General features: G+C 40.7%; 1 long non-coding RNA gene and 1 pseudogene across 1 annotated transcript in view; one reads left to right on the top strand and one right to left on the bottom strand.

Annotated features, from left to right (window-relative positions):
- Positions 1-36,538: 36,538 nt before the first annotated feature.
- Positions 36,539-51,581, bottom strand: LOC124096871 (large ribosomal subunit protein eL32-like; annotated as a pseudogene).
- A 19,630-nt stretch (positions 51,582-71,211) lies between these two features.
- Positions 71,212-72,089, top strand: part of LOC131424422 (uncharacterized) — a 14,544-nt gene continuing 13,666 nt past the window's right edge. The window contains exon 1 of the long non-coding RNA XR_009227398.1: positions 71,212-71,416. This is a non-coding gene — a long non-coding RNA (uncharacterized LOC131424422). The remainder of the gene's footprint in view (positions 71,417-72,089) is intronic.

Raw genomic sequence — 72,089 nt, 5'->3', positions numbered from 1 at the left:
GGGAGGAACACCTGTGCTTAGAGAAGCGGGGAAGAAACCTTTGCTCACAGTGTGTCCCTTCTAACACCTTGGGGAGCTGACTTAACTGTGAGTTTTGCTGTCATCATTGAGTGAACAGGAGCAGATGAGCCGAGAGCGCTGGTGGAGCTATCCAGCACTGTCATCAATTTGAACCTAGCAGTTGCTATTTTGAGTATCTCTGGAAGATATGTGGATATAATCAGATTGTGGTCAGAAAAGGATGGTCTATTGCCATCGCAGAGGAAAAGAACCAATGAGTTCATTTTATATAAGAGCTGATGACTCTAAGATCCAGGTGTAGGTGGTCTGGGCACAAAAGGAGAGGAGGATTACCCAGGTGTGCAGATAGGATGGGATTTAGCCATACCATGGTCAGTGTACCCGTTGCCTAGGAAAGGGCACCTTGGATGCCTCTCAGTTGGAAGATATTATCTCCAGATGGAGTCCTTTGCCTGCTGGCAAAGTCAACAGCATTATTTGGTAATATTTTGATGTGCTATTTATGTTGAAAGGAGGTTTATTGACATATCTTTCACATCATGCACAAATAGCTCTAAGTTTTCCTTCGGAGGGGGACTGTAGCAATGAAGATGGCAAATCTTGGAAAGGCGTCAGGGGGCAAAGAACAGGCTAAGCATGGGCTGGGGCCAAGCACATGTGTCCTGGCCAGAGCGTCCAGACCTCGACTTGATTTGCATTCAGGTTGCAGCCTGGTTTGTGAAGCTGGACTTGTTTGTCATTCTGATGAATCTGGCAAAAGCTACAGACAAGGGGTTTCAATGAATGGGAAAACATTTTGGAGGGCAAGAATAGGGGATCGGGGAGGGCTTGGAGAATTACCCGAGGGTTTCATGTCATGCATTTGCCTGTTCATTGTCTCCGTTTGGGAAACAATAACTTAATAAAAGCAAGCAAAGAAGTTCACATTTTTGTAGTGACCCCTGAAAACCTTCACTTCTCTGCTCACAAGTGTGTGCCTTCTCTCCATGCGGATTTTGTCTTAAGTATTTAGCTTCCCAATACAGTTGTAAGTTCGCTTGCCTGTTCCCTCTTTCTCTCCCTCTCCCTCTATCACTTGAGTCAGCACAAATTTGGAGGCAGAACCAAACCCAGTAATAGCATATCTCATGCTGCTATCAATTTTCCGCCAGAAGAACATTTCGGGACACAAAGTCCTTTGCCTATTTCCAGAAGCTTGATTCAATGACATTACATGAATGACTACAACACTCTAGCATGTTCTGCACCGTTTCAAATTGTAACCTAAAAAAAAGGGAAGAACTTGGATCTCAGCCAGAGCGTAATGATTTCAGTTCTTAAGAAAATCCAGCAACCATTACACTACATTCAATATTTTCTTGCTGTGGAAACTTAAGAATAGACTCTAATCAAATAGCAGCCCCTCCCCTCCCCCACCCTCCCTTTCGCTATGGTTCCTGTTAGGAACCGGCCTCCCACGTCTGTTTTGGCTTAAAAAAATAAATAAGTTTACAATATGTTTTAAAAAATTGGGCTGAATCAGACAATTGTATATTTTAGAAAATGAAGGCAAAATGTAAAACAGGCTAATCATGATTCCAAATTCAATCTTCAGGTCTCTAATTGATCCCATCCCAAAGGTAACATTCTATGTTAATTGACATGCTGAGATGGTTACAATTATGTAAAATAAAACTCTGGCCTGTTGGAAACCCCATGTCTCCTTGTAGCACAGGAGATGACCAGCTTTCATAATAGTTGATTGCAAAAGGATGCAACCACTTTGCTCATATTTCCTCTTTCGATTGGGCCCTTGTATATATATGGCAACGAGTCCCCCTCCTTTAGGAAAAGCATTGACCTTGAGTGCAATTCGATGCTATTTTATTTTCCTTGGGGTTGTGGAAGACATGGTAGAAAGGGTCAAAAATTTCAACGTTCATATCAGAAGTCGGTTAAAATGAGAAAGCAAAAGAGAGGATGGAACCTAGCATTTCCCATTTGTTGGCAGAGTGATTTTTCTGTGCGATTGTGACCACACACACGAGCTCGTGCTCAGCCTCGATAGGGAACAGATGGTAGCGAGCGGGCGCAGAACGCGGGGATCACATGACGCTGACCCAGAGGATGGGCCCACAGCCCTTTCAGGATTCTGTAGGGTCTGAACAACCCGTCAACGGTGCCCAGAAGGAGGAGCTTTCATCCCTCTCACATCCTTCCAGTCCTTTGGCCTCTGCCTAGGGTAGCGAGAGTGGGAGGCCAGGGCTCCCTGGGGCGATACTGCTTGTTGAGGGGGCAGGAAGGCAGGAGGCCTGTTTATGCAATCAAGAGAGGCAGAGGCTTCCTTCGATGGTAGGGAACACCTGTGCCTCTTGGCATCCTGCCTCCCTGGATGGGCGAACCAAGCAAGCCAGGCGCATGGTGATTAGCATTGTTCTTCTCCACATGCTCAGCAGCGCTGGCCATCGGGGTGCCGTGAATACCGCCTTGCTGCCCCACTCACTCCGCTACCTCCCAAGAATGGCAGGCCGTCAGCATCCCAGTCTTGATGTAGTGCAGAGCCTCAGGTCTCTCCTGGATTGTTGCTATGGGTTTTCTAACTGCCTCTCATCTGGCTGTCTCCAATTCACATGGTAGCCAGAGCCACATGAACTCTACAACGTGACTTCCCTTGTGTAGTTATTTGTTTAAGGCTTCCTTTGGCTGCCAGTTTCCTCCTGTATCCATCGCAAGGAGACCCTGACAGGCACTGTGGGCGGGGCCTTGGTAAATATCTGTTGACTGAATGAAAAAATCTTCCTTGGGTACCAAGGCTGACTGCCACCTATTGGGCATTAGACAAATACCAGTGCTTAGAAAATATCAGTGCTTTAATCTATATTAATCAATCACCTGCTCTAGGCTCAGACAGACAAACCACACAGTGACAGAAGCACTGATTGGGCCAGCAGTCCTGTCTGGGCACTCTCAGCATCTCAGGAAGGACCGCAGACAGCAATTGTCTGATAAGTAGAGAACATTGCATTTTGCTCTTGCTTTTTGTAGCAACTCAAGACTGCAGAGCTGCATGAGTTTTAGAACATTCAGTTCAACAAACTAATTGTCCAGAAGGAGAAACTGAGCCTGAAGAGGTGACCACTTCCTAAATGACCAGTACTTATTATAGGCAGGACCACAGGAGAACCAAGGAGAACCAAGGCCTATCATGGTCTTTGGGTTGACTCTCTAGTGTATAAGTCAGATGAATATAGAGAAAATAACAAGAATTGGATCAATGCTAAGACAGACACAAGGAGGTAACAGGACCTGGTGGAGGCTCTTGTACCAAGTTGGCTAGGAGCCCCAGGTTAACTTGAGAAATAGGCAAAATCTCTCCATGGGACCTCCTTTAATTCCATTTCATGTTTATACTGTCCCCCCATTTTCTATTTTGAAGGTACTTATTATACTCAAGGTCCCCAATGGGAAGAGAGGTCAGGAGAAATAGTCTGGGACAAAGAAGGAGAGTGAATTCTTTGGTCAGAAAGACCTGGGCTCAGTCCCAGCTCTACAACTTCCTATCTCTATAAACTTGCAAAAATTACCAAGCTCTCTGAGTCTCCGTTTCCTCATGATAATAACCTCACAGAGTTGTTATATGATTTGGATGAGAAAACAGGAAAAGTCCCTGCCATGTCACAGAAACTTAGCGAATATGCAGTACTTTTTCCTTCCCACAATTTTCTACCTCCTCAAAACTCACCCACCCTGAGTTTCTGTGCCATACTCTCTGCCAAATTACTTACACTGTTGCATTTCTTCCCTTCTTTTTTTCTTCTTTGCCTATATCCCAAGATGGCATATACCATCTTTCTGGAATAATTTGGTTTTCATAATATATAAAAACATATGTAATACAAATATAATTGTATAATATTATGTATTATATATTACTTAACAAATTTGTGTATAGCATTGTTTTTTATATAAAACATTTCTTATGTAAATATAAAAATGTTTTCTATACAAAAATGTTTCTTATATAAAAAACAAAAATACTTTTTGTCAAAAAGATGTGCTTAGTAGGTTAAATTAAAAGGACATCATGGTCATTGGAATATGACCTAGTTTCAAATCTCATGGTCCAGGGAGACATGTCCAAAACTATCAATGACATGTCATTGGGAAAGCTACTTTGACTTTGGAAGTCTTAGTTTTGTCTCCTCTAACATAGGTTGATAGTTTCTAGCCTCTAAGACTGTGGTGAGAATTAAATGGAGTGATGGCCCAGTGCCTAGTACATGAGAGGCCTTCAGGAAATATAAGGCTCTTCCTATCAGCTGGTGCAGTCTGGAGCCCAGTGAACACAATCTCAACAACTATTGGTTGAATTACATTGAATTTCTAAACACTAAAGGATTGATTTTAATCTGGCATGTGATATAGGAGCTCCCCACAAACATTTCCTGAATTATATTCCCAGATGCAGAGATATTAGATGTATTCATCAATTGGGTCTTGTGATCCCTTAGGGAAATTTATAGTCACCCACTAATACATATAGAGTCACTTATGGGATTTACATTCTGGATATTGACAGAATATATACATTTCATAAGTAAATAATACAAGGTGGTTTAGGGTAAAAAACCCTCAAAGCCACTCATAATTAAAAGGTTCCTAAGATAGAGAAGAAGAGTTCTTTCAAGGTAGGGCTCCTGGGACATTCTTTCCAGTAGGTACTAACCTGTGAGGTGGGCCTTGAAGGGAAAGGAACCAATCAGAATTTAGAGAAGACTCTATTGGTGGGAAGACAGAAATGATGGGTTCTCTCATATTCTCCTGAAAGAAGCCTAACCATTTTTCTTGAGGCAGAATTGTTAGTCTTTTCAGAAGTTGGTGGAAATTGTCCATAATTAACATTCAATGATTCAGTTATTGCTAATCCCAAATGTCTTGGATATCACTCTTTTAGTTCTACCATGTTTATTAGAGTACTACAGGAGGAGAGGGTTGCTGAATAGTATCAAAAGAAAGGCACTGGTAACATTACAAATCAACACCAGTAGAATACAGGAAATAATTAAAATCAGAACCAAAATCAATAAAATTGAAACAAACAAAATTTTAAAAAAGTCAATGAAACAAAAAGTTGGTTCTTTGAAAAAAATAATAAAATTGATAAACCTGTAGGCAAGTTAAAGAAAGAGAAAAAAACTCAAATTATTGTATCCTGCTGTCATATATACCTAGTTAAAATAAAAACTCAAATTATTTAAATTAATGATGGACATTACTGAAATACAATGATCAGAAACCATTTTGAAAATTTATATTCCAATACATTAGAAAACCTTGAAGATATCAAAAAATTTCTAGAGAAATATGACCTACCCCAAATTAAACCAGGAGGACATAGAAAATTTTAACAGATCAATTTCAGGAAATGAGATTGAAGATATCACCAAAAGTCTACCAAAAAAAGAAAAGCCCAGGACTAGATGGATTCTCTGCTGAGTTCTTTCATACCTTTAAAGAAAACTAACACCAATCTTCCTCAATTTATTCAGTGAAATAGAAAAGGAGGGAACCCTTCCAAATTCATTTTATGAAGCTAGTATCATCCTGATACCAAAACTTCAGACCAATATCCCTGATGAACATACATGCAGGAAATCTTAATAAAATAATGGGAAATTTCATACAAAAATACATTAAAAAGATAATGCAGCATGATCAAGCAGGTTTCATCCCAGGGATGCAAGGTTGTTTCAACATATGGAAGTCAGTAAATGTAATTCACCACATATATAAACTTAAAGACAATAATCACATGGTATTCTGAATAGATGCAGAAAAAACATTTGATAAAATACAGAATCCATTCATATTTAAAATTCTAGGAAAAACTAGGGATATTAGGAATGTACCTCAACATTTTAAAAACTATATATGTCAGACCCAAGGCAACATCATTCTAAATGGAGAAAAACTAATGCATTCCCTCTAAAAACTGTAAAAAGACAGGGATGCCATTTTTCATCACTTCTATTCAACATAGTCCTTGAAAAATCTATCCAGAGCAATTAGGCAAAAAAAATAAAAGGTCTACAAATAGGAAAATAAGAGTTCAAACTATCCCTATTTGCCAATGACATGATCCTATATTTAGAAGACCCAAAAAAAACTCCACCAGAAAATCTTTAGAACTCATAAATGAATTCAGCAAAATAGCAGGATATAAAATTAACCACTATAAATCAGTTACATTCCTATACAACAATGATGAATCAGCTGAAATAGGAAATTAGGAAAACTCTTCCATTCACAATAGCCTCGAAAAAAAAAAATGGAGAAAGACTGCTACAATGAAAACTACAGAACTCTAAAGGAAGAAATTGAAGAAGACCTTAGAAGATGGAGAGATCTCCCATGTTCTTGGATAGGCAGAATTAATAGTGTCACAATGGCCATACTACCATACTACCAAAAAGGTTATACAGATTTAATACAATTCCTATTAAAACTCCAATGTCATTCTTCATAAAAATAGAAAAAAAGTATTGAATTTCATTTGAAAAAAATAAGAAACCCAGACTAACCAAAGCAATCCTTAGTGAGAAGAGTGAAGCAGAAGGCATTACAATACTAGACCTTAAACTATACTACAGAGTGATAGTAACAAAACCAGCATGGTATTGACACCAAATAGATGTGAAGACCAATGAAATAGAATAGAAAACACAGAGACAAACCCACATAAATACAGTTTCCTCATACTAGAAAAAGGTGCCAAAATCATACATTGGCAAAAAAGATAGCCTCTTCAACAAGTGGTGCTGGGAAATTGGACATCCATATGTAGCAGAGTGAAATATAACCACTATCTCTCACCCTGAACAAAATTCAACTCAAAGTGGATCAAAGATGTAGATATTAGACCAGACATCCTCTGCCTACTATAACTCTTCCTCATGTCAGCTCAGGAACCAACTTTCTCTTACTTGTGTATTAGGAGTCTTCCTAACACACAAGAAGTAAAATGAAGAATCAATAAATAGGGCAGTATCAAGCTAAAAAGCTTCTTCACAGCAAAGGAATTAAGAGTATGAAGAGAGAGTCTATAGAGTGGGAGAAAATATTTGTTACCTGCACCACAAAATATACAAATTTCTAGAATATACAAATAACTCGAAAAGCTTAACTCTAAAAACAAACAAAATACAAACAAATTCAAATAACTCAATCAATAAATAGGCAAGGGGACAGACTAAACTGACACTTCTCAAAAGAAGAAATGCAAACAGTCAACATATATTATTGTTCAACATTTCTAGCATTTAGAGAAATGCAAAAGTAAAACTGTACTGAGATTCCATCTCACTCCAATAAGAATGACAATTATCAAGAATACAAGTAACAATAAATGCTGGTGAGGATGTGAGGGAAAAAGGTACACTCATACATTGCTGGTGAGACTGCTGATTGGTGCAACCACTCTGGAATGCCATATGGAGATTCCTTAGAAAACTCTGAATAGAACCACCATTTTACCTAGTTATCCCATTTCTTGGTACATACCCAAAGGAGTTAAAATCAGCATACCACAGTGAGGCAGCCACATCAATGTTTATAGCAGCTCAACTTCAACAGAAAAATGGATAAAGAAAATGTGGTATATATACACAGTGTAATATTATTCAGCCATAAATAAGAATGAAATTATGGCATTTGCTGGTAAATGGATCTGGAGACTATCATGCTAAGTAAAATATGCCAATCCTGAGAAACCAAATGTTGAATATTCTGTCTGATATGTGATAATAAAACACAACAAAGTGCGGGGGAGTGAAAGAATAGAAATTCAGCGGATTAGAATGAAGGAAAGGGAGAGGGAATAGGAATAGGAAAGACAGTGGACTAAATCTGATATAACTTTCTTATGTACATATATGAGTATACCAGTGAATATCAACATTGTGTACATCCGAAAGACTGGGATCCTAATTAGAATAAGATATACTCCATGTTTGTATAAATATGTCAAAATAGACTCTACTATCATGTATAACTAAAAAGAACAAATTTTTAAAAAGGAAAGGTATTGGTGGGTGGACACACCAGCCCCAACTCTTGTTTTGTTCATGCAATAATATTTTCAATCATATTTTAAACTATCACATGGCAGTTATTGCCTTTGACCAGTGGAACAACTAGAGAAAATTGGATCTCTGTGTGTGTGTGTGTGTGTGTGTGTGTGAGAGAGAGAGAGAGAGAGAGAGAGAGAGAGAGAGAGATCATAAGTGTCCTTGTATGTCAAGCTAAGTCGGATAACAATACCTGAGATTGGTAGGGAAAAATTGTAGAGTTTTAAAAAAGGGAACAACATTGATCACTGAGAACCCCAATGTCAATTTCCTCTGAAGGCAGTCATGCTTCAGATCTCATTTCTGACACCAGGTATGTCAATCTAAATAACAACTCCATGTGTATATATTTGGGAATCCTAGAGCATTGCAATGGGAATGTACGTGTTCTGGATATATTCAAAGAGGTTGAAGTAGAGGGAGTTCTTAAAGCCAAATTAGAAGAAATTTAGGTAAACAGTTTGCATCCAAAGTTCACTGATCTCGGAGACTCAAGGCAGAAGTTGGCATCAGTTCATTGCTGGGCAAGTTTTCTGTTGAGAGCCACTGTCTGGATTGTTGCAGTCTTAATGAAAAACTATGCATACATGTGAGTTGTATGGGGTGCATGTAGAGCTGGAAGGAATGTCTGGTGAGGATTTTAGAAAGATCTTGAAACAGTATTTATCTCAAAAAGGCAGGCATGAGCCTTCTCCCTTCATTATTTCCCAGCTCCAATTTTTGTCTGGGTCTGACAAGAAGGATTTTATCTTGGTATCAGCAACTTTCACATCACGCTTTCCTCTTAGAAATATAACTCTGGCCATAGAAATAAAAGATGACTCTGGCAACTGGAATTAAGATGAATTGGAGGGAGAAACACTGTGCAGTCTTGAAAAAAATCATTTAACCCCTCTGAGCCTTAGTTTCTTCATCTTTAAAATGGAGATGTTACTTATCTAGTAGGGTTTTGTGACATTAAATAAAGAGAGATTCATCACATGGCTCTGACATTACCTGGTCCTTTGTACTCTTCATGTTTTAAGAGGATTCCTTTTTAAGAAGTCCAGGTGCTGAGTGGATTTCAGGGAACAAAGTTTGGGAGAGGAACCAGGGTGGGGTTACAGACTGAGGTCAGGGGCACAGACATTCAGCACTTGGTTCAGAAGAGAATTAGTAACAGCTGTTCTGTGTTGAAGGATTATTGCTGTATGTGTATAGGGGAGAGGGAGAGAAAAATTGCTACACCGAGACAAATCATTGTCCAAGAGGGAAAAGCCCATGTTTTAGAACACACTATCATGGGTACGAACAAACTCAAAGTGGCTCTGTGGCATATCCCGGAAGAATTTTGGGAAAGAGAAGAAGGGAGATCTGGACAGATACAAAAGAAATGGGGATTTGGAGGCTTGGGAGCAGATAGGGAAAAATAGGGGGTGAGGTTGGGTCAGAAAGCTAGGGATTCTGAGAAGAAATTATGCAGTGAGAAATTCCCAATTGCAGGGAGGGCCAGGGGATTTCAAAACCAGAAATGTCTATTGGCCTAATTATGACTCAGGTTATTTCCTGTTCTGTTCTGTTTTGTATCCATCTCTCACTGTTCTTCTGTATTTTAAGTAAACTATTCAGGAGTGATGTTTGGGGTCAATCAAGGAAAACAGGTGGAATTTTGCTTTTGAGTCATCACAGAACAGAAAGAAGATGGCAAGTATAGAAAGGGTAAGCAAGAATAGCATCTGAATTTAGCAGAATTAAAAAAAAAAGGAGAGAAGTCAGAGATTAAGAATGTATAAACTCTGGAATCCCCAGACATTTGGGGGAGAGGATTAGCTCTGGAATAGTGTGGGCAGAGCAGAATTATTACAAGTTGAAAGGACCAAAGTGATTCCAACTGACCTTTGAGGATGTGAAATTTGTCTTGACTATTTCAAGAAGCACAAGGACTTTGGGAAAGATTATGTGGCCTTTTGGGGAAAAGCACCATACAAGTGCCTAAGTGAGAAACTTATCCACTTTATGTACAACTAAAATGCCTGCCATCCATCCATCCATCCGTCATTTCTACTTATTTCTCTTATTGCTCTCTAGACTCCAAACTGAAACAAATGAAAAAAAAAAACAGGAAATCCTCTCCCAATCCTTATAATTTCCACTGAAACATGTGAAACTGAAGACAGTTTTGGCCTCTTTCCTTGTTTTATTGAAGAGTTTCCTGACAGTTACCCACACTGCCAATAGTATCATCCTGAACTAATGTGGTTGGCTTCTTCCTTCACAGTTTGTGGTCTAGATATGGATTAGACCTTAGGATTTATTTAGAACTCATTTCTGCTCATTTTAAGAAGCTATTAAATAATATAAACTACATCTTCAATTCTCTTAGCTAGACCTGAATCTGTTGTAATTTTTCCTTAACTATTGAGATGGGTTTCGATATTTGGAAGATTATGTCCTAAAGCCATTGAAAGAAAATTAATTTTTTTTCTTGAAAAAAACCCACTCATATTTTTATCCATCTTCATTTCATCCCAAACTATTTACATGGATGACCTCTATTTCTTTACCAAGTCACTGAAGCTCCCAGTGTGGGTTCGAGCCAATTGTGGTGAGCAGATTTTTTTTTATTATAACCCCATGAGTCTAATCTTGGACTTGAGACTCTAAAACACAAATAATTAAAAAAATAAGGAGAAGCCATGGTTTTGGACTGGTGTTTGGAATGTGGAAATCCATAGTGTGGGAGCCTGAGGTTATATAATAAAGGCAGCGGCAAACCTCAGCAAGGCCATGGGGAGAGAAGAACCTGGAAGCTGTAATGATCAGCTTCCCTTCCTGTCCCTGCGGTCCCCTAATCCCCCAGGTGCAGCCACTTAGTCTGCACCTGTGGGCTCAGCCTCGCCTAAGGATCTGGAGGAACTCTAGGCCATTAGTTCAATCAACTAATGACTATTACCCAGTGACTCAGATTGGCATCCTGATTCCCCTGGATTTTGTAGGGTTTATTCCATCCTGACCTTCTGGTGCTGTCTAAAGTCCAGTTTCCTCAGAACCTGTTTTCCCTTCCCCCACCCCAGTCCACCTGCCTGTCTGGATATTGCCACTGTTGTTGAGAGACCCTACTAAAACCAGGATGTCACTTAGAACTGAAGTTTCCAAATGCTAGCTGCTTCTCAGCCTTCGTTTCCCCTACCTCAAGCATCTTCTTTATTTGTCCCCTTTAGCTAGGGTTTGCCTGATCTCTGGGTCCTAATCCATTTTCACCTCTTATTTGGAAACATCTGTGACTTGACCACTGTGTTAAGTCTATGGATACAGAAAAGAAGAAGACTTGTCCTCTGGAAGTCCCCAGCCTGGCAGAAAAATACAGCCATGGAAGTAAACAATACCCACCCAGTGGGTGAAACACATACAAAATACAAGGGAAGACAAGAAGGGGTGTCCTGCCCCTTGGAGATCTTGAGCTCCATAGAGAACATTTGAGCCTTGGAGGATGGGTAGGAGCTGGCTGCATAGATAAGCTAGATGAACATTTCCACAAAGGAGCAATAGCAAGCACATGTGTTTGGAGGTATTCAAGCAATCAGGGAAGGCTAAAGTGTGGGACTGGTGGAAGGTGACGCTAGTGAACTGGGAAGGGGCCAGGCCCTTGAATATAATAATAATGACTTTAGCAATGGTAAGAGTAGAGAAGGATGTTGTTAATGGCACCAAACCCAATGTTTCTTTCCACAATATTAATATAAAATGAATAACTTATAGCATAAAAATAAATAGCATTTATTTCCCCAAATGAGTTTCCTGGGACATTCCTGGGTATTTCCAACATCCATGCTCAGATGTTTTGGAATTTCTGGGTTAAGCTGAGTTAATCAGGCTTGTCAGAACCTTTGATGTATGGAGGTGCTTTGTCACAGGGTGTGCCCAACTTATTTGACTACCTTGTTCTCTCTTTTTGTAATATTGCAAGGGACTAGAGTTTAGAGCAAGATACTCTGGGGACAGAATTAGGGTGTTTATCACAGTCTTGTCAAGTTCAGAGCATTTACAAAGCGCCAATTCAGGAGCCTCGTAAGCCGGAGGGTGCTCACCTCCACCCTGCTTTGTCCTATCATTCATATCCTGCCTAAGATGCCCCTGCTAATCTCTTTGACATTGTACAAGGCTAAGACTGTTGAGTGTCACAATTTCCAAAAGTGAAATACTGGGGAAAGTGTCAAAGAGGAAAGAGGTGAACTTTATAAGAGGGCAGTACTAACAGGGGAAGTAGAGAATGGGGAAGAAACTTTAGAATGAATAAAACACTACCATTGAAAACTGCATATGGAGCCCATGCCCCAAAATATATTCTATGTCTGGGCTCATAACATCTGAGTAAAAATGATTAACAAATTAGTGTTTCCCAAACCCTGGAAGGGGAAGATGCTACTTTACTCATTTTTGCAACTCCAAAGTGATCCCCTGTGTAAGGTAGGTGCTCAATAAATGTGTTAAATTAAATTTGGATTAAAAATATGCGGAGAGGAGCTGGCTGCGTGGGACCCCAGACAGCTGGGGGGAGTGGCTCAGGTGGGGAGGACCCCTGGGAGGGAAGCAGCAGGGGAAGGAGGGCTGAGAGAGACAGAGAGACAGAGACAGCCACACACAGAGACGCATGTGTCTGTCTTCAGTAGGCTTTCCGGTTTCTGTTGATGTTAAAAATAATCTTTCTTTGAAAAATAGCAATTACTTTGGGAGATAGGATTATGACAGATTTACATTTTGTTCTTTTTTTTGATTTGCATTAACCATTTTATTATAATAAATGAATTACTTTTATAATCAGGAAGTAACAATGATTTTTTTTTAAAAGATGTGACATTATTTCTCCTTTGAAGCAATTTTATAAGTAGGAAGAATGGAAGATTGAGAAAACTCAAATGAATCCAACCATTTCCCCTTCATTTGGTTGGGAAGGGTGGAGGGAAAGGCTGGGGTCTTTGGATCTCACATTTCCAAATATAGAGGCCAGTGTAGAATCTGGCATGCATAACTGTTCTAGAAATATCTGCAGAATTAACAAATATCAGGGGAATTGGTAACACTTACTACACCATCATTCATTTCCCCTCCTAAACATCTTGGCTGTTACAGGATTCCTCCCATGCCTATAGGTGGAGAATGGCTGAGACATATATAAGGCCTAGGCAGATTAAGTGACCTGTTAACTGTTTAGTTTCAGAGCTAAATCCAGAGATCTGGGCTCAACCATGGGCAGGCCCACCAGGTCCTGGAGGGTCTTCAGCCAATCAGAGCCATGCATTGCTACAGATCCTACGTGCGTGCTGCTTTCCATGAACTATGGTGTTGTTGTTCCAAGCATAAGGCTGCTTGTAACAGATCGCAACTACACAAAACATGAAACAAAAGTAACTTTGAAAAAAAAAAAAAATCCTCGCACACTAGCACCCTTCCTGCCGGCCCTGTTGTGATTTTGCACCGAGGGTGCATTTTAATTGATGGAATGTGCTACACAGCCCAACCAAATTGAAAAGTAACAACCCTCACTTACCATTTGGAGATGTGACGGAAGTGCCAGAAGTTAAACTCTGAGGACTAAGTGAAATAACAGAAGCTCCCTATCCTCTCTTGAAGAAGCTCATTAGTTTTTGCTTTCTCACATTCTGTTTGCTGTGGCCTGTTGCCAAAAATGGCGACGGCAAAGATAATAAGTGAGAGTTAAAAATATGCGGAGAGGAGCTGGCTGCGTGGGACCCCAGACAGCTGGGGGGAGTGGCTCAGGTGGGGAGGACCCCTGGGAGGGAAGCAGCAGGGGAAGGAGGGCTGAGAGAGACAGAGAGACAGAGACAGCCACACACAGAGACGCATGCAGGGCACTGGAGAGATGACATCAAGGAAACAGAGAGACAAGAGAGGGTCAGGGACAGGGTAGAGTAGATGAGCGGTGGTGTGCACTCTCAGATGGAGAGAATAGGCTTGCTTTGAGGGTGGGGGGACAGAGAGAGACCTGGGAGATTGAGTGTGCTCTGGGCAGAGGTCCACAGCACTCAGGGCAGGTTCAAAGGTCAAGGACGTGCTGTGGGGACAGGAAAGGGCAGTCACTCACATGATGTTGATCTCTCCCAGGAAACTGGACTTAATGTGAATTTTAAAGGTAATCATCAGAATGAAAAGTAGGAAAGAACATGTCTAAAATGTGGCAAACTGACAGCTGGATAGCCAGCCGTTGTCCCCTCATCTATGTTTAAATTTATATACAGTGCTCCCTGCCTTCCCTCTGTACTCACCAGGTAAGCTGAGAGGCTCACCTGTGGCTCGCCTCACCTTGCCACTAATTCCCTGCATCCTCAAGCCCTGCATCCTCCTGGACAGAGCAGGCTCTTGCTAAGGAAGTGCTGGTTGATTGACACACGGTGTCTCCACTTCCTTCCTTCCTGCAGCTTCCTGCTGCCCCAGCTTTCAGCAAATGCCTGAGCATCTACACTGGCAAGCAGGCCGAGTCCCTTTCCCCAGGGGATTTCTGTTTTCCTGAGAGAGACACTAGAACATCAGGAGCTCCTCATCACACACACAGCACACAGGTCCAGTTAGCGTGATTTGGACCAGACTTTGAAGGATTGTATGTGCCTTTGACAAATGCCACAGTGTTCAGGCAGACTTGGGTCTGAAAGGAAATGTCAGGGAACAAAAAAGGAAAAGGAAAAGAAAGGAAGAAGCCGCTAGCATTTACTCTCGTGCCAGGCACTGTCACATATGTTATTTCATTGAGTCCACACAGTAACCCTAGCATGTGGCTATTTTTATCCTTATGATTTTTTTTTTTGGTGTGTGTGTGTGTGTTTTGTTTTTGTAGATAAGGAAATGAAAGTTCTGAGAGGTTAAGGAACCAGTCCAAAGTCCCTCAGCTAGTCAGTGACAGAGCTGCTAGCTTGGGTCTGTTTTTCTACTGCCCCAGATTTCTCCTGAGGCTTCATGAAATTCATCATCCACCCAGGAGACAAAAGGCTGCCTTTAACATCGAGGCAGGCCCGAAACCCAGCCAGGCTCTGGCTGCCACTGCCCTCCCCTCCCCAGAAATGTATTTTTCAACAATGAGGTTTTTTTCCTACAAGTTAGTGATTTTATGGCTCTCAGCAAAAATCTGTGACACCAGATGTTAAATGCAGCAGGAGAAAGTTATTTTCATCATTGGTGAAATCTTGCACAGTGCACTGAGTCTGGTCACAGATCTGACTTCAGGCAACATGTGATCTGATTTCTGTTCACAGAAAGAGGCCTAGCAAGGGCTGTCAGAGACATGCACGGCTGTTTGGGCCTCTGAGTGTTGGGAAAGGAGGCAGCTCAGCCTGAGACTTCTCTTGTGACTGGCTGGTAAACAACACCTGGCTTTGTCTGAAGAACCAGGTCCCTTGGCCAGAAATCCCACAATTACTTGCAGGGGGCTTGACAATAGTGTTCTTGGAACTTGTCTACCCTATGGTCATCAAGTCCTAGCTGTTGTGTCAGTTTGACCCCCTCCTTTATCTCACCTCGGTCTTCTCTGTTCACTCCTACCAATAAGTTCAATCTTATCTGGGTTCCTGGGCCAATGCTCATAGAGACAAGAACTATGAGGCTGAACCACATGAAATTACCATGTTTTTTTTATTAAGTAAACAATAGCCAGTTACTGCAATTGCATAACATTCATGCTAATATATTGATAATAGTATTAGGCAGTTTTCTGTTACTATAGTAAAGTACCTGGTATTATCAATTTTAAAAGAGGAAAGGTTTATTTCAATTCATAGTTTTGGAGATTTCAGTCCACTTTTGGATGGCCCCATGTTGAGAGCCACAGCAGAAGGGGCCCCAGCAAACTTCCAGCTGCCAGCTGATTGGCTCCTCTGTGGTGATGCTCATTGGGCTGTTTCCCCACCCTTTCAGACCACGGAGCTGCTCATTGGGGGACTCTTTTGGCTCCACCCACACAACCCAGCCAATCTGCCTCAAGAGCAGGAGGAGTGGGGGGGGGGGCGTTGAGAGGCTTGTGGGAAGCTGGTGGTGGCAGTTGGGCTCTGAGGGAATTCCTGAAGAGCCTGTGTGGTGCGGCGTGTGTGTGTGTGTGTGTGTGTGTGTGTGTTCTAAAAATAAAGTTCGTTTCTGCTTGATAAGTGGCTCGTGAATTGTGCCCAGCCAGACTGTGGCATTTGGTGGCCTGCACTGGAATGACTGAGGGTAAGTGATAAGGTAAACTGCTCGCCCCTGAGGGCAGGGCGAGAGGATGGGTAGCCATTTTAAGATTCTTCTTTCCTTTTGTTTTGCTTTTGTTTTAAGTTGCCTATCCCTGGCGATGAGTGAGACGGAAGAAAAACCGCTCACATCTGAGGAAAAACTATTTGCATCTGAGGAACAGATAGGGAGAAAGGATGGATGGACATTTCAGGAGGATAGAAAGGCTGTCATAATGATTTTTTTTTGTTCCATTTTTGTTTCATTCTGTCTCGGTTTTGTTTGGCGTCATCTTGTTGGGTTGTATTATAGTAGAAATATGGGATCAGAAATTAGTAAAAAACAAACCAAAAGAGTCACCCAATGAGCAGCTCCGTGGTCTGAAAGGGCAGAGAAACAGCCCAATGAGCATCACTGAAGAGGAGCCAATCAGCTGGCAGCTGGAAGTTTGCTGGGGCCACTGTGAGCCAATCATCAGCTGGCAGCTGGAAGTTAGCTGGGGCCCCTTTGGCTGTGGTCTCAACAGCCCCATTGCATTTGGGCCTGTGACAAGACATCACATCATGGTGGAGAGCACATGGTGAAGCAAGCTACCTACCACTTGGTAACCAGGAACCAAAAGAGGAAGAGGAGGGGCCACGGTTCCTACAACCTTCCATTTAAAGGTTCCAGCACCTCCCAAAAGTACCAATCTTAGGACAAAGGCTTTAACACATGGGTCTTTGGGGGACATTTAAGATACAAACTATAGCAGCAACCTTAGTACTGTATCCAGATGGCTTCCCATTGTAAATTGGGGCTCTGCTGTTACCTAGAGCATAGAGCTATTGAAAAGATACATTAGATAATGCCTACAAAGACATTATGATACTGATTGGAGCATAGTCAGTGCTCTAGAAGTCAGTATTGATTGGAACATAAATGTTCAATAACTAGAAGCCAGTATTAGAATATGATGATCATTGCCCTACGTTCTTACCCCATCTTTCCCCATACGAAGACCTGCTCCAAACTCCCGCTTAAGGCTTACTTGTCCTATTCTCCATGATTTAAGTCTGTCTGATAGCCAGCCCAAGTGTCAAGTTCCTACCTCAACAAATGTCTCCATCCTGTCTGATTTCCCTTGGCTCCCTTGCTGAGTAGCCCACACCTGCATCAAGGACATGCCTTTATCATCCGACCACCAGAGCATAGCCAGCTTCTGGGCTGGGCCAGTTTCTTCCCTGAGTTATGAGTCTTAGGTTTGCTTCCCACTGCACCCATAAGAAGCAAGGCAGCAGTGTCTCGCTGGTCCTTCTGGGGGGACCAACAATCACTCAAGCAGGGCCTTACCAGGGAGTGTGCTTTGCCGAGTCCAAAGGCCTGGTTCTCAGTTCTGTAAATTTAGAAACATGGTATTTGTTCTTAAAGTCAGAATAGAGCAGGGTTTCAGGACAGATTCCTACTAGCCTAGTGTGTGATCTGGGCCAATTTATTCACTTTCAATGAGAAACAGAGCTGCTGAAGGGATAGGAATGCTTAGGTCAGCACATGGTCTGCCTTTAGGAAAATCTGCAGAGGAAGTTTATGGGATGCTTCCTGAAGAGTGGATCTGAGGAAAGGAGGCCAGCATCTTGAGGGTTGAAGTGGCCTGGTGAATGGCACCTGCTTGCAGTAGGGAACCCCTCTCCAGCAGCCAGCTCGAGTCCCTGACTAATTCACTCACTTTCCATTCAGACAGACAAAACCAGCCAGTTCTTCCCTTTAAGGTTTTTTTTTTCCTTCCTTCCTTCCTTCCTTCCTTCCTTCCTTCCTTCCTTCCTTCTCCCTATCCCATGACTCCTCCTCCTCTTTGGTAAATACCATCTTCCATTGCACATGGCAATGCTATTTAATACTAATGATTAGCTTTCCAGAATACAATTCACCTTCAGTGCTGCCTTCCTGTGATTATCCAAGTCACAATTCAACTCCATGTGATGGATATTTACTGGGCACCTACTACATGCTAGGCCTGCCTGTGATTTTGCAGGTCATATTAAATTCAGTCTCTTCAATCAGCTTTAAATTGGAAAGCATTTATTGAACTGGGGCCTTATTAGGCCTTGGGGATTCAGTGGTGGACAGTGTATGTGTTGGTCCTCACCTAGTAGTACTATTAGGGGGATTAAGAAGGTAAGAAAGCCATTCCACAACTGTGTAGAAGGGACCAGATAAGGACAAAGTGCTACAAGAACTCATGAGAAAGGTTTTGAGTGTACACCGAAGGTACCTTTGAAAAGGCTTCCTGGAAGAAATGACATGTGGCCTGGTGCCTGAAAGAAAAATTGGAATAGGAGGGAAGGGTGTGTTTGTGCAGGTGTGTGCACCTGTGTGTACATGGCACAGTGGAGACTGTAACTGGAGAACTAGCTGAGGCAAGATTGGTAAAGTGGACAGGGACCAGAGACTACAAGTTGCTGTCACTGATGTTAAGGGTCTGGACACTGGGAAGCTAAGGAGAAGTTAAATTTTTTTAAAATTCTAATTATTATAATGTATTTCTTATGCCAAATAATGAGTTTCTGAGTGGCATTATCATATACTCATATAATGGACTTTGGTCATATCCATCCTCCCTATTACCCTGTCTTAACCCTCATCCTCTCTCCCCCAAGTCCCCTTCGTTGGTAGTTCCCCTTGTACTTTTAGATCATTGTTTTTTTCCCCTTGATTCCACATATAAGACAAAATGTGATAGTTGTCTTTCTGAGTCAGGAGTATTGCACTTAACATGATGATCTCCAATTCTATCCACTTTCTTGCAAATGGCATGATTTTCTTTCTCTATGGCTGAATAATACTCTATTGGGTAGACATACCACATTTTCTTCCCTTTATCTGTTGGTTGGCACCTCCACTTGTTCTATAACTTGGCTGTTGTGAACTGTGCTGTGACAAACATGGGTAGGCAGATTGTATGCTGATTTTTTAAAAAACATTTTTTTAGTTGTAGATGGACACAATATCTTTGTTTTATTTATTAATTTTTTTTACGTGGTGCTGAGGATTGAACCCAGTGCCTCACGCATGTGAGGCAAATGCTCAGCCACTAAGCTACAACCCCAGCCCTGTATGCTGACTTTGACTTCTCCTAGGGCAGGAGTAGAATAGCTAGATCATAAGGTGGCTCTGTTTTTAGTTTTTTGAGGACCTTCCATGCTGACTCCCACAGTGGTCATGCTAATTTGTGTTTATGGAAAAGCTTTAGGCAGGTTGTGAAGTAATCCAATCTGTGGTTTAGGAAGATAACTCTGACTACAGTGGGCTTCAGGGGATTGCTGGTGTCCTTTACTAATACTTTTATAGACAAGCCTCCATTTCTGCTACATATGTTCAATTTGTGGATTTTCTATTGTATTCCATGCATGATTCTGGAATTTGTGATGAGTTGGGGTGGGGAACATTCTGTTCAACCCCTGAATGGGCAGATGTCCCTGATTCCTCTCTCTCCTGCCTGTTGCTAGAAATGACCCATAATGCCCTCATCTGGGACTAGTAATTAAATATTTGAATAATGCCTGCACAAAAAAAGAAGTATTTCTATTAGTGTCACAACACTTTTTTGGAGGGAGAAAAATGGCCCTGAAGATGACATTAAAATAGGAATTATTAACTCTGCATTTGTTTGTTTAGTTTACTAAATGATTTCTTTGTTATAGAGGAGTCCAATGTGTGAAAGACAATGGCATCTCTAAATGAAAGGTCATTGATTACTTCATTAATGGAACAGACTCTGGGGAAGGACAAAGATAATCCTGTTAGAGAAATCAGCATGTTCTAATTACTTCCAAGTCGCAGGAGCATCGAGCACCGCTCCTTCCCTTACAGTCAGCAGATTGAGGAAGCAAAGCTGGGAACCTCCTGCCTGGAACCAGGTTTTCCTTCCCCAGGAGGAGAAGAGGGACCCGACCCTGACCCTGACCCATCCTGCACCATTACCTGCCTGGTCTGGTCCTCCCTCCACAGTGAAGTGGGAATAAGGGAACAAAGCATAACTGGAACCAAGCCAATCTTCATTATTGTCCTGGCTTTAACACATGGAGGAATACCTGTGTCTAAATTTCCCTTCCTCTACCTCTTTGTTAGCCACAAGAGAGTGGGTGTGCATTTGTGCACTTGATACACATGGACAGCAAGGAAATAGCTTCCCATGGAATTAGTTCTCAACAACCCTGGGAAAACGGATTGAAAGTCCAGCTTCTTGGGCTGTGTGGGCCACCATCCTTGGCTTCTCTTCTTCCACCCATTGTTCCCAGGAGTTTTCTTCTTTCCCTTCTTTTTTCCACTTTTTCTTTTCTTTCTTCCTCTTTGCTATTCTCTCTTCTCCTTCCCTCCCTCCTTCCCTCCCCCCCCCTCTCTCTTTTTCTTTCTTTCTTTCATCTCTTTTCAGGAAATATCAGTAAATTCCAACTTACATCCATTCCATATTTATCTATGGAGTACCAACTATGGGGCTATAAAAATGAGTGAGACGTGAGCCATTCCTCCAAAGGGAATACACAAATTCTATAAGGCTGGATGCTTTGAGGGTTCTATGAGGAAAAGCACTAACATTTAATAAGCACCTACTATTGACTAGCTACTTTCTACACATTAATCTTTGAATCCTTAATTCACAGACAGTAGGAATTTTAATACCTTTGTATTCATGAAGAGGTGATGTTTAGGGGACCTGTCCAATGTCACAAAGCTGGGATAAGATCACAGATCCATTTGACTCTGAAACTTGTGTCTCCTAGAGTTTTAAAGTCCAGATATGATAGAGTCATCTTTTTATGGGGAAGAAAGGTATCAGTAAAGGCTTTATAGAGGAGTAGTACTGGAGATGGACATCAAAGAGTAGAATATTATTTTTTAAAAATTTATTTTGAATTTTTAATTTTATTTGTTCTTTTTAGATAACATGCAGTAGAGTGTATTTTGGCACATTATATATACATGAGGTATAACTTATTCTAATAAGGATCCTATTCTTGTGGTTGTGCATGATGTGGAGTAACCCTGGTTGTGTGTTCAAATACAAGCCTAGGAAGGTTATGTCAGAATAATCCTACTGTCCTTCCCATTCCCCTCCCTGCTCCCTTTTGTCTAATCCCATGGCCTTCTATTCTTCCCCTCCCACCCTCCTTTGTTGTGGGTTAGCATCCACATATCAGAGACAATATTTGATCTTTGTATTTTGGGGACTGGCTTATTTTACTAAGCAAGATAACAGAAGAAGAAAAACAAATGGTCAAAAATATATGAAATATATTTGAAAAATATATTTTTTATATATTTTAAAATATATGAAAAAATGTTTAACATCTCTAGCAATTAGCAATTCCATCTCCAGTCAGAATGTCAATAATTGAGAATACAAGTTACAATAAATGTTGTCAAGGAGGTGGGGATAAAAGTACTCCCATACATTGCTGGTAAGACTGCAAAGTGGTACAATCATTCTGGAAAGCAGTATGGAGATTCCTCAGAAAACTTGGAATGGAACCACCATTTGATCCAGTTTTCCCATTCCTTGGTCTATACCCAAAGGACATAAAATCAGCATACTACAGTGATGCAGCCACATAAATGTTTAATTCACAATAGCTCATTTGACAATAGCTAAGCTATGGAACCAACCTAGCTGTCCTTCAACAAATGAATGGATAAAAAAAAAAAGTTATACGTTGGTATATATACACACAATGGCATATTACTCAGCCATAAAGAAGAATGAAAATATGGCATGTGCCAGCAAATGGATAGAACTAGAATACTATTTTAATATTTAAGAATTGAAATTTTAGGGGCTAGGCTATAGTTCAGTGGTACAGCACTTGCCTAGCATGTGTGAGCACTGGGTTTTATTCTCAGCACTGCATATAAATAAATGAATAAAATAAAGGTCCATCAACAACTATATATATATATATATAATAAAATAAAAAAGAGATTTTATAGTAGAACTAGCTTTTTAAATGAGAGAAACAAAAAGCATACAGGGAAAAATTTCATTTTACATGCATGTTAAAGGAGGGAAAGTGTCAAATATACAGTTTTGTTATGCAAATTGAATTTCTTAGCTGCAGCAAGGTATATTGGGAAAAATAGACTTTAAAGTCACCAAAACCTAAGTTCAAGTGTCAGATCCACTGCTCATTATTCTACTTCTAGAATCTCTGACAAAAGAGATGCTCTGAGACTTAGTTTCTACGTCTGTAAAATGGAAATCATAGTATCTATCAAAATATCCATGAAGATTAAATGAGCAACATATTATAACATGTGTGGCAATAGTAGCTCTTAGCCAATGTTGGTAACTATTAAGATAACAGCTATACAGTGGGGTCCATGTCCATGAGCTCAGTGGATAAAGAAGGGAGAGAATTCTCAGACCCTGGGAGTGTGGGTGACTTCTCTCAGAAGCAAACATGGCTCTCTTTGTCTACGGAAACGTCACTTGGTCATGTCTGAAAATTTATTTACACCTTTTACTGTATAGTTACAGAACTCAGTTTCCTAAGAAGGCAGTTTTTGAAGAGCTTACTGCCTCTGGTGCTGGCTGAGAGGCTGCTTCACTCCTCTTTGTACCTGAGCTACAATAGGGAAATGAGGGGCTAACTAGAGTCCCACGTAGGGAGCGTTGAAATGCTGTGGTTTATTGCAGCCAGTTTGGTGTGTGCAGCAGAAGGTCTGTGATGTTCATCACCCAGGAGTCTGGGGAAGTGGATCTGTGGAATATGCAGTCTCCTCAAGTCCTGCCTTGGTGCACCAGGGGCTCAGGCCAGGGTTTCAAGGCTGTGAAAGATGGGATGAGCTCTGTGCATGCTGCAGAAATAGACTATAACATCATGAGCATCGATTTCTTTATCCCAGGGACAAAACTTAGAGGAGAACAGGTTTTCACAAACCCACGAAGCCAGATTGTGCATACTTAAAGCACTCCGGTTGCTCTCCTTCCTTCAGTGGCTTATGCAGATAATTTGCCTCTCTGACACTCACCTGTCTGACCTCATTCCTACTACTCTTCCCTTTGCTCATCTGGCTCCATTCACACTAGTCCCTCAGCTTTCCAAGAATATTCCAGGCCCTCTCCTGCCTTAGAGATTTTGCTCTGGCTTTTCTTCCTTCCTGAAAGAGGCAGGGAGATAGGTGTGCCAGGACTTTAGGGGTGCCCTATTAAACAGAGTGGTCAGGCACCCCTCATTCCTGGCACTCCCATCTCCCTACACTCCCATCTCCCTAGTCTGTTTTGATTTATTCATAGCATTCATTACTTTCTAATGTTAGAGGTTGAATTATGTCCCCCCAAACTCCTATGCTGAAGTCCTAACCCCCAATAACTCAGGATCTGTCCTTACTGGGGACAGAGTCTTTACAGAGGTAATCAAGTTAAAATGAGGTCATTAAGATGGGCCCTAATCCAATCCGACTGATGTCTCTGTGAAAAGGGGAGATGTGGACACGGAGATCCAAACAGAGGGGAGACAATGTGAAGAGATGCAGGTTGTATGTAAGCCAAGGAGAGGGGCTGGAACAGATTCTTCCCCAACAGACTTTGGAAGGACCCACCCTGCCAATACCCTGATTTTGGACCTTCAGCCTCCAAGCAAGACAACCATTTCTGTTGTCTAAGCCACCCAGTTGTGACACTCGTATCATAGTCCTAGCAAACTCCTGTATATTTTCTGCAATTTACTTTCTCAAAATTAAATTTATTCTCCAACTCCCCTGGCTAGAACATATGCCCCATTGGGGTTTTTGTTTTTCTTTTCTTTTTTTCTACTGTAACCCCAGGACCAGAATAATACTTGGCATATATTTCCTGTTCAATAAAAACTTGTTGAGTGAATTTATCAGAAGACAGAGAATTAATGAATGTACTCTCAGTGAGCTTCTATTAAGAGTGTGACCAGGAAGTAGGTCTCTGTCATAATTTGCTCAGTTCATCTCAGTAAGGGTGGGAGGCTTGGGCTGGGCTGTGGCCGGGCTGTCTTTCCTTTGAGCAGGTTTGGGAAACCTGAGCCATTCTTTGGAGGACCTTTATGGACAAGGAGGGTGCAGCCCTCATCAGTGCTCAGAGAGAGTGGCTCCAGATGGAGCATTTAGCACACAGCTCGGGATCCAGTTACACTCCACCGCGCTGCCACAAGCGCTAATAAGGCCCTACGGCTGTCCTGTGGTGAGGCTGTGTGGGGAAGAGGTTACCAATAATAAGGTTATTCTCTTGATGGTTAGCTTGGCAGGGGTGGATGGTGTCAGAAGTGGAGTTGAGTCAAGGTGTGCCGGGCTGGGCTTATGTGGGATTTCTGGGCTCCCAAGCCAGTTTCAAAAGGAGAACTGTCTTCCCCTTTTGCTAACTGGAACATGCCATGATTTCATGCCTTTAAAAGAGTCCTTTCCTTTCTTTGCCTTTTCTTTCATACTGACGCAAGCAAAGAACTGAAGGCATTCTTAGAACAGCGTTTATTGAGCATCTACTGTGTGCCAATTGCTGTTCTAGATATTAGCTTGAAGTGAAATAAAGTTAAATAGAAGACAAGGGATGGTGTAAAGGGCCCATTACAAGTCAAGCTTAGGGTGAGCATTAAAAAAATATTTTTTTACCCTCCTCTTTCTTTGGTTTTCATGGAGGGTAACTACCTGGGCTAGGAGGCATGGCACATAGAAACAAGTTTGTTTTTGGTGTCTCATGGTGGCAAAAACAATTTTGTGTTATATGGTATCAGAAGGAGATGTGCCAGGAAGAGCAGCATGGTTAGGGGGTCCTGAGCAGGTGCTGAAGAATGAGAGGGGCTTTGGTAAGGGAAAAGGCACAAAGGCATTCTGGTCATCTGAAGCCTATGTGTGCCATAGGGACAGAGGCACAGCCGTGGGAAGTATGTGAGTGTGGGAGGCCCCCAAGGTGAAGCCTGCGACTGGAAGATGAGGAGCTAGGCTTGGCACTAAGGGCTTAGTGTGCACTGTTTCTTTAAGAAGTCCCTCATAGAGGTAAATTGAAAAATTATCTCCATTTTATATGTAGAAAGATGAAGACCCAGAGAGGGAAGTAACTCAACCCAGGTCTCTCAGTTTCAATCTTGGCCTTCTGATTCTAAGAACAAACTGCCCTTCAATAATTTGAGACTATATAAATATTATTCATACAACTTTTAATTTATTCCTTTACTTATGCCTATACAGATCCATGGCTTATTTTGTTGAGTGTACTGTTATTTGTTAATATTATTATAAAAATTCATTTTTCTTTCAGAAATATTGTATTTTGACAATTTTAGATTTACAAAAGTTTTATAAATTGAAGAAATCCTATCGTGTATTTAAAAAAATAAAATCAATAAAATGAAACAAAACAAGAAATCCTATGAAACATTCCCAAAAAGTTATTTTATCAACTATGATTTTTCTCTCTTTCTAGTAAATATAAATATAGGTATACAATAAAGTTTCTTTTTTTCTGCACCATTTGTAAGTTGCAGATATGATGTTTTTCATTGCTGAATATTTGTATTCCTAAAAACAAAGAGTTATCTTACATATAGTGTAATGATCAAAATGAAAAAATTTAGGTCATTATAAATATCGAATCCAAAAATCGGATTCAAAATTTGCCAATAATTTCAGCAATATTCTTTATAACCAAACTAAATCCAAATCTTGGGAAATTAAAACAAAATAAAACAAAACAAAAAAAACAACTGCCTGTCCATTTTTCTGTCAGTTGCTGCCTCTTGTGAACTCAGTGTTCTGCCCTGGGTGACCTCTCCTTCACTGAGACTGAACAGGTACCTGTGGGTTTGCCCCAGTTTGTAGGCTGCTGTCAAGCACCACATACTGTGGAGCTTAAAGCAGTGGAAATCAATGGTTTCACTGTTCTGAGGCTGCAAGTCCAATTCAGAGGTCCTGCAAGGGTCATGCTCCCTCTGAGCCTGTAGAGGAGCAACCCTCCTTGTCTCTTGGCTTCTAGGGCTTTCCTCGAGATCCTGGGCATTCCTTGGCAAGCAGCTGCCTTGCTCCAGTCCCTGCCTCCATCTTCGCAAGCCATTCTCCCTGTGTCTTCATGTGACATTTTTCTCTTACAAGGATGCCAGCCATATGGGATAAAGGCCCTCCTAATAACTGCATCTTAACTTTATCACACCTGCAGTGACTATTTTTAAATGAAGTCTCACCCAAGGTGCTGAGGGTTGGGGACTTCAACATATCTGTTTGCAGGGCACATTACAACCCATAATAAAGTACCCTAGCTAAAGTTGCACTGCTAGCTGGGATTCTATATTGGAGTAGATTTTGAATTCTGAAACTTCCAGCATATTCTTAGTACTGGTTCCCTATGTTCCTCTAAGCTCTGGTCCTTTCTCACCTCTTTGCTTTTGCTTATGTAATTCACAAGTGGGCTTATCCTGCTCCTTCCTTTCTGCTAGAGTTGGTCTCCTTCTTTCAGCCCCACCTCTGCAAAGCTGTCCTGCTCAACTCCAGCTGGCGCTGGCTACTTCTTTCTCTGAACTCTGTTAATAGTTAGGGCCATCCTGAAGTTAGGTTGCCTGTTTTATAGTTCATGATTTCCTGCTTGCCTCTGTTCTTATTTGCTAACCAGGTTATAAATTCCTGATTCTCAGAGATAGAAACTAGTCATGACTTCGCAGCTTCAGGGGTTAGCATGTGCTAAGCACATAGTAACTCTCAATAAAGCCCTGTTTTCTTTCTTTCCCTTTCTTTTTCTCTCTCTCTTTCTTTCTTCCCTCCTTCCCTCCCTTCCTTCCTTTTTCTTTTTCTTTTCTTTCTTGGTATTCATTTGTTTCAGATGCTACCTGTAGGCCAGGATCCTCTAGAATAATCTGACCACCCAGCTTGGTAACATAGTTGAGTATTGATCTGGTCAGGCTAGTGCTTACAGGAAGCCCAGCTGTGCATTCAGGTGTATTTGATGCATCTGAATAATTACCTTAACTTTCCAACTGACTTAGCATGGGGCCAACCTAGCCCAAATCGCTAGAGGTTTGGGTTTGGCTCATCTAAGGACTGGTAAACTAAAAAGCTAAACTGATTGCAGAACAGTGCAGGCCCCAGAGAAAACTCTAAGGGCCCCTTTGTTTCAGGTGTCCTGAGAGAGGCCCCGCCCCTCACTGGCATCCTCCACTCCTGGGGAGCACAATGCTTCTCTCCCCTCCCCAAAGGCTGGCAGGAGCCCCGAATACTGTCATTCTGTCCTTGCCAGCTGTTTCCCTTGCTGACAGCACATCCTCTGTGGGGCCCTGGTGTTTCCTCCTTCTTCCTAAGCACCTCCCCTGAGACTTTCCAGGGATGGCAGCAGGGCAGGAATGAGCAGAGCAGATGCTCCATCCTTCTCTTTGTTAGTGGAAGTGACTGTCCCAATATTCATGACTCCCAAGGAAGTTAGCAAGAAATTGAAATTTAGAATCTGAGAATTTTAGGTTGGATGGCATCTTTGGGATGACTTGTGAACAAATGATTCTTGGTTTGGTGGAGGGAAACTGACGCATCAAAAGATGAAGTGGTATGGCTTACAAGGACAGTGGTGGATCTGAGGCTAGGACTCAGGTCTGCCACCACCCATATCAACACCGCTTCTCTCCCACGTGCTTTGGAAATCAAAGTCAAGCACACCACAGAGACTCGACCCATAAGAGGGATGTGGGGAAAGGTTTCCTCTGTGTATGGGATTAAATCCACATACACTGCCCTCTGCTCATCCCTCCAGCCTTATCTTGCACCTCTCTTTCCCTGGTTAACAATCTCTAGTCACCAATGCCTTCTCTCATTTCCAAACCTGCCCTACCTCTGGGCCTTCATGCATGCTGTTCTCACAAGCTGGAACAATCTCTGGCTCACACTTTCAGTCACCTGGATAATGCCAATTTATTCCCTGGGTCTTAGCTTAGATGTCACTTCCTTAAAGCAGCTTTCCTTGAGCTTTGCCATATAAATAACAACACTGCTAATTGCATTTGTAGGACTATGCATTTACTTTCATGAAGTTGTCCATTTGTTTGAAATCTGCTGTTCCCCTGCCTAACCTATACTGTGAGGCTCATGAGAACAGGAACCATGTCTACCTTGCTGACTGCTTTATAATATGAGCCTGGCACATAGTAGGCATTCAATCTATATTTGCAAAATAAATGAATAAAGTAAAAGACTGGGTTTTTAAATATGATCATGCCAACCTTTCCATCTGTTCTATTTTGTAATTCTTACCATGTTATAGAGAACCTACTAGCTCTCTGCTCAGGTGGGTCTGTGATGTGGGTATTAGTATACTCAAGTTTCCACGTAAGGCAACTGAGGCTCAGAGAGGACGAGTACTTGCCTAAGGTCATCCAGAATGTAAGTGCCTAGGCTCAAATGCAAATTTGGTAGGTTCTCAGCTGATTTTTTGAATTATTATTTAACGATGACTCCACTGTCTATCAGACACCTCTGTGTGTCAGAATGTCATGAGGTGCTCTTCACACATCAACTATCTCAGGTTTGGCTTTTGCAAGATTGTGCACTGGACCAGTGTGAGAACCAGGTCTTGGACAAAACTTTGCTCAATCTCAAATCAGAGCTCTGCACTTCAGCTTCACATCCTGGGGTACTTTCCAGGTATGCATTCATTGGGGTCACAAAATTCTCCAGAATCCTGGGTCATATGGGGCAAAAAAGAAGCTATCAACCTCTACTTACCCTGAGTCCTATTTAAAAATTTTTACTCTGAGTGACTGAGAACAAAGCTCATTTCAACAAAATGTTCTGGTACTAGGGGTCCCAATGAGACTCCCGTTTTCAATCACTTGCATGTAGTTAAGTGGAGACAGTAAAAGCAGCCTAATTACTGAGCCGGTGGGTCGCCCTGACACCTGTAAGACATTTGGTGCAGTGCAGGAAGTAATGCTTCCTTTCCAGTTTACATCACCATTTAATCTAATTATTCCTTCCAGTTTAGCTTTCACGTATTCCATCAAAAAAGAGATTGCTCATTTCCTTGCGAAACCGTATACGTCCCCTGTAATGCTATTTTTCGCCTTGCATAAGTAATCTGAGATTTCCTAGCCTTCTCCCCCTACTGTATTCTGTGGCTAATGTATAAACTTGGAAGAAGTTTCTGGACTGAGAAGTCAAGAGGGTCTCACCTGTGGGACTAGCATTTACATTTCAGGAATTTGAGAGCTCAAAGGGGCCTTTCATGTTGTCAGCTTTAAGTCCTTCATTTTCTAACTGAAGAAACTGAGGTCCCAAAAGGGGCAGCTGATCACTGGGCACACTCTTCCTGAGCTTCTGGTAGGAAGGAGTGGACAAATGGGACAATGCTCCTGTCCTCAAGGAGCTTGTAGACAGAGAAGACAGAAATAACTATCATTGAAAATAATTAATGAATCGTAGTGTGGAAATCAATGTGTAAATGAAGTATAGTTTTTTTTTTAAACAAACAGAAGATTCCTTGATTAAGTGGTGCTAAAAATGAGTCACAAAGTATGAAAAATATTTCACTAGGAGAAGAGTAGAGAACATTCCAGGTGAGGGATGGAGCATGCGCTTGGAGCAAAGGAGAGACGTCAGAACAGTTGGAGTGGGCAGAGATCACAGTTGAAGAAGGTGAAGAAGCAGGTGGGGGCTGGTCCACAAAGCCAGAAAGCTTCTAAAGAATATCTGCTTGAGGCCGCAAGGATACATGTTAGCCCCGCTCTTCGCAGGTCCCACCCTTTTGCACTCTGGTGTGCCCTGGGAGGCTGAGCTCTGTAAGTTTTCTTGATGGGTCTCTCCTGCCCTTGACTTCCCTTGGGTCTATCCAGTAGGAGCCCCATGGGAGACTGGAGAATGTGGGGTCTCCCACCATGGTGCCTCCTGATGGGTTTGTGGGTTGGTAGGGTATAGTACTGCCTGAGGCTTCAGCTTCTGTGGGGTCATCACTCCCTATAGGTTTCTCTTTGCCTGTCCCTTCAGGCTTGGGGGTGGTGACAACACTCTGCTCTGGCCAGGTTCAGGTCATTCTCTTGTTGGTCTGCTATTCCCTGTCCACTCCTCTTTAGCCAGTTCATCACTAAACTCCCTTTGGTAACTCCCTCTGGTTTCCATCTTCTCCTGCAGGCAGGTTCTTTACAAAAGGGTCTCTGCTCTAAAGGGCCTGCTATGGAGAAGTCCCCAAAGCCAGGACATCAGTGGTACATATCAGTCACTTTGGCTGAAGGGGGTCAGAAGCAGCCAATTGATGGTGGGGCATGAAATCAAGGGAGAGGTGCTAGAGGACCTCAGCGAGGGACCCTCTGAGTCCCCATAAAAAGGCAGCTCTCAATTCCTGCCAGACCCAGAGGTCTCAAAACCATCGAGAAAGTACATGGTGAGGAAGTACATGGTGAGCCCCAACCACTGAGGGGCCAGAAATTAGTATGTGCAAGCCCAGGGAAAGCCAGGTACATAAAGCCAGACACCCCAAGTGCCAAGACAGGTCCCCTGCCTGCAGCAGCCAGAGATTGAAATATCCATTGGTAAATTCCAGTGTCTAAGTTGAGTAATTACCTGTGATAGGTCAGAAAATCATAGGTTTGCCTGAAATTATGTCCAGGGCCAAGGAATGATTACTATCCCCACTAGGCAGATTTATAGAAATCATGGGAGATGAAACACCCATAATTGCTTTCAGGATTATCCTCTATGAGGTCTTTCTTTCTAATTCAACTGACCAGTTTTATAATTTTTAGAAAATGCTGCAAACCCAAACTCTATTATTTACAAGTTACCTATTTCACTGTTAAACTTATTTCACCATGAAATACCTTTTTGGACCAACTCCAGTTTAACTTTTGTTCCTTGTAATGTATTTTGGAAAATGTTGCTTTTGATACCATATACACAAGTAAATAAAAACAAATGTCCCCCCACCCCCCTCAGGAATGACATTGGAATGACTGGTTAGAGCTGATGTGATGAATCTATACCAAAGCACAAATTTATTCTACCAATAAAGTTATAAATAAAATATCTGTGCTTAAGATCAGGCCGTTATAAAAAAGATCATCAGAGAACACTCTGCATGCCTGACATATAAATGATAAGTCACACTAATAATGTGCATACTTTGTTTTCCTTTGATGGGCTCTGGGGCTCCACAGCTCATGCAGAGTTCAGGGGAGGGGCTTATTGGACATTAAAGGGAGAGTTTAATAGAACAGTGAGTATTTGTCTATCATTCAGTGGCCATCACAATGAAATAGGGTAGACTTTTAGTTTATAAAGTGATGCAGTTATTTTATGACCAATTTGAATTACTTGCTAGAATCACAGAAATGAAGCAATAAATAAAGCTAGGAAGAAAAAATCAGGTCCAACCTGGCCCAGAGAGGTTTTGGAATTCACCTATGTTCCAGCGCTGGAGAGAGGCCAAGCCAGCACACTTAGTCGCCTCCTGAAGTCCCCCAAACTTCCATCCTTTATGGTTTTTTTTTTTTTTTCAACAAGGAAACAAATGTTGAGGCTTGTGGTGTCGGTGCAGCAGCTATCCTAGAGAAGACGCTCACAAGATATTTGCTGAATGAACAACCAGCCAATACCTTTGTTTCATAGAAGAGGAGGACACAGTCATTAGTGGCCCAGGGACTTCTCAGCCTCTTTGTTTAATTCTAGAGACTTTATAGACTTTAAGTCTAACATCGTAAGATCCTCACAGGCAAGGGTTAGGATTCTTATCATATGGATCAGAATAATAAAACCCAGAGAGAGCACATGACTGCTGAGTGATAGACCAAAACTTATCACCCTGGCATAAAAGCAAAACCCAGTGAAACTTGGGTTTGTTGGACTGTTGCACACTTAGCCGGAGGCAATAACCATAAAGCATAGAGGAAGAACCTTGGTCCCTTCCTAAAAACATTGGCTGTGAGAGTTTTGGGCTCAGTAGCTCCGACCACTCTGCAAAGCCAAGTGTAATAATCCTCACCGGGCATTTCCAACAGTGCAAGTTTCCGAGGTACTGGAAAGGAGGACTTAGAACTGAGACAGAGTTGACAGAGGATGAGGCGTATTCTGATATAGGACTTTTTGAAATAGGTACAGTTTGTCATCTTCAGAACCTGAGGGGCTGCTAGGCATTTGACGGTGAAATTCTGGGTACTACACCAGGCAACGGAGCCATCCTTCTGGCTGTTAAATGCTAAAGGAGCCTCCTGCTTCCTTCTTATGAGCATAGCCCTTGCTATTCCTGTAGAGTTGCCCCATTTATCTTTCCACTCAAGATTCAAGTCCTGTAGTCCTAGTATTATTTTGCAAAAGCAAATCCTGAAGCTTGGAGAGCCAAGCAAGTCAAGGTAAGGGGTCAAAGTCATGACCTCTGGGCTTGTAAGGTCCTTGGCTCTTAGAGAATGCCATCATTTGTATTTTGTTCCTTTATCTGAGCATGCTGGGAATGTCTCATTAAATGACACTTACATGAACAGATTGTGGTAAAATCTCTCCCATCTCCCTTGCCACGCTGACTGCATCTCTTACTAACTCTTCCCCCGCTCATTGTTTTAGTATCTCAGGCTTCCCTGATATTCCTCAAGTACCCAGGTGTGCTTCAGCTCAGGCTTTTGCACTTCCTGTTCCCTAACCTCTCCCCAGATGCTCACATGGCTCATCACTTACCTCCCTCAGCATCCTACCCAAATGCCATCTTTTCAGACTCAACTCACCTGACCACCCTAAAACCGAGAGCTTTCCCTTACCTGCCACACCCTATCCCCTTCCTTATTGCTCTATCCTTAGCACTCAAAATAATGTCATGGAGAAGGTGCTCAGTAATTATTTTGAATGAATTCAGACATTTAAGTACCTTCTGCTTTAATAGTATTTTTTTTTTTTTTTTGCAGCCACTCAAAATTCTGAAGCGTCTGTACTTAGGTGGTGTCTTTGCTCAAATACCTTTCCTATATATCAAGCTCCTTCCTATGAGTCAGTTTGAAGTTAGAAGAAAGAGGGACCTTCTCAACCAAAGTGAAAATGATTTTAATTAGTCAACTTTCACTTATATCAGTTTTTATTCTTTGGTCAAGATGACAGGTTCTGGGGAAAGAGCATTTGGGTTTAAATTCTTGTTCCATCACATATTAGCTGGGTGACCTTGGGTAAGTTATTTCACCTCTTGGTGCCCTCATCAGCAAAGAGAGAATAGTAATATCCATTTGTAGGGCTGTAGGGAGAATTAGCTGGGCTAGTATGCATGACATGCTTAGAGGTGCCTAGAGTAAGTGTTCAGCGTTAGCAATTTCCCTTCTTACTCCTCTGGTGAGAACCCCAGTGTCTCCCCACTGACTATAAGTGTCTCCAGCTATCCACATTTGCTCCAGATCCTTGTTCTGAACAGGGGGGTAACAGTAATGATGTTTTGGGTTTTGTATCAGTATAACTAAACTAAACAAGGAAACAACCATGTCCAATGATGCTTGTTACTTAAAAATACAACCCTCTGGCCAGATTGGCAGGTGTGGGGATCATTCCTGCCCTCCAGCATGCTCTGGTAGCCAGTGCCTAGGTTGACCAGAGAAAAGATCAACCTGTGTTTGTGCCAAGGCATGGGTACCTCACCCAGCCTTGCAGCGCAGGAGCCTGTTGCCCCAACTAAGATAATTTTCTTGTCACCAGGCCTGAAATCCTAGCTGGAAGTCATCTTCAGACTGGTGTTCTGAAACAGGGCCAAGTCCCCAAGCCTGAGTTTCCGGGCTGGGGAGCGGGTGTTCCCTAAACTGTACCTTTCTAAGAAAAAGAAAAAACTTAATACAGTCTGCCAAGGGGAATTAAGTGTCATTGTCTTTTTCTTTCTTCTTCAATTTTTTTTAAATGGCTATTTGGATGTAGACAGGAAGGCTCAGAATCTTTTGTGAAAACAGAAAAAAAAAAAAAAAAAAGGAAAGAAAGAAAAAGAAAAGAAGGGAAGAAAAAAGAAATCCCTCGCCTCCCCAGGGAGACATCTGAGGAATAGTCAAGCCGGAGGGAAGTTTGGATGCCAAGAAAACTGCATTCTGAGCCAGTCAGAATGTGGACAGGGTGGGCAAGATTTGGGCAGCTGCACAGCTACCGAGCAATTTCTATTCAAACCCACTCTGGCAGAGGGGAAATGTTCTTTCTTTCATTCTTTCAACACTCTTTTTTTTTTTTTTTTAAGGGAAGTTTAAAAAAAAAAGCCACAAAAGATCCAGAGACATATTGATGTCACCGAAAGGGGAGACCCAGGTCAAAACCAAAAGTGGGTTTCAAGGAGCACCCCCTTACCCCACCCCCAACAAAAACAGCTTAGCTCTAAAAGGCAGCCTAGACAATGGATCAGATGCCAAACCATGTGAAGTGCCCAGAGGCAACTCTGAAACACCCGGCCCACCAGCGGGTGGAGGCTGCCAAGGAGCCAGATGCTGTAGCTTTAAAAATATCTTCGGCTGCTTGGCATCTGCAATTGCAGGCTGCTGTCTCCAAGAAGGAGCGGGCTAGCGCTGGGACAGGCCAGGCAGGCGGCAGCAACTGTGCTGTAGATGTAACCGAGAGTGCCTCTAACCACGGGGCTGCCCATTTGGCCTTGTTAAATCACCCCCAGCATATGGTGAGAGACATCTGCCCAGAATTTGGACCTCACAGACGGAAGAGGAGGGCTCAACAGAAGCATGCTGAAGCCCAGGAGGCTGCAGGGACCTGGGAGTCATTTCTGGAACCCGGGGCCTCATTTGACAGAGACTGAACTCTGAGAAAAAAGGCACAGGTTGGGGGTCATGAGCCAGCATGTTGTCCACATGATAGGGAATGATGCTCCTATTTCTTTGAGCCTCTATTTATTTAACTGTGGAATGGGGTAAAATATATACCTTATGAGTTTGATATGAGGGTGGATAAAATAATTCGGATGACTGCCTCCAGTTTCATACATTTTAGTTAAATATCCTAATCTTCCGATTATAAAAGAAGAAAGCATCCTCTGACATTTACATTGTCAGGAAAAGATGCAGTGATTTCCCTAATCCTATCTACCAAGGACTGGATGAAATTCACCTGCATGGGAACTGTACCCCTTCCTGATTGCTATTAAAATATATCCTTGGGCTGGGGTTGTGGCTCAGTGGTAGAGCGCTTGCCTAGCATGTGTGAGGCACTGGGTTCGATCCTCAGCACCATATAAAAATAAATAAACAAAATAAAGGTATTGTGTCTCCATCTACAACTAAAAAAATTAAAAGAAAATGTATCCTCACTTCCAAGGTCAAAACTTTGCACAATGGAGAGATTGTCCTTGTGGCAGATTTCTTTTTAGGGATGGCCAGGAGTTACACTGTGTACGTATTTGGGAGACCTATAAAAGGTGGGGCCGGTGGGGGAGGGGCAGGACTAGAAGGGGAGCCAGGACTTCCTTAGAAAACAGCCCATTTGCCTCTCAGAGCCATTTAACTCCCCTGTACTTCCTATCTCAACTCCAAATAGCAAAACTAGGGTTTACTTTCTTTCTTGTTTTGGCTTCCAGCTACTGGATTATCTTTGTACTACAAGCTTCCCATTTTATGAAACCACCAATCAGCGAGTCCTTCTGTGAGGCATAGGTCCAGCCTGGAAGGCAGGAAATTGATGCAGATATCCTTGTAAACACTGGCCCTGCATACTTGAGGTAGCTGGAGGTATACCACTTTTATACCTAGCATATGACTATTTCATAAATATCACTGAAGACCATGACATATCTTTGAAAGCATTTAAAATCTTTTCCAAATGAAATCCAAAGACTTTCCATTACAGTGGCATTACTGCTCTGTCTTCACATCAGTCTTCATTCCCACTGATCTCTGATCCCAACGGCCTCTGCTTGCCTTTTGGAGCCTCAGTGGTTCCAGATCGCATATGGAACACATGAGTTGGTTACTTCAAGAAGTGTCTTCCATCCTGTGGTCACAGTTTTGGTTTAAGAATGCAACATAGGAACTACATGGACCCAAACAGAATGACTCTTAGGTTCTCTGCTGGGAATGCTAAAACTTTTTGCTGGAGATGAATAGGGAAGTAATGCAGGAAGACTCTTGCTTTAAGATTCCAAGGAAGGCAGAATGTAGGAACTGGGTGAGTTGCTGGGTCAAACCACGACAATGCTATAGTTGAATTTTTAAATAAAATTCAATATGGCCTCCTCTGCCTTTTTGACAGTTTCTATGGTTTTATTTAAACACAAATGAAATGTGAACATGAGCCTTCTACAATGAGAATTTGTAGAATTTCTTCTACAAAGAAAATGATTCTTTGCTGAGCAGCCTGACATTGGGATTGGTGACTGAGGGGCCAGCTGAGCTGCTCTTTCAATGATGGCTTGGCAGTTATTGTAGGGAAGATCATAAGCAATCTGAGCACAGTAAGATTTGTTACACAACAACAGGAGTTCCAGCTCCTTGATGTTGTAGGCCAGAAACTTCCGGAAGCCACTGGACAGCATATGTTTCCTTTTCTTGTTGCTTCCGTAACCAACGCTGGGCATCAAGATCTGGCCCTGGACTCCTGTCTGCACCCTATTGCCAATAGCTCTGAGTTTCTGCTAGTTATGCTGAGATTTGACATATCAGACTGATGGGTGCTGGACAAACTTTTTGGTCCTCTTTTTGACAATCTTGGGCTTCACCACAAGAGGTCTGTGGGTGGCCTTAACACCGAGTAGGAGACAGCTGTCCTCTTTGTAGGGAGAGCTGAAGTAGGCTTTTATAGTACATGTTAAGCCTCTATATCATGTTTTCCATACTTAGCCATTAAAAGTATCCAGAGATGCTCCAGAAAGTCCTAAAAAGTTGTACTTACAGATATTTGGCCTTGACTTATCTCCGACTGTCAATAAAGACTCAGTCTTTTTTGGCTTGCCACAGGTGGTAGGTGACAAGGCCATTAGAGCTTGGAGCAGACAGGGTTGTCTTGCTTTTACAGCATGAGAAAAAGAGCATCCCTGGCCTGGGAATGAGGGTCTATGCAGACAAGACTTCACTCACCAACAAATAATACTTTTGGGCTATCCAGTTTCTCGCTGGGATTGACAAGCGCAATGTGTTAAACAAGTTTGCTGAACTTCTGTCTTGCATCTATTATCCCCATAGTTTTTTTTTTTTTTTTTCAATATTCACCTGTGTTACTCAATATTTTACTTTAAGCCAATTCACCTTTTTTTTTAAGTTTTAGAAACCATTTAGTAGTAAGATAAAATGTGGATCATGACAGCAAATGGGAAAACCAATATTTAACACACATTTAAAGAAATATTTCATTAATAAAAAGTGTTTGTGGACCACTTAAAAGAAGCTTAAACATGATCAATTTCAAAAGTCTAGGAGTAGAACAGTGCTTTTTGTTGTTGTTGTTGTTGTAGAAGATGTAGATGTGAATTTCACTTTATAACATATTTTAACTGTTTTGTAAATTGAAATAAAAATCCATATTTTAATGTTAGTGTAAGTTTTGCGTTCCTTATGTCTGATTTTCACATTTCCCTTAAAGAGTATTCTTAAGTTTATGTGTGTGTGTAGATATATGTGTATACATAACATATATATATATATATATATGCATGTATATGTACAGTATACATATATAATATTTATATTAGAGACCATCAACATAATTAATTGTTCAAACTGTTAAGCTAATAAATTTTGTATGAGCTCAGAAAATAACTTCAACAATCTCTGTCAATATATTTAATTAAAAATAATTTTCATCATATTTTTAATAGAGAAAATAAGAAAGGGCCAACAATCCTATGCCCCGTAAAATCCCTTTGATGTTAAAAAAAATAACAATATGTCTGCATATATCTTCTAAGTTCCTGCAATATGTCATTGATTAGGAAGATTGTAGTCCTGCAGTGTGGTCATTCTAGAATTCCAACATTTAACCTAAAATTTTATGAGTGAGTTACAGATATCCCAGTAAACATCAGGCAAATAGCCCATAGGTTGCTTGACCAGTTCTTCTGTGACACTTTAATAATCAAATTCATTTTCCTGCTACTCATGAAGTCTGATCCCCACAAATTGTTCCTATAGACAAATTAGTGCAAATTTGGGTCTCCTAATGTCCGAGTGTAATATATAACAAGAAATAGAGCCATCATAAGTATCATTACAGGTTCAACTTTGAAAGGGAAATGTCTCATTCCCCTGCCTCTGAGCTTCTGGCCCCAATAAATGAAGAGTATCTTGAGATTATAAGTCAAGCTGTTAACAAAAAACAAACAAAAAGCCTACAGATGTTACCACTTTCACTACTTATCAGTGCAATCAATTTGCATGAGGCAGGGCATTCAAAACAAAGTGCTGAAATAAAGACAATACTGAGGCTGATCTGTTGGCGAATATGATCCACAATTCCAACACCCAATGTTGGAGTTAATCAGAATTAACTAATTTCTCTTTATGGTTGAACTTGAAAAAGTAAACATTATCAATTTAAAATTCTAAAAAAAAAAAAGCTCAGTGGTAAAGCGCTTGCCTTGCATATGTGAGGCCCTGGGTTCAATCCTCATAAAAATAAATAAAGATACTGTGTGTTTATCTACAACTAAATAAATATTAAAAAAAATTTCTTTAAAAAATTATCAATAAATTAGGAGCACACATATTATTCCACAATATCTGAAAACAAGCGGATCAGATCATATTTAAAATGTTCATCCCACTCTAAAAAATAAAGCTCTTGTTTCCCCTTGGGTTGACAGCCTTGAAGTTGTGGCTGTGAAAAATAACAGGGAAGTGACAAGTAACATTTTCACAGAGCTTTGTAGATTCACGAAGTGCTTTGACGTAAGGGAGGAGTATGAATTTCAGTCCTCAACTCTAACCTGGAGCTTACTGTGCTGTTTTCTCTCAGTGTTATGAACTTCACTGCCTAGGCTCGCGGGCCCTTTGAATCATAATTTTGAACTGTCCTGCTACTCTATTTTACAATTATTACTTCACATGATTGCCTCTGTCCCTGGATTGTGAACTTCTCAAAGGAACTGTGAAAGAAATGTGAAAGTAGACAGAATCAAAATGGAGTTGCTTATGTCAACCCTCACACACAAAAAAAGTAAATTAAGCCAGGAGGTTATGAAGGAAAGGTTCTCACACATGATTGCCTGATAGTAACTATCACAAAAGACTGCCAAACCACAAGCTTGCAGAGAGGCCACAGCAACCTTATATAAAAAGTACTTCTACAAGGACATCTGCCCAGCAACTGTCTGTTCAACCTCCATTGACGCCACTATTGTAATTAATCATTGTGGCTGAGGATTATTGTTTCAAAATAGCTGATGTAATCCTCCTCATTTTGGCCTTTAAAAACTTCCCCTGGCCCCAACCTCTTTGAATATACCCATAGTTTACTCTGATGTGTGTATTCCCGCTGTAATGCTCTGCTGATCCAAAATAAATATCGTTATTCTTTGGAGAATCTCTAATTGCTTGTTTTTTAGATTGACAGAACAGGCTATGTCTTGCTCATTTTTGTATTTTCTGTGCCGAGTCTAGTGCAGAGGTGCAGGGTATTTGCTTAATAACTGTTGGATTCCTTGGGAGCCCATAAAAAGACTGAGCATTGGGTAATTTTTTTTCATCAGCTCAGCACATGCCTTCCTCATCAGTAATATTTATTAAGTAACAGCATATGTTGTCCTCATCAAGGAATATTTATTAAGCAACAAATTTGTGCATAAAATTTGGCAAGGTACCACTGCCTCTAACATCTTCTTCCAGTCCTTCCAATCTCCAAGTTTGTGTGCTCATTAGCTTTCTTTGGGTCTGTTGCAAGAACTTTGAACTCTGATCAGCACACACCTGACCCACTCCTACCTGTAAGCCTCTGCTCATATGTTTCTCTCCACCTCATCATTTCTGCACACATTATCATTTGCACTTCAAGCCCTTCCTTGATGGTCTCTTCTGGCACCGTTCTAGCGGGGCGGGGGTGGGGGGGAATGGAGGTCAGAAATACCATCTCCTGATATTCCCTAATGTGATATGTTACTCCCCCCCACTCCCCCCCCCCGTGGCTACTTATAAACAGGCTTTCTTTATTCTTGTAGATTTTCTCATTGAAGGAAGAATTTGTGTTGAATTTTATGTCTATCAGAGCATCCAAACCACATAGTCAGTTTTGAAAAAAAAAATTAGGTGAAAGACTAATTTTTGTGATGTTATAGCTCATTCTGTCTCTTCTGAAATAGCTTATAGTGACTCTTAGTCGCTGTCAGAATTGGAGTAAAATCCTAGAGTCTTGGATGGAGAGAACAAAAGGAAGGGATTCCTGTCTTTCATTGATTCGGACACACTCCTAGCTGCGTATTCCTGTGCAGGCTACTTAGGGTCTCCAACAGCCTTTCCAGATTAGTTTTGTAATCATGCTTAAAAGCATACTTGAAGAATAAAATGAGATAATAGTTGTGAAGGCATTATTACAGGGCCTAGCTCATGGAAAGTTTGAATAAACTGTCATTACTTTACAATTGTTGTTGTTACTGTGATTGCCAAATGATGCTGTAGAAAATCTTATAAAAATTGGAAATTAAAAGGCATGTGAGTGGAGGAAGAACGTTGCAGCTATTTTGTGGTTGTTGAATCAGTATCTGCCAATGGAGAACTCCCTGAGGGCCAGTTCTGTGTCAGATCTCTGCTTCCTTAGCTCTTAGTTCAGTACTTGGTACAGAAAAGGATGCTTTAAAAGCCTTTTGGATGCAACCATATGCATTTGTTGACTGTGATAACAATAACCCTAGTATACTGAGTGATTACCAGATGAGTAGTCTTAGACTCTTTACAAACCATCTCACTTAGACTACACCACATTTTTGTTAGAAATGAGCTACTCTCCTCTGGGTTTCCATGCCTGTTATCCCAGGGACTCAGGAGGCTGAGGCAGGAGAATGCAAGTTTAAGGCCAGCCTCAGCAACGTAGCGAGACCTTGCCTCAAAAATAAATAAACAAATAAATAAAAAGGGCTGAAGATGTAGCTCAGTGGTAAAGGGCCCCTGGACTCCATCTCCAGTACCAAATAAATAAAAGAAAAAAAACAATGAACGGCTGTTCTATTTTGTTATTTTGTTGCCGAGGCTGCATAACTCACCCTGGGTCACCGAACTAGGAGTCTAAGACTGAAGAATGCAGGACTATCTGATTCTAAAACCCAAGCTCTCAACCACTGCTAGGTGTGTCCCCACAGTGTTAGAAGGTTCATGCAGGGTTCTAGGCCCTGAACTAAGAAGCGGGTAGAGGTGAGGCTGAAGAGGTGAGGCTGAAGAGGCAGCAGCTGTCAGTTGACTTTGGTAAGGAAATCCGGGTTGGGGTGGGAAGAAGAAAACCGAGGATCACCAAAAGAATTTGTGCTGGAGGCGCGCTGGCAAGCCCGATGGCCCAGTTTCTAGCACTACCCACTTCCCAGCACCCCAGGTTGGTGGCGGTTTCCCCAGGCAGGTTTCCTAATAGGCCAACCACAGCCGGCCTGGGCAGGCTGCAAGGCAGACCCAAGGTGTAACAGCAGTGCTAATGGGAACTTGGCCCTGCCCCAAAGTCTGTATGGAAAGAGGCTGTTGGCTCTTGTAAAAAAAAAAAAAAAAAAAAAATCCTTGGTCCAGGCCATTTTTCCACAAAGAGAAATTCACCGCCCCCCAAAGAAACGCCCTTGCCTGCTCCCAGTGCCAAACTCGAGGAAAATCAAGTCGTGATTCTCCCCTGCCTGGGTGAAATGACAGATAGCAAAAGAGCTTTCAGTTTCCTCTACCCCAAAAAAGTCTGCCAGAGATATAAATATTTAAAAACAGGAGCTAGACTGAGAGGGTTCGCTTTCACGGTGTCTTCTTTGGCAGGCGCGATCCTCCCACCAGATATCATTTTATTCCGTGTAATGGAATGGCAGTTCTGGGTCGCACATCCCAACTTCTGACACGCTGAGTGGAAGGAAAAAAAAAATGACTGTGACCCTCGTAAACTATTTTTGTAGTTTGAAACAGACACGGACCCTGGTTGTGAATGCCAGATCTAACAGAGCTGTGACGGCTTTGCTCTATTTTTTTTTTTTTCCTCCTCCTGCTGTTTCCTTATTTTTATCTCCTGCTAAGAAGTCCTCTCTCAGATTTTGGCCAGTAGGATGACTCCCTTTCCTTGATACAGAGGAGGGGGTTCTCATTTAATTATTTATTTTACTTTTACATTAAAAAAAAAAAAAAGAAAAACCCAAAACCAAAAAACAACAACAAAAACACACCCCAACTGTTCTCATCTCAAAATGGTTATGCAAGGAACAGTTCTATAAAAGAATGTAGTCCGCATCTCTTTGTTTCTCCCATACTGCGGTCTCCCAACCTGCAGATTCAGAAGACAATTCGAAGTTATTAACTCTCTTTCCGTATAGAGAAGTGGTTACAACCTCTGTGAAATTAAGTAGGTTCGAGCGTCCCAGTTGACCTTCACGATCTAGGCCTTCATAATTTTAGGTGGATTAGAGGAAACTAATGAGGATTTTGAAACAGGCTTTGGACTAAAACTCTCATCATGCAAATCCACTGAAAACCCCCATAACTTTAAAGCACAATTAACCTGATCCCCTGTCCTCCCCCTCCTGTCTCTGACTCACTTTATTTCCTCTTATTCTGTTTTTCTTAATCAAACCACAACAGCGGCATGGTGGATATTTTATTTTATTTATTTTTTTGCTATTTTTCATTACATTCTGCAGCCCTTTTTCTTTCGTTTCCTTCTCTCCCCCCACCTTTTTGTTCTAAATTGCTCTGTCCTCAGAGTCTTTTTAAATGTGGTTTAGGACTCACAAGAGTTAATAGGCACAGGGGGAGGAACCCACTTGTTTTAAGCCTGGAGCCTGTCACCTTTTCTTGGCAATTACACTGCTAATGGCTGGGTCCCAAGCAAAGTGGCAAAGAATATCTCTTCTCACGTTCCCAACTCACAGTGCATCCCCAAATACCAGATGGTGTTTTTGGAATCCATTTCACTATGTTTGATATGACAATACTTTTGTATAATGTTAAATTATATATAACTATTGCAAATAGTTGAGATCAGAGCAACCAAGAAGCGAAAATTAGACACGAGAAGGAAAGATAGAAACTAAAGACTGTGGACTTTCATCTGCCCCCCTTGTACCCTGTCCCCTTGGATTTTCTTTTAATCTGGAGAGGATTGGCAGGAGGGGTTGGGGTGTGGGACGGAGGGGGTGCAGCATGGGGGGGGGAGCATGGGGGATGGGGAGGAGCAAAACGTAGCGCTGCTGTGTCGTTGCGATGAAATAACACCGAATTGGGATCCTCTCCCTGCTGGAGTTTGGTACATATCATGAAAAACTTGCCAGACATTTCGCGAGCAGCGTCATCTCCTTTCAATGGCCAAAACCCTCAAAATCAGCCAAAGAAGACTGATAAAGCCCCACAACCAACCCCTTTTTTGGAAACCGTGTGTGTTTTTATTCTTTGTTGAGGGACACACAAATGAATTACCAGACCTGAAAACCTGAGTCACTGCCTTAGGAGTCATTAGAGGGACAGTGAATGAGAAAACAAATAGCGACTCAAAACAGTACAAAGGAATTGGACAGAAGTAGTGCAGAGGCTTCCCCTGTTTGGGGGCACGTGGATATACTAATTTTTTTTTTTTCTAATGTCAGTAGATGGACCTGGACCCTTGCAGTAAAAACATCTCAAAGAGTGCTCCCTTGAAACACGGGAGTAACACCCATTGAGCTGTATTCCTACCCCAGCTGGCCGCATGGGGTAAACACATCTCCTTAATTTTAATTTTCTGGCTATTTGACAATAGGCAACCTCTGGTCCTCTTTCCTCAACCTTCAAACAGGCCTTATCTCCACATTGCAGGACTTATTGATTTCAGCCCAGAGCGAATGCATTACAGCCAAGTGATAAATTGCTTAAAATTATTCTTAAAAAAATAAAAATGCTGGAAACCTCTGGCGCTGCTTTTTGAATGGAGGGTGGGCAGGACAATTTCCAAACTGCATATATCATATTCTTTCAGCCGACTGATTCCTTCTTCCTCAGTCACATTACCAACCTTCAGAGCCCATCCTCAGAAGCAAGGGCTCACCCTATTCATGCCACTTGGGATTTACGTTGCAGATGAGCTTCCCCTCCACCACTAGTCCCTGCTTCATACCCGACCCCTTCTCTCAACATCTCACCCTCCCCCACTTGCCTCTCCCAGCATATAGCAGCAGTGTCCTCCCCGGAAAGCTCCTACAGCTCCAGTGACTACTACATAATTAACAATAACTTGTAGCAATGCAATTTAAGAGTCCTTTTAATGGGCAGCGATGGTAGAATGTATAGCCCATCTTTCTTTGTCATCTGAGAAAAGCGGCCCCATGCAGAGCTGCTGGTTGCTGAGTGACGCTTTGTTGTCTGCACCAGACACAGTACCAGCTGCACTGGCAGGTAGCCGAAGTGCAAGGAGATAGCTGCCAAACTATGCTATACAAAGGGAGCCGTGCCAGAGAGAAAGGGACCTTTGCATGCAATGACCTCTGACCCCCGAGCCAGCATGGATCCCATATTCATCCCTTCCAGACAATTGCATCTTTCATTCCACCACAAACTATGATTAGAAAGGGACTGTTTGTGATTGGGGTTGGTTAGCTTATAAGTTCCCACCAATGGAGTTATTGCATTTTCCTTCCATTTTTAACAGTGACAATATTTTTCTTAATCTGGGGGTAAGAAGAGATAAGCAATTAAACAAGGGGAAATAAGAAAAGCAAAACAGTAACCCAGCCAGTGGTATGGGGCAGGGATTCAAGGAAAGTGAAAAGGGTTTAGATAATGACCATATGGCATTTAAAAAGTCAAACGGAAATTGAACTCTCACCTGATCAGGGGGAAGCTTCCCATAAGGAGACCAATGGAACTGTGCATTTTTAAGAAAATTGCTAGCATCCTCGACACTGCTATATAATACGTCTTTCTTTCTACCAGCAGAGCTTTTGTTTGGGCAACTTAGATTAATGAGAAACTAACAGCTTGTATTTGAATATGTCTTAGCAAGTTCACTTTTGTTCTTCTTTGAAAAACATCAGCGATCTTTGGAAAGTGGCTTTTATTTCGTATTTTAAAGCCATTCTACACCAGGACCTATGAAAAGAAGCCCACAGGCTCAAGTAAGGACCACCTGAAAGCCAGAGCAGCCTTTTTGAACCCCAGTCTTCACCATCATCCAGTGGGCAGAGAAACTAGTTGTTAGCACTTTACACAAACACAGCTGCATACCACAGCGCACCTAGGAAACACTCTCACAGTGGCCAAAACATAAGGAACAGGGGTTTCCAATTCTACATCTTCCAGGAAAAAAAAAAAAAAGAATCTATGGTGTAGGTGGGGGTGTACTCTAAGAGCTTTTCCAGCAGCAGAGGCCTTTCTGGAATAATTCTTCTTTGATCTACTTCCCTATCAAAGGCCCTGTTCCTTGGAGGCAGGGGAAAGAAAAACAGGTACCTGCCCACCAGCCTGGAGGAGCTGCACCTGACTTCAGACTCCCACACGAAGCCGTCTGTTCTTTATTTTCACTCTGTATGAAGCTAATGGAATTTGCAGTTGATTAACCTCAAATCTGGAGAAGTGATCCAGTCTGGAACTGCAGCTGGCAGTGCTAAGGCTCCTTGTCCTTCCTAACTGAGTCAGACAGCAACAAGTGTTGCTCCCCAGAAGCAGAGGCCCAGAGACATGGGTATGAGAGGGAGCATCCCAGGGGTTCAGGGACAGCCAGTAGGAGCAGAGGCAGACCGTGGCTAGCATCTGAGCTCCAAAAATAAAATGCTGCTGTCTAGATGACAAATTAAAGCAGGAACCTGAGAGTGCATAAGAAGAAAAACATCCTTCTGTGTGGAGTCTCAGCTCTGTGGAGAGGCAAATGTGGTTAAAGCATGAATGTTGGGCTAGACTGCCTGACTTTGAACCCGGGCTCCCTTACCTACCAGCTGTGTGACTGAACAAATTACTGAACTTCTTTCTCTGTGCCTCCCTCTCCTCATCTATCAACTGGGAATAATGGTAGTCATTGAGGAATTGTAATGAGAGCTAAATGGATTGATATTTATAAAGTGCTTAAGAATTGTACTTGGCCAGTGTATGTGTGTATGTGTGTGTGTAAATAATAGCTTGTATTTTTTTTGAATATGTTTTTTTTTGTGTGTGTGTGTATCTCCTTAAAATTTTTTCCTTAAAAATCCATGGACTTTTTAAAGGAAATATGCAAATATGTATTTTTCTATTAGAGTCATTAATTTTACTCATATTGCATTAAGAGAAGTTAGGTATCTTTTTATCAGCTTATAAACCTAAAAGACAACAATAATATAGGTATCTTGATAATCTGCTAGACTAAAAAATTTACAAAACCAACTTTCATGTTAAAGCAGGGGTATAAGCAAGTTAAAGCCATACGGTTGTTCTGTATTGTTCTGCCTCAGACAGTAAAGGTTGCTGTCGCATTTTCTGAGGGGAAGCTTCCACATATGGTATATTTAGTGCATGAAATGTGGCAGTTGGATTCCTGTGTTTTTTTTTTTTTTAAATTGTCATATAAACAAATAATTCCAAACATATTTCTTCTTCGTGGATTTGTTTCTATTTTGCAAATTGTTTCAGGCATCAATAAACAGGATTACACAAATGTGCATACAACTGCAAAACTCATTTAGTTTAGCAAGTGCTTCTCACATATTCATTTACTCAACAATGCTACTTTCAAGTCATGTCAACATTACTCCATTTTTGCCTCATGACTAATACAGTGTTACTTAAACCCATTTCACATCTTACACCCAAGGAACACCACCAACCTTTTGGTGGGCACCACCTGGTTTCTAATTAAAATCAAATTAAGAAAGGAACCTTCTGCAGAAGTGCAGATTCTTCCCTAACACTCTTACAGGCTGGTGTCCTTGGCCAGAGTCTACAACGTTACAACCACGAATGCGAAAGCTCATTATAGGGAAGAAGCAAGAAGTGAAAAGCACAGTAGACCAATTAAGGGGCTGTTAGTGAGAGGCATATGGCTATCCAAGAGGGCGATGTTTGCATTGTCTGTTCTTTTTTATCAAGGAGAGTGAAATGAATTTTTCTCTTGTAAAGTAATACTCTGCCAATTTCAAAATACCCCAAGCTGGATCCCTAATATCCGGGGATGAGAGAATGGGGAGTCGCATACTAAAGACTCTCACCTTCCACATTATCATGAGAGAATCTACTACTTTGAGTGTTGAGTAAGGGATTTCTAAATGCACACAACCATCCTGAGCCCGGCGAACAGGAAAACAATACCCGTTATTCACTCAATTTTCTTAAGCTAAAAAAGGCGAGTGATAACAACATATGCTCTAAATGTGACCCATGCAGTTTAGCTTAAAGGCAAAATAAGATAAAAGTCAGCCTTGCACACAGAGTTTTTAAACAGAAACATACGTATCTATACACTTTCCTTCCCTCTCCATATGTTACCCTGTGGTAGGAACCTAATCCTGAGCATCACACCTTTTGCTCCTGGATCCCAAGCTCTTCTCAGGAAGGAGTGCCAGCCCCTGGAGCAGGTGGTGAGGATGGATGTGACGGTTTCACAGGTGGAGACACTTGGTGTTCCTGACTTCTAGTTGATTGAACTCAAGGTACTGCCACTCTTCATTTGGGAGGCAGGAGAATGTTGTCTCTCTTTGGAATCTCACTGACAATGCAAATGAAATGGAGTACTTCAAGGTGGCCTTACTCAAAGATAACACTGTGAAAAGGTTTGCTTCCTTTCTATTTAACTTCATTTGCCCCAGAACTGCCAAATATAATTGCAGACTCTGGGAGCAAACTTTCTTCTTTATGTGTGTCTTTTGGATAGACCTTGGAACACCAGGGAAAAAAAAGTCACCATCTGGGGGAACTGAGTTCCTGAAATGCATGCTTTTATAACCAAAAATAAAGTGTGGACAGCTTAGAATTGAAACCAAAATCTCATTCTCTATGATCCAGATTCCTTAGTGGTGGTTGGCAAGTCCTCACCTGTCTCCAGGGAGAGAGATGTTTCACTGCTGTGCTGCCCAGGACCAATTTCAGTTGAAGTCTCAGATGCTAAGTTTGTACCCAAGCACAAGTGCTTAGGAACCTGATGTCACCCAGACATACAGGTTCCCCAAGGAAAACAGACCTCCAAAGTCTGAGAGCTCCTTCTGGCTTGAGGCTTTTCTTTTTACTGACTTCTGGGGATTCCATGTCCTCTCAAGTTGGGCTTTGACTATAGTCACTCAAGACTATTTGTAAGAAGTAGTCTTTAGTGACACTCTTTCTCAATTTGATAAATTAAATTCTTGGAGGGAAAAAGTTTTTTAAAAATTATCAAGTCACATCGCTCTTCAGTTTATGTGTAATGGAGAAGCAATGATTTTGCTAAAATTCTATTTTTAAAATTTTGACTATGGGACATATTATTCTCATATTCAGGTGATGCCCAATACAGTGTTTACAGATGCTCTCCAGGTGAGGTGTGGGAGTCCTTGACATTTTAATTTTAGAAAGACCTCATGGGGAAAAAACAAACAATCCAACATGAGCCTTTTATCCTTTCCTGATCAGAAACCAAACCAAAACCAAAAAATGAAAAAATTTCAAATAAACGAAGAAACGATATATTAATCTAATAGTAATGGTGATGATAGCTAACACATTTGAGTTTTTACTATGCATCAGGCACTATGCTAAGTACTTTATAAGTTCACACCCTTTAACAATTATTAGAAGCCAGACTCAGTGGCACATACTTGCAATCCCAGTGTTTAAGAAGACTGAGGCAGGAGGATTGCAAGTTCAAAATGAGCCTCAGGAACTTTGAATGCAGCAAAGGGGAGGGGGCAAAGAGATAGGAAAGTTGGTGGAATGAGAGGGACATCATTGCCCTAGGTACACGTATGGTTGCACAAATGGTGTGACTCTACTTCATGTACCACCAGAGAAGCAAAAAATTCTGCTTCATTTGTGTACAATGAATTAAAGAGCTTCCTACTGTCATGTATAACTGATTAGAATAAACAAAAAAAGAATTCACTATATATTAGAGACTAAAAAGTGTTGATATAATAACATATTTACAGATAAAATAATAGATGGTTGCATTTGGTGAAAATATTAGGTATTAACTATGAAAGTTATGTAATTATGGCTCTGGTTTATTTTAGAGTATAGGTTCAACCACACATCATGCAAATTATAAAGATACTATATTTAATGTTTATGTAATAGCATAGCATTTCTTCTAAAATAATAATAAAGGAAAGTATCTGTAATGAAATAAATGCTCTCTTCAATTACTGTAAAAAAACAAAACAAAACAAAACAACAAAAAATAAAAACAAACCAAACCAAAAAAAAAAAAAAAACAAAAAAACCAGCCTCAGCGACTTAGCAAGACCCTAAGCAACTTAGTGAGACCCTGTCTCAAAATAAAAAATAAAAGGGATGGGGATGTGGCTCAGAGGTTAAGTGCCCCTGTGCTCTGCCCCTTGCACCCAAAACAAAAACAAGACAAAACCTGAGGCTAAAAGAGTTTGAGTAACTTTGTCTATTCACACAGGAAGTGCTTTTGGATCTTGGGCTTTTCATCTTTAGAGCTCATACTCTTAGTCACTATTTATATTGCCCTAGGACATTACTATTTATGTGGGTCACTATGGCCTAATTATAATAAGAATAGAATGAGGTAACAAATAAAGAGCTACATATAAAGTCAGGTCTTTGGTCTTCTGGACTGAGCTCATCTGACCCCCATTGACCAAGCCCTCCAAAGGCCAAGAGATGATATTGCCATTGTCTTCCTCTTCAGGCAGCTAGACCAGTGCTCCTCACAAGCACACACTCAAAGTTCTCTTAATGAATGGATAAATGACATAACTCTTGGTTCTCTGAAAACACACTGACCCGTCATTGGATTTTTTTGGTGACAACTTTTAGAACTGTGGTTGGCTGCCCCAGGCATAGCCAACTTCCCCTTCCTTCTAGTCTGTGTGTGCTCACAGCCTGCAAACTCACTGAGAAACAGACTGAAAAAAACCATGATTTGATCCCAGGACAGTGGGGCCTCTGATAGGTGACACTTGGAAAAGTATGTTGTTATAGCAGTTAGAGGAGGAATTCGAGAGAGACGTGTGCCCATTTAGAAGAGGTAGCCACAAGTGAGGAGAAGTTTAGAGAAGAGGCAAAGTCCTGGTTCAAAGCCTATCCTCTATAAGCACATGAAATGATGATCAATCAATAATCATTAGGGAAATGAAAATCCAAACCACGATGAGATACCACTTCACACTCACTAGGGATGGCTATTCATATGTGTGCCTATGCACATACACACATAAAAATAAGAGGCTTTGGTCAGGATGTGGAGACACTGGACTCCTCATGCATTGCTGGTGGGCATGTTCAGTGGTGTGTAACTTCTGGGAAAGGCAGGGTGGTGGTTTGTCAAAAGACTAAATACAGAATTACCATGTGATCCAGCAGTTTTACTTCTAGTTATAGACCCTACGGTGTCAAAAACAGGGACTTGAACAGATATTTACACATTTATGTTTATAGCAACATTTTTTTTGAAATATCCAAAAGGTGCATACAACTTACATATCCATCAATAGGTGGACAGATTGACAAAACATGGCATATCAATGCAATGGAATATTACTTATTCTCAGTGAGAATGGGAATTCTGACATACACTGCAATGTGGATGAACCTTGTGATTCTGCTTACATAAGGCAGCTAGACTAGTCGAATGCATAGTGGCGGAAAGTAGAATGGAGGGAGATTCCTAGACCCTGGGGGTGGGGGAATGAGGAGTTACTGTTTAATGGGTACAGAGCTTCACATGAAAAAGTTTTAGAAATGAATGGTGGTAATGGTTGGAAAGCAATGTGAGTGTACTTAGCAACATTCAATTGTGCCCTCATAAAAGGTTAAAGTGGTAATTTTGTGTTTTGTGTAAAAATGGTAATTTTGTATTTAATCTTTACACAATTAAAAAACAAAAAACCCTATTCTTACAGGCAGTGGGCAGCAGGATCCAGCTTGAAAATGATGGTAAGCTTGGGCCAGGTCTAATCTCTCACAATCCTTTAACAGATTCCCAGTGCCTACCTTCGTAGCAGGAGCGTGTTGGGTGAGGGTGCTGATGGCCCTTGGCAAGCTCCCAGGGTCGGGAAGTGTGTGGCAGCTGCAGAGCCCCAAGGGCGTGGTGTTTCCTGAGCCTGTTGGTGGGGTCCACCATCTGGCACACAGTGCTCAGGGTTCCCAATCTCTGCTGAACACCTTTTGAATTTGAGCAATCCTAGGGATGCTAAGCATAAAATCTCTGGGCTAAAATTGTTCCCTTTCATCATTGCATTTGACGTTTAACATGGTTTCTGGGCTGGACAAGGCAATGCTTTTTGTCTTAGGCCAACTCAACAGACATCATTTTAGGCACATTCTTCCTAGTTACAAGGGGATTAATAAAGGCCATCCGAATCAGATGCCCAGTGATTTTTTAAAGATGGAGACTAGGTCCTTTTATGCTAAGTACTTGAAAGGATTGCCTAGTAATCTAGAAAACTTTTAAAGAAGAAGAGTCAAGGTGCAGAACTGAATTTGGGTTAACTTCAGACCTAAAGTATTAGGACTCAGAATTACATGGGTAATGACATTAATCTCTTCCTGTTTGTATCATTTTTCCATGTTGAACAGCTTTGCTTGCACATCTGCTCTTGTCCCTGAGATCCTCACCATAAACCTGTGAGGCAGGCAAGGTGGAGGTTTTGTCTAGTCCACACATGAGGAAATTGCTAATGCATTAGTTCCTTAGGCCCAGAGTACCCTCAGGACCTGTTTTTTTCCCACCCAGCTTAGAACATGATAGGTTTTCCATAAGCTCTTGCTGAATGGCTCAGGGAACGTCCAGAAAACTTCTAGTTAAGTGTTTGAAGTCCAGTAGAAATGAGTGGGGTCTGGGACTCCTTTTGAGTTCTGTTTTTTTTTTTTTTTTTTTTATAACAACACCTTGATATAAACAACAGTGTTTCCTGCCAAATTCCTTCTGGTGAATCTGTCCACCTGTGAGGTTAAATATGTCTTAACCAATCAGCCTTTAGTTTGGTGGGCTGAATGCCTCAATGGGTTCGCCATAAGTAAAAGGAGCACATCTCCATAGGAAGCTGGCGAGGTAAGGATGCTCCTAGCTGTCTGCTCCAGACCACGTGGCCTTTCACAACCCCTCCTTCTCTACCTAGCCTTCTGGTACTCTTCTGTCACCCTTTGCTGTCCGGATTAGGGGATTCCATACTTGCCTTCTAGACTTGCTGCAGCAGGCTAGACTTCTTTTATCACATGGCTTGCTATCACTATCTTATCAGGCAACCCCACTCCTGTTCCATCCTTTCAGGCCTTTGGGCAGGTCCAGACTGATCCCTTGGTAGCTGGCTGCCCCTCCCCCATGCCCAGCTCCCATTCACACAGCTTCTCTCATTCCCCTTCTCTCTATCACAGTCTGCTCTGTTTCCTATTAGGGGAGCGTGCATTTTAAATGTCTCAGCAGCGTCTGTCTCCGTGGCCACAGTGCCTCTGCTCCCACCATCCCCCCAGCCCCTTCCCTGAGTCAGACACTAGAGCGGGGAGCATCAATTTACAGTTGCTGGCTAGATACCAGATGTTCTGGGTAGAAGCAAATTGTCATAGAAAATGTTTGTCATTTCAGATAAAGATCAATGCTAAAAGTGGTAAGGATGGAAAGGAACAAAAAGGAGCTGCAGTTTTTATTGCTGTTATCATAATTAATAACAGTCTCAGGCAGTCCTCCACCCCTTTTCCCTCATCCGGTTGGAAATGATTATAAACTTTCTTTCTGAAGCTTCCCTGATAGACAGTCTTCATTTCATCCTGACATGCCACAGTAATGTGGAGGGGAAGTGGTGTTTTACTAGATAATGGAGAAATGTGACAGGTAAAGCAGATCGAATATCTCTTATCTGAGGTGCTTGGGACTAGAAGAATTTCAGACTTTGGCTATTTTTGGATTTTGGAATATTTGCATATGCACAATGAGATATCTTAGAGACGGGGTCCAAGTCTCAACATGAAATTCATTTATGTTTCTTATAGCCTGAAGGTTGGTTTGTACGATATTTTAAAATTATTTTTTAAAAAAACATTGTGCATGAGATAAAGTTTCATAGTGTGGAATTATGTTGGTTTTCAAAAAGTTTTTGGGGTCTCGGAGAATTTTGGATTTTGAATTTTGAATTTCCTGATTAGAGATGCTAAAATGAATCTCAGGGAAACATCTGTTTCAATGAATAAGTGTCATAGACTATTAGAGATGGAAAATGAAAGGAAATGCTGAAAGAATCTCATTTAACCTCTTAATTTTGGAGGTGATGAGACTGAGACCGAAGTTCATCAGAAATAAAGTAACTGGCTCTAGGTCCCCCAGCAAGACTGGGAAGTATTGCTTACTCTGAAGCAGTTCTTGGAGGATCACGAGGATGACAGCATGCTAGAGATGTTGACAGACAATAGGTGGAACTCTGGTTAGTACAGCAGATTCCTGTCCTGCTTAGCCATACAAATTTATTTTCTCCAGATATTTAGGAATTAATGTTTTGCAGAATATGTTTTCATAAAACCTGACTGAATATGAAAAAGACAGGCATGACCTCTAGTCACTTAAAGATCTTTAAAGGGTATATTTATACCCAAATAAAGATGCTTTAAAAATACCTGGAGAAAAAAATATATATATATTTTGCTACTGGGGATTGAACCCAGGGGTGCTTAACCACTGAGATACATCCCCAGCTCTTTTCATCTTTGTATTTGAGACAGAGTCTTGCCAAGTTGCTCAGGCTGACCTCAAACTTGCAACCCTCCTGCCTCAGCCTCGTGAATTGCTGGGATGTGCCACCACGCCCAGCCTGGAGATATTCTTAAACTAATTTCAGGGAGCTTATAGCAAACGACTGTACTGCCTTTCTACCTTCTTTGGAGATGGTTGTTGGAGACAGGAAGCACTTAAATTAGGTTGAAGACTTATGTGACCTTTGTTGATTTCGTCTTCAAAGTGGGAAAACAACTATCATTTATTGTGGATTACCCAAACAAATGCTGCCTTACAACTCAAATACACTTTCTCAGACTACCTTGGAACTTCACTTCTTCAATAAAGAAGACTGATGATCCAGTAAACTAATTCACTCATAACGTAAGTGACATGCTGTGCCCACTGGTGGCACTTTAGTCATGTGATAGCTTGTTATAGAAAGAATTTAGTGACTGTATCTCATCTATCCTGTGCAGGTGACTGCCTAACCTGCTTATGTGTGATGATTGAGGAAATAATGTAAACAAGTGAATTCTTTAGTTTTTACCACCATGGACTCAAAGAGTCAGGCAAGAAATAAATCAAAGAGAGCAACTATCTCCATATTCAGGAATGAAGTTAGTTCAACTACAACTCCTCAGAGGCCTGATCCACAGTATAGATATGGCACAGTGCTCATGTTCCTTCATGAGCAAGGGAGAGGAACAGAGAGTATTTAAAATGAAAGGGGAGCAAAGGTAACCAGCTCTGCAGTCTTCTGTAGTACCAAAGCCCATTCAGGTGTTCAATACATGAATAAATGAAGGAGGGAATGCAGGGAGAGAGGGATAAATGAATGATCCCTTAATCTACTACTGTATTCTAGCACATAAAGTACAGCATGGTAGGGGTAGAGCAGAGTGTGACAAACCATGTGTGTGCATGAGAGATTATTGATCTTCTAATAAGTTTATAGTGATATTGTAAGTTTAAGTTCATATTTGTAAATTTTGTTCAAGTTTAGCTCATTGTCCTCATTTAATCCACAGAACCCATAGGAACAAGGTAATTCATTCTAAAGCAAAGCAAACAAAACACCTTGATCATTTTAAATGGCACTAAGTCGAAATGTGCATTGTTTCTTGCTTGCTGGTTATTTTAATAGAGTAATTGGTAACCACAAAGATATGAATTGAAATCAGTTTTTCTCAGAAGTATTACTTGATATATCAAAATAAACTGGGACAACTTCTCAAAGCATTTGTATTTTCCCCCTTTCCTGCCCCATTCTGGAAATTGTGTCAGAATGTGGGGGTCATGGATGGATTTAGGGAAGTCCATAGTTACCAGGTATGCTGATGATCCCCTGTCTTGTAGGGGATTTCTCTCTAATTTAGATTCAAACAAAAGATATGGGATTTGGAGTCACCTTGGAGTAGTTTTACAACATGAGAAAATTTGTAAACTCTTTGAGTCTCAGCTTCTTTCTTTTCTTTTTCTTCCTTTAAAAAAAATTTTTTTTAGGAGGTCCTGGAAAACGAGGCTAACAACACCTATACTTGGAAGGCTATAGATGAATGTGTTTGGAAATGTCAGGCAAGTGCCTGGCACATGGTACAGTGCTCAACAAATGTTAATTTTCTCCTGCTTCTAAATTTAAAGTCGTAGATAGTCATAAACCAGTGCTCTGGACAATAATCTGTGAACTCAGCAAATCCTCAGACATTAGAAAATGATTCAGCATAACCCCTTGTTGTGGCAGAAAAATACGCTATTGTATTTTATAAAGAATTTGAGCCTGGAGAGTGAAAACTAAAAGGGTCTCTGGGTTAACTCTCACTTCACTAGAAAGTGCAATCAAGTAGACTCTCCAAAAATACTGATTGATGTATTTTTACAGATATTGACAAGCACCCAGAAGAACCACCTAAGGCAACAGATTGAGTCAGGAAAGGCTAAAGGTCTGTGCATAACATTAAAGTTCTCCAGAATTAACTCTTTCCACCAGTGTATGCTTCTTTTTAGAAAAGTCAGCATTTTAAGAGTTGAACCATAAAGCAAATGTAAAGGAGGGGAGGGTGGAGAAGATGCCCACTGGGGGAAACAAAACCCATTCAACCCTTCATTTCTTTTCACAGCAATATCCCTAAAGAGCCAATAATTAACTAGTCGACTTAAAGACTTTGAGTAGTACAAGTGGATGAAGCACAGAAACTTAGAATATCACTATTGCTAATTAAATGCCAATTGAAAACGAAGAGCATTTCCTTACCACGGTCTATCCTCTACCTGCCCCACCAGCTCACGTCTTGCCAAGTCTTTGAACTCTGGCGCTCCGATTACTTTGGATGGAATCCACTGGGGCTCTTCTTTCATCTGGATGTTTCTGAAGGTGCTGTCTACTTCTGTGAGAGGTTCCCACTTCTTCCTGGTGAATTTCTAATTGGTTTTCAAGATTCAGCTTAGATCCCTCTCTTCTTGAAGTGTTCTCTGAAAGTCCCCAGATTGGGATTTTGGCTTCTTTTTTAGCATTCCATACAAACTTCTATCATGCCAATTATCATGTTGTGCTACAATTTATTTTTTTCCCCTGTTGGTGTCTCCTACTAGTCGGTATTAGTTCAATCTGTATTTGTAAGATTCATTTAGCCTACAAATATTTATTAAGTACCTACTAAGTGCCATGCACTTTTCTAGGTTTAGAAGATATGACTGGGAAGAAGTCTATGTTGCTGCTTCCTGTCAGCCATACTGAATTGATCGCTCTTTCAATACCTGGGCTTTTTTCCTTCATCTGGAATTTTGTGCATTGTTTTTCTCTAGCAGTGGCCTCTACCCCCATGCAAATTTTCATATAATCCCACCACCCTTCAAAATTCAGCAATAATTATCACCTGTTCTGTCTTTAATCAACCCTCCCCTAACCTTACACTTCCCCATTCTGCCTCAAACAAACAAACAAAAACAAACAATAATAACACCTTGAATTTCTGTTTTATATCTTTGGAGTTCATTAGAACTTCAGGAGAACATTAAATAATAATGGCAATTGTGGGCATCTTTACATCATTACTGATTTTAATGGAACTTGTTCTTGTTTGCCATTAAGAATGATGTTGACCTTCCCTCTAAAATCTGGAACAAGACAGGGATGCCCTCTCTCTCCACTTCTCTTCAACATAGTTCTCGAAACACTGGCCAGAGCAATTAGACAGACGAAAGAAATTAAAGGCATAAAAATAGGAAAAGAAGAAATTAAATTATCACTATTTGCAGATGATATGATTCTATATCTAGCAGACCCAAAAGGCTCTACAAAGAAACTATTAGAGCTAATAAATGAATTCAGCAAAGTGGCAGGATTTAAAATCAACACGCATAAATCAAAGGCATTCCTGTATATCAGCGACAAATCCTCTGAAATGGAAATGAGGACAACCACTCCATTCAAAATATCTTCAAAAAAAATAAAATACTTGGGAATCAACCTAACAAAAGAGGTGAAAGACTTATACAATGAAAACTACAGAACCCTAAAGAGAGAAATAGAAGAAGATCTTAGAAGATGGAAAAATATACCCTGTTCATGGATAGGCAGAACTAACATCATCAAAATGGCGATATTACCAAAAGTTCTCTATAGGTTTAATGCAATGCCAATCAAAATCCCAATGGCATTTCTTGTAGAAATAGAGAAAGCAATCATGAAATTCATATGGAAAAATAAAAGACCCAGAATAGCAAAAACAATGCTAAGCAAGAAGTGTGAATCAGGCGGTATAGCGATACCAGACTTCAAACTATACTACAGAGCAATAGTAACAAAAACAGCATGGTACTGGTACCAAAACAGGCGTGTGGACCAATGGTACAGAATAGAGGACACAGAAACCAATCCACAAAACTACAACTATCTTATATTTGATAAAGGGGCTAAAAGCATGCAATGGAGGAAGGATAGCATCTTCAACAAATGGTGCTGGGAAAACTGGAAATCCATATGCAACAAAATGAAACTGAATCCCTTTCTCTCGCCATGCACAAAAGTGAATTCAAAATGGATCAAGGAACTTGATATCAAATCAGAGACGCGCCGTCTGATAGAAGAAAAAGTTGGCTACGATCTACAGTCAGTGGGGTCGGGCTCCAAATTCCTCAATAGGACACCCATAGCACAAAAGTTAATAACTAGAATCAACAAATGGGACTTACTCAAACTAAGAAGTTTTTTCTCAGCAAAAGAAACAATAAGAGAGGTAAATAGGGAGCCTACATCCTGGGAACAAATCTTTACTCCTCACACTTCAGATAGAGCCCTAATATCCAGAGTATACAAAGAACTCAAAAAATTAGACAATAAGAGAACAAACAACCCAATCAACAAATGGGCCAAGGACCTGAACAGACACTTCTCAGAGGAGGACATACAGTCAATCAACAAGTACATGAAAAAATGCTCAACATCTCTAGCTGTCAGAGAAATGCAAATCAAAACCACCCTAAGATACCATCTCACTCCAGTAAGATTGGCAGCCATTAGGAAGTCAAACAACAACAAGTGCTGGCGAGGATGTGGGGAAAAGGGTACACTTGTACATTGCTGGTGGGACTGCAGATTGGTGCAGCCAATTTGGAAAGCAGTATGGAGAGTTCTTGGAAAGCTGGGAATGGAGCCACCATTTGACCCAGCTATTCCCCTTCTTGGTCTATTCCCTAAAGACCTAAAAAGAGCATGCTACAGGGACACTGCTACATCGATGTTCATAGCAGCACAGTTCACAATAGCAAGACTGTGGAACCAACCTAGATGCCCTTCAATAGACGAATGGATAAAAAAAATGTGGCATTTATACACAATGGAGTATTACTCTGCATTAAAAAATGACAAAATCATAGAATTTACAGGGAAATGGATGGCATTAGAGCAGATTATGCTAAGTGAAGCTAGCCAATCCCTAAAAAACAAATGCCAAATGTCTTCTTTGATATAAGGAAAGTAACTAAGAACAGAGTAGGGACGAAGAACAGGAGAAGAAGATTAACATTTAACAGGGATGAGAGGTGGGAGGGAAAGGGAGAGAGAAGGGAAATTGCACGGTAATGGAAGGAGACCCTCAGGGTTATACAGTGGAGGGGGTAGAGAGAGAGGAGGGGAGGGGAGGGGAGAGGTGGGGAGGGGGGAGGGTGGATGATGGGAAAGGCAGCGGAGCACAACAGACACTAGTATGGCAATTTGTAAATCAATGGATGTGTAACTGATGTGAATCTGCAATTTGTGTATGGGGTGAAGGTGGGAGTTCATAACCCACTAGAATCAAAGTGTGGAATATGATATGTCAAGAAATTTGTAATGTTTTGAACAACCCACAATAAAAAAAAAAAAAAAAAAAAAAAAAAAGAATGATGTTGACCATTTTCTGTTATTATTTCCTAGCTTTATTGCATGTGGCTAGACAGGAAAGCCATGTGACCTTCACTTTTGGAATTACTGTTGTGTGTGTGTGTGCGCGCGTGCGCACACACATGCACAATGCCATGTATGTTTTGGAGATGGTTTTATGAATGCTCTAAAAGATGGCACATGTTATATTTGTAAGGGTCAATATTGTCTACTAGCTTTAATATTACTAATCTTATTTATCCAAATTCTCCATGTCATCACTTCTTGTCTAAGTGAACTATCAGATTTAGATAAATCTGTGTTCACATTACACACACGTACGTTGTGATCTTGTCATTTTCTCCCTCCTGTTCTAACAGGTTTTACTTTATATTATTTGATATTAGGTTAATTGATGCATAAAGGGATCAATTACTACTATATCTTCATTGTGCCAGTTTCCGGTTTATCAACAGAAATAATATAATGAATAATATAAACATAGTCTATTTCCCCTCTTTAATTGCTTTTGTCCTCAAGCCTAGTTTGCTAGAAATTAATATTATCTTTCCTGCTTTTCATTTTATTCTATTTAATAACTCTTTGTCCTTCCTTTTACTTTTAACTTCAACATTTTTAAGTATGTTTCTTAGAGGTGGCAGATATTTGGATTTAATTTTTTACTCCCATTTGAGAATCTTTGTGTCCCAATAAGGGAATTTAAATCACTTATATTTATTGTCACATAGAACATTTTGCTCATTTCTGTTCTGTTTAATTTGTCCCCCTGCCCCCTGTTTGCAGTTTTCTCTTGTCATATCATATTGATCTTTCTGCTATTCTGCTGGTCTGTGATAAGAATTTTTCTTACCCCAGTGCCTGACAGCCTAATATTCTGAGCAGATGGAACACACAAAAAAATCATCAGCTTGCTTGGACACTAGAACTTTCTTCATTTCTTTTCTTTTCTTTTTGGTTTTACTAGTTGGGCTGGTTTTAATAGCTGATACAATGAAACATCACTACATAGTTGTTTTGTGGTAGTTATGTTATCTGAATGAGCATAGAAACAGTGGCAAAAGACAAATGGATATTTCCATGTGTTAGGGATTTTTTTAATTAGTAGAAAGATAGTGTAGAAGTGACATTTTCCTACCTCTTGCCATAAACATGAGGGCCTTTCGCTTTATTATGTTTGGAGTATAGCAGTCTTGGGCCACTTAATCACATGCTTCTGTTCAATATCACAGACGTGTACTTAGTGGAACTTCCTCTCAGAGTTGTCCGTGATTGATTCTTGGCATTAGTTGTCAGTATTTATAAGACATTTTTATCTTCTCTTGTGTCTTAAGGAGGGGAATATTGGAAAGGGGTTCATCAGAGACTCCTAGGTGGAGGCCTTGGATTGGAGGTCTGCCATGCTTTTAATTGACATGGCCCCTAGAGGAAATAGTTATTACACTTTAGTATTTTAGGTCTTTAGCCTTTGATTCTAGATCCAAATAAGATTTGTGGGTATTATTCTTCATGTGGGAAAATGTTAACAATATGATCAATTACTAATACATATCCTAAATAGCAAACATTAACATAACAACATATTAAATTGGATAGTATAGCTAGATGGTTTAGAACATATATTTTGGACCAAGGTATGAACCCAGATCTGTCACTTTAATAGCTTTATGAAACAATATCAGGTAAGTTACTTAACAGTTCAGCTTTTAATCTGTAAAATTAAATTACTTCATAGGGCTATTGTGGGAGCCAGAGGATGGGAAGCAAGTGAAGTCGTCAGCCAAGGGCCTGGCTCACAGGTGCTCGAATATTTGTCATCTGTTATTATTATAGAAAACATTCTCAGAATTTCCTAATGTAGTTTTCTTGATAAGGAGATATTGTTTTGATTTTTTAATATTTATTTTTTAGTTTTCGGTGGACACAACATCTTTATTTTATTTTTATGTGGTGCTGAGGATCGAACCCAGCGCCCCACGCATGCCAGGCGAGCGCGCTACTGCTTGAGCCACATTCCCAGCCCTTGATTTTTTTTTAAATGGATACCTACTGTAAGCAGTTAAACTTAAGAGTTAATTGTATACAGGACACTATCTAACTCCCAAGAGAACAAGAGGTCACTGATTTTCCCCTGTGTTTTTAGGGTTGGAACCCACTATTTCGAAAACCATTGAGTAAAGGTCATTGAGCTGAACTGGACAGGTGACAACTCTAAGTAGAGAAAACATGCTTGTAACTCAGCAGGACTTTCAGTTACACAAGAATTCTTCCAAGTCCTTCATACTGGGCAATTATCTAGGGACATGGAATCTTTATCTTGAGAAGGGAGCATGCTTGCTTAGATGAAGTTTTATCACAAAACATGTGATTTCCTCAGTGCAGGATGAAGCTATTGTTAATTGGACATTTTTCCATAAATTCTCTGTTTCAAAGAAAGTATCTTAGCCACCTGGCACTTGTGTTACTCAAACTGAGTTGATAGGACTGGTTAAAGTAACACATTAGGAAAACAATTTCTTTGCCTACAAATCCAAATATGCCACCTTGAAAGAATTAGTTTATTAGATGTGTTTTAACTGCCTATTTTCTTAAATCCTTGAATAATGATATCCCAATTATTGATAGTTAACAAAATAATGATAATGAGAACAACAATGAAAATAATTACAACCTCAGTGATGGCTGACCCTTACTAAGTCTATAACACGGGCCAGGCATTTTCTCAATGATTTATAGTCATAATTTAATATTCATGGCAATCTATGAGGCAGGTGCTATGATTGGTTCACTTTTATGGATAAGCAGATTAAGAAAATTGCCTAAGATGGTATTGCTAGAGAGCTGTGGAGAAGAGATTCGATCCAGGCATTATCATGCTAGACCCTGGGTTCTTAAACTATATTTCTCTCTATTAATTTCTCACCTCCCCTGCTTATATTCTCATGCATATAGTTTCAATTATCAACTATGTGAAATCACTGTTTGCCAGGTGTGTGGAACCACTTCTCATTACTGGCCCCCTCCCCACCCCCGCCAAGTCTATCAGGAAGAGAAAATAAAGAAAAGGCCATTGGGATTTTGACTGAATATGTCTACTTCATGCCTGTGTTTTTAGGGTTGGAAATAGTGGGTTCCCCATTTACAGCTTGCTTTATAATTTCAAAGCAGATTTTCTCTCTGCTAATTCATTTGATCTTTAAAAGAGCCATGTGAGGAGAATGGGACTGTTATTTTAAAGATGATAAAACAACAATCAAAGAGGTTACAGAGTGTTTTAAAGGCCACATAGATCATTGGAGGAAACTTTGGGACTGTTTATAATGTTGATAGAAAGACTAAAACATTTACTTAATATTTACCATGTGCCAAGTACCATGCTAATCATACCAACTTATCAGTTCATTTAACCATAGATGTGAAACCACGTGGCGAAGGTGACAAAGCCAGGGTCTCAAACCCAGAGTTTCAAATTGAGTCTAATTTCTATTTTACTTGCAAAAAAGTGAATTTTCTTTAAAGACATATAAGGGAGACTTTATCCACTTTTAAATACCTTTAGGTGGAAAATATTAATTATGATAATAATATGTCAGTGTACACTATGGAAACACTCTACTATTCATTTGCTCATTGAATCAATAAATATTTACCACCTACTGCATGCCAGGTACTGTCCTGTATATAAGGAAAGACATACGAGATAAACATTGCTTTTCATGAAGCTTACAGTGTTTTGGGAGAAACAGAAAGCAATAACATAATCATACATTTATGAATACAAACAGTGTTCTATTTGTTTATATATAAAGAAATGTCTGGAGTGCTCTGAGAGTGTACAACAGACCTAGAGTTCTCTGACATCGCTGTAGGACCGAGGAAGGCTTCCTGGGGAATTCATGTTGGTATTGGGAATGGTCAGTATGGAATGGTGACTACAGGGAGAAACATTTTCTAGAGAAAGGAGAATGTGCACAGCATCTGAGATTTTGAGGGTTTTGAGGAACTGACAGAAGAGTAACTGGTTGGAATATATTCAGGGAGAAAAAGAATGTCTCAAGACAAGCTTGGAGAGGCAAAACAATGCAGGCCTTATGAAGGATTTTGCTCTTTATCTAAGCGCAGGGGTAATCCATTGAAATGACAGATAACTTGTATCTGAAAAGATCCCTTAGCGTTCAGTGAGAAGACTAATGGCAGGGTGCAAAGACAGAGGCAGGGAAACCAGTCAGGAAGCTATTGTGGTAATGTGGGCTATACAATTGGCACCTTGGATGGGGGAGAGTGGTGGAGATGGAGAAAGTGGATGGATTTAAGAAATTATTTAGGAGCCAAATTTGATAGGACTTATTTTGAATTACATACATGGAGTAATCAAGAGGAAGATGTTTCTCGCTTGTATAATATGCATCGTTTCATTTAATCAATATACTCTGGCTATTATATATCCAATGCAAAGGTCAAGAAACAGATTCAGAATGTTTCTGGTCATTCCATTCATGGTCATTCAGCTCATCCACAGTAGGGCTAGAATTCAACCAGGTCGGCCTGAGTCTAAGTCTATGTTCTTGACCGCTGCCTCACTGGGGAATGGGAAGAGCTACATGACCAATGACAGGAAGAGGAGTCTTAAAAGCAGCAGTTAATAACGTGCAAATTATAATGGAGGAAATGGGCATCACTGGACTTTGAAAATATGCAATCCTCAAATCCACACTCTTAGGATGTCCATGTGTGTTTGCAGCTGGTGCTATTGCTGTTCTTGTGAGATCAATGAGAAGAGGATTTGTCTCCAGTATGATTTGGTTTAATATCATTTTTATAGATAAATAACACATGTTCACTTTAGAAAAAAACAAAATGAACACAGAAGAAAAAAGAAAAAAAAAAGAAAGAAAGAAAATTTCCTGTTAACCGACCACTCTGGGAAAATGAAAATGTTTGCTTGATTTTAAAGAAATGATGCCATACTCTGTGACTAACCATCACTACTTACTAGAAAGATTACTAGACACCCCATTCTAGACCTGGGTTAGGTGATGATTTTGACTTTAGGGAACATTAGCCTCTAGGGCTCTAGTCTTCTCTATAAAATGGGATGAAACTTGGGCCCTGTTTAATGACCACAGTCTTTTTGAGCCTAAGTCAGAGTATGACAGTGCTAGGCACATTATCATCAGCATGGTGTAGGAGTGGAAATCACAGCTGCTGTTTGTCAATAGAATTACTGGCCTCTTCATCTTTAATGGACTCAGGTTCCCCATTGGTGCAGCGGGAGGAATGAGCGTGATCTCACAGGGCCTATGGAGGATGAGCTCATTGGTGTGTGGAGCACTGGTGGGGCCTAGTATCCACACACAGGTAGCAGGGAAAAAAATCTCCAAAAGCACAGGGCAGGGCAGCACTTTGCTGCATGCTCATGCTCTGGGGGAAGCAATCATGGAGAGCCCACTAGCCCTTCTGGCCTGTGCTTCTCCACCTGCTGAGCTACATTTTTCTGGGCACTTGCTATATGAAGAAGCGTAACTTAGACTCCAAAGGAACAAACAGTGCAGTGGGGGGGACGCTAATCAGAGAACTCCAATCAGAGTGGGAATTTAACCAGAGTGGGAATACAATGAGCAAAGGGTTATGGGGTTCTTAGGGGAGGGAGAAATAGGGGAGTGATTTGATTTGCCCTGGAGCAGTCCTGGGAAGACTTCACAGAAGCCTTCGTTTGTATCAGGCCTGGCAGGCTGGGTGGAATTTGCTAGGTGGAGAAATGGGCATGATCCTCATTCTGTGGCTTGTGTGCTAGGGAAGAATCTTTTTTGTTGTTGTTGTTTTGTAATTGATAGCCCACAAAACCCTCAGGATGCTATGGCTACTTTGGAAATCTGAGGCTGGAATGGAAGAACCTGGGGTGAGTTCAGCAGTCTGGGTAGTCCTTAGGCTTCCTTTTCTGCATCCCATGTGCATCCCCCAATAGCTGGCAGCTCCCCAGTCTGCTAAGTGCCTTCCCTCCTCGAGGTCTCCTTTCCTATTTGACATACTCACATGGTACCCTGCCTCTCTTCTCCCACCTATACCAACTTGCCAGGAGGAAGGGATCAGAGATGAATGGTTTGCCCTATAGTGCAGTTTGTGCTGTTTAAGTTGCTGTAATTCCTTTCCCAGGGGCAGTTGCTTTACATCTCTTGCCTGCTTTTCTTCTTCTTCTTTTTGAATGAACCACTTTAATTCTAGCATCTCATTCAATCTTCCGACCCCTGGTTGTATACTTAATAGCTTTTGACCCCCAGAGATGGAAGCATGCTATTTGGTTAGTGCAGTATTGTACTAACTGTTGTGGTGCAGTGGTACCAGGTTTATTTCCCAGGTGGTCACAGAATCCCCACTCCCTGCCATACTTTTGTAGCCTTATTATCTCTTCTACTTAGCAGACCTGTCTGGTCTGAAGATATTTGCATTTGTGACCCTCTCTTTTAGATTTTATTCTTTCTTAACAATTCAATTGAGAAATTATAGCAGCCACTTCTATCATTATTTTCCTTCTCAATTCTTTGCATTTAAAAAATTTCTCATACAATCCTACCAACAACACTGTACAGACTTGGACCTTAGTATTGAACAACATACTACAAGTGTTCAAGGATTTCCTGTTTACTAGGGAGGAGGTCAGAGCATAATACCTATTAACAGGTTATTTATCACATGCTTATAAAATGTGGACAAAGTTAACTGTTTTCTAAAAATAAGACGCAACCAAACAATGTATGATGATTTTAACTGATTCTTACATGAATGGATGCAATCAGTTATTTAGCTGACAATGTTTACCTTTCTGACATTTGAAGGGGGTGCTTATTAAACTCAGCTGCTAAGACATCACATCAGCAGGACTAAAAGGCATGTATCTGTGGAGGGGGATGGGGAAAGGCAGATGGGACTATCCTAGGAATGGAAGCATTCCCACTCCTTAGATGGGTGTAGATTTGTGTCTACACCTTGGCTGTATAGGGAGATGGACCGGTAATGTGGTCGGCAGCATGAATTGAGTGTCTGATTCAGCTTACCAGTGCTGGCCTCCTCCTTTGAGCACCCCCACCACTCTGATTTTGTAGAGAGCTTCTCTGCTCAGGATTACACATCCCCACCTCTGACCTGGTCATTATTCCCAATTATCATCCATCTGAAATAGCCAGCAGGGTTTTAGCATGCGCACATCAAGGATCACAAACGGAACTTGGATTATAAGGAATAAAAAAAAAATATGTCCAACATGTGGCATCATTAAGGAACTCTGGCTAAGACACGTTGTTTACAGTCAGCAGTTGTCTGGAAAATGGATGTTTACTTATAGTAAGTATATTAAGATCTTTGCCATTAGGCAATATATATCCTGCATTTTGTCTTCTCTTACAGAAAACTGCATTGGTACAAACCCTTAATTAGCAATTCTTGTGGCAAGGAAAAATATCGAACACCAAAACTGTTCTTTGTTGGCATTTCTGCTTATTAAAGAGAAGGGACGGGGGACACCAAGTCAGGAAACCTTCTGTAGAAAGATGGCCTTAAAAAAAAAAGTATGTCCCACTTAAAACTGTAAGTGAAATTTGCTAAATAAAGATTATAGTACTTGCAGAAAAATGTCCCTAATATTAGCAAGAACTTAAACACACTGAGTTTCCCTGAACCATGCAATTTCTGGTGGAACAGTGTATTTTCATATGACTAGATGAGTTCTTTGCAGATTCTCTCAGGTCTCTCTTGAGTTTCTTTAGAAGGTGATGACCCTAGATTTTTCTGTTGCATATCAGGATATGGACAACTCTTTTGGAAAATGAGCTGGGCATCACTATACTCGTGTCCTATTCTTTCTTTCAACACATTATACTTTTTTGGCCTGTATGATCTTAGCAAACAGACTTGTGCCCAACATGGCATCCATATTAATGGATAATCCTAATCTTGTAAAGTTCTGAATAGCACTGCATTCTAGTTATCCATTAATTTAAGACAAACTGGGCCAACGGGTAAGCAAGTGTACTCCACAGTCTGAGCAGCCCTCCTCAGCATAGGCATGATCTTGGGCAACCTTTTCTAAATCTTGGTTCTCTTATATGTAAAGTAGCCTTGTTATAAGAATTCCATGAAAAACATATATGAAGCACCTAACACTGATTCTAGCAGATAGTTATCAATCAATGTTATCTATTAGGGTGAAATATTCAGCTAGGTACCAAGGTTCCTTAGTACCTTTAAAGCCTGCATAATGGCAGGTGGCAGAAGCTGCCCTGATTCTGTACCCACTGGCCCTTACTCACCGATATGCCTTTGGTGAGTAAATGAAGGAATGAAGGACTGCCATAATTAGCCTTTATATTTTAACCCCCAGCTTTACCAGTTTAACCAATCAACTCATTTTGCCATATCACACTTTAGTCTTCTCTACCTTCTATTTATCTCAGTAGAGACCACTCTTAGAATCAGGAACAACTGTTACCTGTGCATCAAGAGAGCTTTCTGGAATCAAATCAGCAAATACTTATTGATGACAAGATAGGTGAGCAGAGTGAGGTCAGGAAAGAGAATTCTCAGGCTGGTTTCTAGAACACAGCTCTGCAAATGTATACAACACAGTAAAAATCTAGATCAGTGGTTTGTTTTATTATTTGTTTTTAATATTAAATGATCTGATGGCATAATATGAATCCTTATGTTCTGTTCTCATCTCTGATCTCATTGCATGCCAAGCACCCATTTCATAAATATGCTCACCTGAAACATTCAGACCTGCTGTCACCGTAAGAAAGAGTCCAGTCTTTCTCAGTTGGTGCCAAGGGATCTCAAAATGCTTTGGGGAGCTTGTTAGATTAACTCCCTCACACTTTTTTGGGTCCCCCCTACTCAAAATATGAGTATTTGCAATTCTGAGCAGACCTGAGGAGAGATGGACTGCATAAGTGCTTCTGTAATCTATTTTTCATTTCTGAAATAGTGCACCTTGCTTTTCCTCTTACAGTACATCACTATTTGCTTGGTTTCACAGAACTGTTTTAATAAGAAAGTTTCATGAATATCCTGGGATTATAGTCTTTAAATGAACTTTCATGCCCATGATATAAGCCCTTTGGGTTCAAAACTATCCCACTTAAAAGCATCCGCTTATAACTACCAGCTGCTGGTTCTTTTCTCATAATACTCATGAGTGCACACACAGATACACACAGATATACATGCATGCTTGTGCATGTGCACACACACACCTTCACAGGCACTGTATATGTGCAAACACCAAGAAGAGACAATGTATTGTAAAAATCGTTCTGTGAGTTTGTGATCTAGAGTGAGTTACTGAGTGCTGATAAGTAAAGGAAGTGCAACCAGACAGTTTAATCCCCCAATTTCCTGTCTTCTAATCAGCCCCTGATTCTTTTGGTTCTAAATTAGAAACATTCCTGACAATATTCAGGACAGGTGAAGGAAAATCAACTAGAAAATAAGACAAAGCATTTATTTCTCTGTCTAAAGTTCACAAGAGAAATATGAGCAACGGAAATCCAGATTTTAAAAAGATAGTAGTCGTACATAGGCTAGCTTAGGTAACCAATCACATTTCACTCTGGGATCATAATTAGATTTAAAGAAAAAAAAAGGAACATAGTTTAATGTATTTGCTTCTCCCTAAGAGTAGTAAATGCTATTTTAAAGGATGGAGTACAGAGCCAACCTAAAAGAAAATGATAAGGATAACTTCTTAATGTATGGGGGAGAAAAAAAAAAGAAAACTCTATCTCGTTCAGATTTCACTCAGAATTGATTATTTTTAGTTCTGTGAGAGAATAATGCTTAAAGTAGATGGAAACCTTTGAAGTTAATGCATATTCTTAGAAACTAATATAGATACACATATTTACAATGGTGGATAAAATTTAAAGACTGTGCATTTTAAAATAAGCTCAGATAGAGCCACTGCACTCTGCAAGAAATACTTAAAAATAAAGTGTGCAAATGTTTGAAATGCAAGGTATATAAATATATTTTCCATGGATTCTTTTAAAAATCTATCAGGTGCTGAGAATATGATATGCTTTATTATTTCTTGAATCTCTTCTTTTTGAGTCTTTTCATTTATAGCCATTGCAGCAATTTCCATGTTATTTTAATCATTATCATGAAAGAGTTTCTAGACAAATTTTTATTAGGCAAAGTATTCAAAGGAATATTGAAAAAGCCATTTAACAAAAGTTGTTCAGTTGAGAATTAACATTTTAAAAATTAAAGTGGTAAATACAAATTAAGATGTGAACAACAACAGAAGGTTTTCATGAAATATGGGTTCTGAATTTTATGTCTGCAGCAGTTAAGGTTGCCAATCATTTGGCAAGTAGGCTGAAGCTGAGGTTTTTTTAATTTTTTAATTTTTTTTAATTGTTGAACACAGTAAGACAGTATTTTGTAGAAGTATCTTGCTAATTTTCACATGTATACCTTAAAAATGAACATCTACAACACAAGGCATAGCATATCCTTCTTGCCCAAGTATTTTCCTGGTATACAAAGTTTGAATTGTAAAAATATAAATCAGGTGACAAACAATTATTGTTTGGAAAATTATATGTCAATTTCTAAGGTGAAATGCTCCCATAATCAGTGCTTGGGGACCTGGCAGGGGGGAAGCGGGTTTTAGAGTGATTTAGTAGCCTTCATTCCATAGTCACCACGAGTTTTTAAGTTGAATGGCAGAAGAAAGACAAGTGTATTTTGGGATTCACACAAAATTCTCCCATAGACTAAATCAATTACAAAGAGGAGAGTGTTTGTTCTGCCTTCATGTTAGTGCTGTGTGGGTAGAATGGAGGTAATTCCACTGGACAGAATTAAATTTTGAAGCATAGACACGCATCTGGGGTGCTCCCATCTCATTTGGAATGGAGAAAAATTTCATGAGGGTTTTCTTTAGTTTACTATGGGAAGGTTTCAACTAGAGATGTCACAACATAGCTAGATTAAGTTGATACGTAATATCTATTTCTTGATTTGCATGATTAAAGCATTAGAGAAGTGGCTCAGATATCAAAAGATTTCTCCTAAGTGGCAGCGCCAAAGGTAATTACTGTTAAAATGTACATGCTCGAACCCTGGTCGCTTGTTAACTTCTAAGTAGTTTACCACTCCAGGGGTTTTAATAAAAGTTTTCATTTGACTTTAGGATATCAAGAGACCTATCTTGCTTCATTTGGATGTAATAAATGGATGTATCATTTCTTATATCCCACGTCCCTCAAGACAACATTAGGTTCAGCCAAAAAGCAGTGATAGAGGACAGAGATATTCCTTCTCAGTATTTCACACTATAAAATAAGCATTTCTCAAACAAAAGTCATTGCTTTAAGACAAAGCTAAAATTTATGCTTAAAAAGAATTAAAGATTGATCTAGACAACCGACTCCCAGTTAGTTATCAAAAAGTGTGCTTAAAAACCAACTGTAAACGGGAGTTATGAGAGGGGGTGGGGATAGAGAGGGAAAGAAAGAGAGGTTGTTATTCTCAGGCTTTTATTAACCAGTTTCTTTCATCCTAGTGTGTCTTTATTACTTAGAAAAATAAAAATGATCTGGGGCTCTATCCATTCTCACCTAAAATTCTGCAGTAGGTAACGACTGTCTACAACCTGGTCCAACATATGCCCCCAAACTAAAACAAACAAACTCATTTGCCATACAAATTGTTTACGATTCATTAAAAAGCAAAATTGCATATCCCGGAGCTGGCAGCTGAGGCCGAGCCTCCACGGGCGGAGGGGGTATTCACTGAGTTGCCTTTGTATGCTGGGACGACCACGCTGGAGGTTCCCACTATGAACCGGAGTCTGTGCAGCCAGATGACACATGAGGTAATTTTAAAGCTTTATTTGCCTTTAGTGTGAAACTCAGATCTTGTACTGTCCTTTGCTTAGAGAATCTTATCAGCCAGGGGGACGTTTAATTTTTTTTCCAGTTATTTGGGGAAAATTATTTGGGGTAGTGAGATGGGGATGTGGAGGGAGAGGGCATGAGTACTATTTAAGGAAAGAGATCTAAGAGAAAATGTGAAATGTGTATTATTTTAATTAGTCCTCTCCCCCTTCATCAAAGTCCTTCCTCAATTTCCCATCCATAGTGGGAAATTTACATCAGAGTTATTTGTAACTGGTAGATCTAAAATGCTATGGCATGTGGTCAACTTTAAGGGAAACAAACAAACAAAAAAAATCAATTTATCTCCTAGGGTAACTTCTGTAAAGATTGCTCTGATTTCTCACCCTTTTCAAAGCAAAGCCCTAGAAGCAGAGAAGTAGAGAGAAACTTTCCTGCAATATGCAGCCTAAACAGCAGCATGTGAGCTTTCAGCATTGTTTATTTTTAGTCAACTGCATTGCTAAATGTTTCCACCACTTTTACATGTTATATTCCCGGCGGTAAAACATCTGTAAAATAATTTTAAATGAAAAGCAACTTCCAAGTAAACTTTACAAAAAAGAAATGACAGTTTTCCAAGTTTAAAAAAAGAAACATTTGGTGATCTTT

Source organism: Marmota monax, unplaced genomic scaffold (assembly GCF_021218885.2).
Source record: "Marmota monax isolate L192 unplaced genomic scaffold, Marmota_monax_Labrador192_F-V1.1 WCK01_AAM20220418_F8-fsc00023, whole genome shotgun sequence".
NCBI classification, from domain to species: Eukaryota; Metazoa; Chordata; class Mammalia; order Rodentia; family Sciuridae; genus Marmota; species Marmota monax.
The sequence above is the reverse complement of the archived record's forward strand: the minus strand, read 5'-3'. Positions and strand labels throughout refer to the sequence as shown.